This window comes from Chenopodium album, chromosome 22 (assembly GCF_948465745.1).
Source record: "Chenopodium album chromosome 22, dcCheAlbu1.1, whole genome shotgun sequence".
Lineage (NCBI taxonomy): Eukaryota > Viridiplantae > Streptophyta > Magnoliopsida > Caryophyllales > Amaranthaceae > Chenopodium > Chenopodium album.
Window position 1 is genome coordinate 27,494,943 of NC_137855.1, and position 72,089 is coordinate 27,567,031.

At 36.6% G+C, this 72,089-nt stretch overlaps 4 protein-coding genes, 1 long non-coding RNA gene and 1 other non-coding gene across 7 annotated transcripts; 1 reads left to right on the top strand and 5 right to left on the bottom strand.

Annotated features, from left to right (window-relative positions):
* Positions 1 to 1,631: 1,631 nt before the first annotated feature.
* LOC145604641 (callose synthase 12-like) lies at positions 1,632 to 8,341 on the bottom strand. The gene is made up of 2 exons (XM_081660547.1): positions 3,021 to 8,341; positions 1,632 to 1,928 (listed from the first exon to the last, which is right to left on the bottom strand). Exon 1 carries the CDS (start codon positions 8,321 to 8,323, stop codon positions 3,041 to 3,043), a length of 5,283 nt encoding a protein of 1,760 aa, XP_081516673.1. The 5' UTR covers positions 8,324 to 8,341; the 3' UTR covers positions 1,632 to 1,928; positions 3,021 to 3,040.
* Positions 5,320 to 5,400, bottom strand: LOC145606479 (small nucleolar RNA J33). The gene has a single exon (XR_014105345.1). It is a non-coding gene; the product is annotated as a small nucleolar RNA J33 (small nucleolar RNA).
* A 29,615-nt stretch (positions 8,342 to 37,956) lies between the features above and the next one.
* On the bottom strand, positions 37,957 to 39,257 carry LOC145606279 (uncharacterized). Its single transcript, XR_014105234.1, has 3 exons — positions 38,955 to 39,257; positions 38,723 to 38,767; positions 37,957 to 38,173 (listed from the first exon to the last, which is right to left on the bottom strand). It is a non-coding gene; the product is annotated as an uncharacterized LOC145606279 (long non-coding RNA).
* A 1,553-nt stretch (positions 39,258 to 40,810) lies between these two features.
* Positions 40,811 to 42,796, bottom strand: LOC145604125 (uncharacterized). Its single transcript, XM_081660075.1, has one exon. The coding sequence runs from the start codon at positions 42,794 to 42,796 to the stop codon at positions 40,811 to 40,813; it is 1,986 nt and encodes a 661-aa protein (XP_081516201.1).
* A 41-nt stretch (positions 42,797 to 42,837) lies between these two features.
* On the bottom strand, positions 42,838 to 45,015 carry LOC145604126 (uncharacterized). The gene is made up of 4 exons (XM_081660076.1): positions 44,918 to 45,015; positions 44,646 to 44,831; positions 43,360 to 44,467; positions 42,838 to 43,269 (listed from the first exon to the last, which is right to left on the bottom strand). The coding sequence occupies exons 1-4, from the start codon at positions 45,013 to 45,015 to the stop codon at positions 42,838 to 42,840; spliced, it is 1,824 nt and encodes a 607-aa protein (XP_081516202.1).
* An 8,616-nt stretch (positions 45,016 to 53,631) lies between these two features.
* LOC145605412 (phosphatidate cytidylyltransferase 4, chloroplastic-like) lies at positions 53,632 to 67,694 on the top strand. Of its 2 annotated transcripts, none has more exons than XM_081661456.1 (8): positions 53,632 to 53,695; positions 54,807 to 55,079; positions 56,189 to 56,490; positions 58,998 to 59,188; positions 60,480 to 60,604; positions 62,659 to 62,795; positions 66,901 to 67,016; positions 67,340 to 67,694. In XM_081661456.1, the coding sequence occupies exons 2-8, from the start codon at positions 54,816 to 54,818 to the stop codon at positions 67,429 to 67,431; spliced, it is 1,227 nt and encodes a 408-aa protein (XP_081517582.1). In that variant the 5' UTR covers positions 53,632 to 53,695; positions 54,807 to 54,815; the 3' UTR covers positions 67,432 to 67,694. The 2 variants fall into 2 exon arrangements, with proteins under 2 accessions (XP_081517582.1, XP_081517583.1); XM_081661457.1 differs by having other exon boundaries at positions 62,662 to 62,795.
* Positions 67,695 to 72,089: the final 4,395 nt, after the last annotated feature.

A 72,089-nucleotide genomic window follows, 5' to 3' on the forward strand; every position in this document is an offset into this window, starting at 1 on the left:
CGCGGCCCCTAGCCGCACCCCCGAAACCCCCAGCCGCACCACCGAAACCCCTAGCCGCACCCACGGCCCCCAACCGCACCCCCGAAACCGGCCAAACCACCCAAATCGCACCAGCAGCACCCCCGAAACCCTTACCCGTGAAACCCTCTACCACCCATCTAACCTACCCCCGACCTTCGAAACCACCAACCTAGCTCACGCCAAGCCCGAAAACCACCAACCTAAGCTACAACAACCCTCAAAACCTGCCCCCCTACTTGAATCCGTCGCTATAACTGCCCCTCTTCCCTTCTCTCACCACCGAAACGAACGAATTTAACAAGGGCGATCTGGGTTGGTGGTTGCGCCGGAGGAGAGAGAACCCAACGGTGGTGTTGGTGCAAATCTGGGTTGGTGGTTGCGGGCTTGCCGCGAGGATGGACGATTGCAGGCTTGTGGCCGGGGAAGGAGGATGGTTTTCCGATGAGGATAGGGAGGAGGGGACAGGGTTGGGGAAGGGGACGGTGTCCCGGTGGTCGGATTTGGGAATGAAGGGGTGGCTATGGTGGCTGAAGGGAGGAGGGGTGGTTGGGCTGATTTTTGTTTTTTTTTAAAAAAAAAATTTTTTTATTAAGCCAATCATGTGTTGACATGTGGCATTTAAAAAACAAAAAAAAAAAAGTTTACCTTTTCAGCAGGTAACCGGTTTTTGGGAATGCTAGAGGAAAACTGACCTAATAGTTGGGATTATTATAAAATAAACGATAGTTGGGATTATTGTAGATAAATCGCCCATAGTTGGGATTATTAAATGTATTTTTTCATTAAATTAAACCCCAATTCCTTAATTAATTATTTTATATTTCAATTTTTTTTTATTCTATTTTGGCAAGTCTTTTTTCCAAGCAAGTTAGCTTGACAAAGCTAATTAAATTGGCCAAGTTAATTGCATTTTCTAACTCCAATGACCAAGCCAGTACCTAAAAATTATTTAAAATTACAAGCAAGTTCCTAGCTAACTATTGGAGTTGCATTTAAAATTATACATTTGTATATATATATGTATACGTACATATATATGTTTATTTTTAAAGTCCCTCGCTATAATTATTGGAGTTGCTCTTATGCTCTCTACTCATTTGACGACCAATAAATTCAGTGTAGGTCCAAAAATTCTTACCTCAATTAAAGTGCATTTGCCATCAATAAATACACCTGAAGCCGAGTGAGCAAGGGAGCAACTCGTTTCAAATGTCATATTGTATAACAAAAAAAAAATAATAATAATATGAACATAGGTAATTTTGAGATACATTTTATGCATCAATTTCTACTTCATTTCGTTATACACCCATTCTCTACCCTCTTCTCACTTCATCAATCTTTCTTATACACACTCAACTCTCCTTAATAGTAAATGGGTACGGAGTATTACCAAAAGAAAACGTCGGGAGTACATTTAGTACAAGTAACCAATCTGTCTAACGCTTACAACAATCATCAGACAAGCCATAAGCCCCAATGTACAACAGCAAGAGGATAAAGAAAAAGAAAGAAAACTTAATTGGCTGAATTCTGCTGCTGCAGTATTGCACGTTTCAAGGTTGAAGCTATGAACAGACCATAAAAGCTAAGAACACAAGACCAAGTCGTGCTTAATAAATTCATGACTGTACTTCTAAAAGAATGGTGATAAAGAATTTAACAAACGGCTAGATACAATGTGCAAGCAAAACTAGAATCTATCCTCCTACTCAAGCAGAACCAAAGAGCAAGCAGGTAAAGAAATTGTAAACTAAAGATAGTTTCCACCCTTAAAGTTACAAGACAGAAGGACAATCGGACTAATTACAGCACAACAGAACACCTCACACTACACAAAACTGAGAAATATAACTTCCCACCTTCAACTCTTCAATAAATTTCCAATGATAACGCCTGTGCAAAACCTGCATCAACAAAGAAAAAAGAGAGCTCAAATCAGAAGCTCAGGCAGAATCAAAATACTTAATACATTAATCCAAATAATTGGCCTTTTGCTTCATCAGCGAGCATCAAGGTCACATACTTCCAATCAGATACATCTAATTTCATAATTACAGACACCAAGCACATATTAAAAAGTTCCCCCCATTCCACTGTATTAGTCATAACCAAAATTACATAAATTCGAAAACAACCAACTCTGGTTTTTCTTAATCAATTTCTTACATAAAACACAAATGGTTGGTTACATAAATAAAATAGTACATCCTTAAGTGTAAATATCAAACAGACCAGCAAAGTGGAATGCATTGTAGTAAAGGACAATCAAGGTGGAATAAGAGAATTGAGTACTTTAAAAGGGCGAAAACCCTAAGGACTAGAGCATGACATCAAAAATATACTAGTCAAAAGTTTGACATGTCCATACCAACCATGATAATGAATTCAAAAGAAAGACTACATTGATTCGGTAGGGATGTATAATTTCAAATGTTTAAGATAGTTGCAGCATATTAACACAATTCCTTGAACATGATTACTGATATGTAACCTATTATTTAGGGATTAGGGGAGTAAGAATTATCTTGATTAAAAAATTGATTGAGAATATTCAACAAAAGAAAAGAGATGCATATTTTCATTTATCTTATTACTATTTATACGTTCATAGGAATTTAACACATGCTTATCCAACTATTGGCAATTTGGCAGTCCAGCAACAATAAACCCAACCACACATATATACAAAAATAATCTCAACTATCAAATTTGTTAACAAAGTGTACAAATGAAGTTGACAATGGACAGGGTAAGAATAACTGTAAGTTCTTTAGCCTCTAAGACTTTTGGTTCATTACAATATTCATTCTTCATGTTCAACAAGGTCCGACCCTCATTTTCTGGGGGACTGTATTTGCTGGAAATTTCAATATCAGTTTTATCCAATGCATTTTTGTTCTAATAATATTTGTTGGATCACCAATAGTTGTGTTTATCTACATTTCAATGTAGTGAAAAGATAAAAAAATCAATCTACATCAAAATTCTGATCATACCTTTCTCAAGTCAGGAATCTCTATGCCTTCTTATTTGTTAGAATCTGGAAGATCCGTAGACCTCTACTGAACGCTTCATTAAATAAGATTCTTGTCTGCATTGACTGGAAACCGGGCATCCAAGAGAGAAATGCAAGAGGAGTCATAACAATCACACCAAACATGATGTCATACAGACGAGCCATGGCCATAATAACCCTCCAAAGCACAGTTTTCCGTATAAATCCTCGAAGCACAAGGGCAATAGAAATAATACCCCAGCCAGTTGGAATAAATGCCAAGAAACTTGTAAACAGGTCAACAATTTCCAGACTAGTGAACTTCAGCAACACCACTATCACAAGAATAATCAAGACAATAACCAGGAACTGGATGAGACGGTAGTAGATATGATCTTTAGCAGAATACTTATATCGAGCATACGATATTAGTACAAACACTCCAATAGCAGCAAAGACATATATCCACGACAGCAAATAAACAAGAATACTTTTACTTCCAGCAGCTATACCCAGCTGATATACAATCCCAAACTGGAAAAAGAAGAATCGGAGATCCAGTATCACCTCCAGAAGCTTCCCCCATAAACCAGTTGTTCTCAGATGATCCTGCTCCTCATTCCACCAAGCCTCCCAGCTCTGCTCAGACTTCACAAAAACTCCACCGCTATACCAGACCCAGTTCATGAAATCACTAAAGTCATTCACAGTTTTTAACCAGTCAAAACCTGAAGGATTGAACAGAAAGGGAGCCAGTAACCATGATATCACCAAGAACCAACTTGAGATAGTCAGAGCAATGTACACAAATGTGCCTTTTGCTGCAGGGCTGAATCCAGCATACACTGTGAGTATCAGCCCCAGTTCAATTGCTTTCACAAAATGGCTGCGGGAATACAGTCGGTAATTTTCAGCAAAACTCTTGTGCTGCACAACAAAGCCACGTCCAGTAGCGCGATATTTGGCACCTCCATGTAAAATTGTCCTGCCGAAGTAGTGGGTACGGGTGCCCATTGAGAATGTGAAGAAAACAGAAGAAAGTTGTAGCTGCATGGTAATGAAGTCCCAGATAGAATTGAGAAATCCAAGCTCTAGAGAATTTTCGACAATCATCGGAAGAGCTGTAAACAGACCTATCTGGATGATGAACTGCTGATTCAATATCGTGCCAAGTGCTGCATTGCTATTAGTAGAGTCCGCCTCAATAGAAGCCTCAATCCCACTTAGAGCCAAGTATAGGCGGCCCCACAAAAATGCATAAACGGTCAAAACTACCATCATTGTATTGAAAAAGAAACCAACTGTAGTGTAGAAGAAGGACAGCATCCTGAAAAAGTCCAACCTATGACCCAAACGATATACATCTCTGCTGAGAACCTGCTCACCATTTCCACTGGCCACTTTAGCCTCAAACATTGATATCTGGTTAAGGCCGACATCCCTTCCCTTGCCTACCTGAATGTATTCATGGTGAGTGACATTACCACCCCGTAGTGTGCAATTGAAGCCAGCAAATATATCCTCACTGATATTAATGACTCTGGATGCTTTACTAACTCCTCCACGAGTCAAGAACCAAAACCTATCAAAGACATCAGGATGACCATAATGCATTCTAACTTTCAAAGGATTGGCAAGAACACGTTGGCCCAAGGTCACAAAGCTCATTTCCTGGGCTGACATGAACCGAGCAATAGAAGAAACACCACTAGTGAATATGTGTTCACGGACACCTAAAATTGTTGGCTTGCGAATACCATGCTTATACCTGAATTCTTCCAACAAATTCCGCATCTTGAGAGTCTCCTCGAAATAATTATCTTGATTCATATCAATTGTCTGAATAGCATCCCCACGAGTAAAAATAATGGAGCTGTTCTGATTTTCCGGCTTGCCTTCTCCAAGCTTGATAGGACCAGGCAACTTGATTCGGTAGATTTCCACTTCCTGCTCTAACTGCTGATCATACTTTACAAGAACAGAGTAGTAATCTTTGCCAACCCTTCCTGTGGGAACTTCATCAACATAAGCAACACGAAGGGCTTCATTATGCTTTAATAACTGCAGTATTTCCTCAGCCTGGGGCTTCTTCTCTGCCTTCTGTGTACCATATATCTGGCATGCAATCACGTAGGTAAATTTCATTAAAGCAGTTCCATACTCATGACCTTTGTACAGTTCACTAATAGAACTACTGGCTCGACTCAGACTCCCCCCACTTCTCAATGATGATAACCTTGCAGAGCCAAAACCACCCAAACTACTGCTCTGTCTCGCAGTAGCAAGCTCAAGTGCCCCCTCCTTAATGTCCATCTCAGATGCCGAATCCAGGAAAGCTAACATCTTAAGGGCACGATAATAATACATCATCCCCCTAACAGTGCGAGAAAGGGTCTGGCCTCTGTAGGACGCCCAAAGCCTAAGGTCTCTAAGCTTACAGTCCCAACCTTCTTTATCATCTGTCAGACCCTCTCGATGCATACGCTCCATGAAATTCTCCCACTCATCCTTATATATAGTCTGCAAGTAAAATAGGGTAGAAATTCCATCTTCATTCTCCTTTTGTAGTTGTTCCTTACTGTACATGACCTCTTCACTGTAGTAAGGTGTCAGAACACTAAAAGACAGCATTTTCTCCACCTGTGGGGCATGAGGCATATTCATGAATAGGGAATTGCTGAAGAAGGCGATCCTCCGTCTTGCCTCAAGATTCTTTGGGACATTGTGCATAGAGTCTTTGGAGGTAAGAATGATGTTCAAACGTCGGAGCTGCCTGTAAAAGGACTCATTATCCTCACCGGGCAACTCAATGGCATCCTCAAAAAGCAGGCTCTTTCCAGAAGCAGATCGAGGAGCCAAACCGTCCTCCCTCAGGCGTTCGGTAGGTCTCTGATCTAGATAAAAGTCCCTTATGGCAGTCTCATAAAGGGCCTGCAATGCATCCACCACCTTGCTGAGATCAACCTTCTTAGGTTGGATCAGCATCTTCACAAGAACACTCAGTTTCTCATGGATTTTTCGAAGAGCATTCAAATCATATGTCTTGGTGAATTTCTCAATCTCAATAGCCTGATCAATTTCTTGAAACAAGACCATAATGATAGAATGTTCTTCAGTACCTTTTTTAACAATTGCAAGCAGCAAATACCTTATAGCATCGTATGCTTCTATCACAGCACACCGGCGGTACTCATTCTTGCAGATCTTATGCCAAAGCCACCTATCAGGTGCATCAACCAGCTCTTTTGCCTGACCAAGTGCCAGAAGCAGCTCATTGCAAAGAAGTATACAAGGCCAACGGATGACCCTAACATTCCAAGTATTCTGAGGGAGCTCCAGCAACTCAACTTCTTTATCACTTATGATGTCCTCTTCTCTGAAAATACTGATTACTTCATTCCATACCCAAGCAAACTTATTTGCCTCCACCTGACTAGACTCAAGTTTTTTGTAAGGGCGGCCAAACCCATACCTGAGCTTCAACCGATGGATTGCATCCTTAAATTTGTTTTTAATCCCACTTGAATTCAGCAGCTGCTCCCCAGGCATGAGATTGAATTGAATTGCACTAGCAAAGAACTGAAACCTCAACCTTAATTGCTGCATGTTTCGAATCTCACCCAGGTGAGAAAACAATCCCACTGCTGCACCAACAAAGGATGAGTAGATAGAATACCATATCTGCAAGTCCATCAGGTAAATCAAAACAACAGGAAGCCACAAAAGCCCAACTGCAAATCGGTTACTGCCACGGAAAAACTCATACCACTCATATTCAACACCCTTAAGATTCACCAGGATACGTGTTGGTTTAATCATAGGCCTGATCTGTAGGAAATAACTAAACACAAACTTGGAAGCAAGCACCAAAATCCAGAACAGAGTATACTTGATATTGTCTGCAAGACCTTCTCTCAGTCCACGACCCACAAATATCCTAGTCTGAAACCACCAAGTAAACATATAAAATATCTTCCAATTCGTCTCCTCCACAAAATTTCGAACCCAGGGGATGATAAACAGAACCAAAGCCAAAACCTCAGGAAGTACAAAAACCGCGACAGCCAGCAGAAAATTAATGATCTGCCTTTCAGCAGCACCAGACCATCCCCTATTATTGTTCCTTTGCGTCCATATCTTTGCATAAAAAGTCCCAAAGACAATCGCCCACACAGCAGAAGTAACACACTTCAATAACATCCTAACTCCAACCATCAAAGTCTCCCTCGAAACCAATCGATACTGCATTCCAATATCAAGAAGGGACTGTAGGAACCTCATCACACTCCATGTCAAGAACACAGTCAAACACTTTACTTGAACTTCCCTATGACTCAACGAAGACCACGGGTACCCTCTCCCATTAATCTCCTGCTCCCAAGCAACAATAATCGCCGCTTGCAAGAACAAGACCAGCATCACCCACAAACGATCGAAACTACGATACAGATTCCAAAATGAGCGTTGTTCGACAAACCCGGTTTTACCCACATGTCTCTTCCTCCCTTGAACCACAAAGAAAGTACTAGATTCATCAATTGGCCACTTCAACTTATCAAAACACCTCCTACTCCAAAAATACTCATTAATATCATCATAATTTCGCCACGCACTATGAGGGTTCGTCCCATTCCCACTACTCTCAACCTCTTTACTAATGGAATTATAAATGGGTTTCACAATTTGATCCAAAAAAGCATTCTCCCCAGTAATTTGAGGTATATAAGGTCTACCAGTATTCTCATCAATATAATCCTCCAAAATCTTGTTCAATTCCAATGCCATATGATGAAATATATAACACAAACATTCAGGAACAAATCTCAAATTAGCAGACTCACCCCAAATAAGCAAATACAAAGCAACATACAACAATTCCCGGCGTAAATCGTCATCTCGGCGACGATTCTCCACGATCCAGATGCTGGACCTCCGACCAAGATACCCGCACCAAAGGGTATAATTCTTCAACATCTTACGGCGGAAGCGGCGGAGAACAGCATGGTCGAGGCAGTCGATGTTGTCGGGAGGAGGTTGAAGGCGCATTTGAGAGTTGGCCAAGTGAAGCACGAGGTGTTCCCTTTGGTTGCGGATGTTGTCGGACTGGAAGCCGAAGAAGAAGCCGAGCCAATCGAGGAGGTCGTAATGTGGGTCCCATTGGATGTAAGGTGGTTTGCGGAGGTCGCCGGTGGTTCGAAGAGCGGATTGTGCGGCGCGAACTTCGGGGTACCGGAGAGATGGGTGGTCGGCTAAGAGGTCGTGGATTGGGATGATGTTGTAAGGGGGACGACGCGACGATGACATCGCATCGGAGGGTTTATTAGTTTAGACTTTAGAGAAATGGAATTTCAAAATTATCAACTAAGTATATTTAGAAATAAGGTCACCTGGTTGCAGATGTAGATCCACCAAGCATACACTTGCTTGCCAGTGTTCAAAATATGTATTTTTATTCCTATGGTCAAACAAGACAGGTTTAAATTTTGAGAATAATAATAATTGACTATAAAGGGTATCTATTCTTAATGGTTAAGAGAAGAGATGATTTTATATTATCGTACATAGAAGAATATCTCTTTAGTAAAATTTAATTGTCATTCTCTTTTTCTGTCTTTCTAAGGAAAAATTGATTGGAATAATCCTAATTTTGCTCAATTCGTCCAAAATAATTCCAACTTTCGATTATTTTTCCAAACTTTAATATGAATTTGTTTTTAATGGTCCCAACTCCCAACCGATCATCTAACTTGTTATAACAAGTTAAATAACACGTGTCGACACCTGATTAGTCCAAAAATAAACAAATTTTAAAAAGTTAAATTTTATTAAAAAAAACATATAAAAAAAAACTATTAATGAAATAATTAAATAAATTACCCCAGCAGCTCCAAACACCCTCTCCGCCGCTCACCTCGCCAGCCAAGCCCCTGCCTCCAACCCTGGCCACGCCTAGACCCTTTTCCCTCTGCGCTGGCGTCGCATCGCCCCGCCCTCTAAACCACCAACCCTTCTCCCTCATGAAACCCTTTAAAACGAGGGTGCAATAGAAATTAATGGGGGGCAAAGTTGGGAGTGATGGTGAATAATCGAAAGTAGGGATTATTATTATTGGCGGATGAGGCAAAGTTGGGATTAATGGGGGCAATTTTTCCTTAGATAAAATGACTTATGTTTAATATTAATACATTTTGAGATTTAATTAGTAAGTATTTAGTCATTAATTAAGAAATAAACAATAATTGCAACTTTACAAAATTCGATAATAATAAAAATAATACATATTCTATCAAATGACAATAGTCTTTAAAAGATAACAATGAACCGTGATTAAGTACAAATACAATAATTTAATATTACGATTGCACATCCATTAACACATATTATGTTGCCTACTATTAACACCGAATTTGAGCCACATATGTTCAGTTAAGTCTTTCTTCAAGGCTTTATGCATAGCTTCATCACGAACACGAGCTCTATTAGACATGTAATTTTCCAAACTTGCAATTCGGTTGTTGCTATTTTCGAACTGAAAAGGCTCTTCATTACTTCCATTACATGAAGATCATTTGTAGCTTGATCATATTCATTTGGATCGTAATACGTTTTATACGTATCTCTTTTATCCTCAATATCATAATGTGCATAATGATACATGCTATTGTAGACACCCAATTGTGTCTCCCCAAAACCAAACCCAGTGATGAATACTTTTCATGTCAAATGATAATCGAATGAAGTGAAAGTGTGAAAAGTCCAGTGATGCGGTTAGTTTTTATTTAAAAACTTTCTTTCTGTTTTTGAAAATCTACTCTATTTATAAAAACGTCCAGTCCAATTTAGTTAGGTTCATGATATGGGTCCAATAATGGTGTAGTTGGATGGAGCTCGAAAAAACCTTTCCAACGATATATTATAAGCCCAATTCTGATGAATAATGAGGAAGTTATATATGACCAAAATATTAAACTAGGCCCAAATCGGATTTTACCTACAACTAGGGATGTCAATGGGGCAGGGCGGGGCGGATGTTGGTCTTCCCATCCCCATCCCCACCTAATATTTTCATCCCCATCCCCATCCCCATCCCCGCGGCGGGTCTAATTTTCATCCTCATCCCCGCCCCACCGGGTACAACTCCAAAACCATCCCCGCCCCACCCCCCACTTGGATATCCATCCCCACCAAAGACCCACCTAATCCCCACCCAAGATTCACCGAATATCTGTATCTCAAATACACAATCCTACATAATTAATACGAATTATAAAATAAAACATTCTAAACACATTTTTGTGTTATAATATAAGTGTTGTACAAAGTATTATAATTATTATTGTATTTCACGTAATTATTTTATAAATAGCATAAAAGTATGTAATTTTGCTTTAAAAGATATATAGATGTGGGTATGAGGTGGGGATGGGGCGGGTACGAAGTGGGGCAGGTGGGGCGGGTACAAATTAAAATACACCCCCGCCCCATCACCCATGGCGAGTATGGTTTTTATCCCCATCCCCGCCCCACCACCCGCCAAACCGAGACCCATCCCCACCCAACTGGGGCGCGGATGGGGCGGGTCTCCTACTTGACCCGCCCCATGTAGACACCAAATTTTGATCCTACCTTTTTAATTATGTCTAATAATATATTTTTTTTTTACTATAATAATTGTTTTTATTGCAAATAATAATTATTATTTTGCTAATTATTTTTATAAACTTAATAATGTTTGTTTTATTACATAAAACGAAACGAGTAATAATAATGATTTTTTTTATTAATAATTTCCAAAATACATGTTACAATTTGTACTTCTAAATTACTAAATTACAAAATATTGAAGTACAAGCTCACATTACATGCATTATTACCCTACTCCACCGAAGTAATTTTCGGGTTTTTACTTGTGGATTAACAAGTAGATTAATATGGCCATTAGGAGGACCACTAGCCCCACAATGTACATGAAATACACCCTTATCATCCTCATGTCTTCCTCAAATGTAAAGACAGGCTGATCTACTTGATTTTCTTGAAACATGGTGGTTGAGTTTAATGGTGGTTTTTGTTTGATTTTTTCGGGTAAGGAGGAAGATGGAAGAAGATAAGAATTAAGTGGTGAGTGGAGATTTTGGATAAGGGTAATTTCTTTTTATAGTAAAAGTAAGTATTTTAGACCGTATCTTTATACGTATATGTATAATAATCGTATAGTATAAAGTATAATGATTTTTGTCTCGCCAGGGGAATATGTCATTTTCCTTATAAACAAGCATTGTTTAACCCTTTAGAGTATAGTTAGCATATTAATATGTTCACTTAGACTGTTAGAGTGCTTTTTTATTTTTATCTAGTGATTTTTGTTGTGTTTTGTGCACTACCCTAATATATGACCAGTTTACCTAAGCTATAAAGTCCAATACTCTAAAGACTCATATTCGACTAAGGTAGGGAAATGACAAACATTCTCTTTCTTGAATGAGCATTTTTTACCATTATGAGCTATGGACTAAGATAATACCACCTTTTTTTTTAATCTATTTATATTCCTTTAATCTATTTTGGATCCGATAAATTTCAATTCAGGCCAATTGTACCAATTTTATCTAACATGATAGATATGTGGATGTGAGTAAGTGGGATTTTGATGGTTAATATTACGCGTACAATGAATGGTGCAATACGTATTTTAGCAATTATATTGAAGCAATCATATATTGAATGCAACGTGATATACAGATCATGTTTTTTGAGTTTTTATTTCTCTGACAAATTGGTTACTTGATGTACGTTTTTTTGTTTTTTTCTTTTTGTTGTTTAGTTTATTATTTTCTTTTTTTTTTCTTTCCTTATTCTTTCTCAGATTTGTTTACTCAATCTAGTTTGTGTATTTCTTCTTCAATTTTGATAAGCAATTGTCAATGGTGAGTAAATGTTACCTTTTTTTATCCCCTGCGGTGAATGTGGTGTCCAATAAATTTCAGTTTGGATCAATTGTATCAATATTTATCCGACGCTAATTGGGATAGCGGGATTCCATACGCGTCATGTACTGTATTTTACTATGCAAGCACTATTTGACACTGTGCAAACACTATTTGGCACTATTCCAAATAGTAATTTCTGTTATGAAAACTTTATTTTGCCGACATATATTTGGCTCCAGTTTTATTTGTTTTCCTGTTGTTTTGATCTAGTTTTGTATCTTTTGTCTTTGTTTTTTACGACTATGGTAAATATAAGTTTGCGTTTTAGTAGAGTAAAGTAAAATAAGAGTTCACTTTTTTTTTAAGGTCATTCGGTTAAGGGAATATATTTTACTCTTGACCACCTTAAATTTATGTTGTATAACTTAGTATTGTATGGTGTATTTTCACGTTGACCATGTCAATCTTATGATTTTATATGATTCACTTTTTTTTAGTAAGGGTTATTATTTGAAATGCTCGTATGTATAAGGTTTTGTCGTATGTTCAAATATTCTTGGGTAAATTTGTATGTACTGTTTAATAAGGGTAGGGGTTATTTCTCTTTTATTAATTTTTTTTACTAACTCTGAGATATTTTGCGCACCCCTTTTAGTATTGTAACCTAACGTCTTTGTATATCTTTTAGAGCTGACATCTCAGAGCTAACTTTTTCTTTTTTTTTTATTTTTATTTTTATTTTTTTATAATTGTTGTTTTAACACCTTGGTAAGTATAATAGTGACTAATTAAATTTAGACGCTCTTTTATTATATACCATGTAAGTATTATTATTATTATTTTTTTTTTGAGTTATGACACGACTTGGTCATACATATTTTATATATATATATATATATACCATGGCATTTTAGAACCTTTTTATTATGTGAATATTAGAGTTGATTTTATTACAGTTTTCTTTATTTTATCAGTTTAAGCGTTGCAAAACATATTAGCAAGTTTGTTACATGAAAAACAAGAGAATTAAATATCAAGATTTTCATTATTACCAAGATCTTAATATTTATCAAAGTAATCCTTGAATTTTTAACTTATTTATTTTTTTTTATTTACAAATTAACCCCTTTATTTACCTATAAATACCCCCCCAAATTCTCAAGTTTTAAAACACAAAAAAATTCTTACAACTCTTCTCTCTAAAAATTTTCTCTAAAAATTCTCCTCTAATCTTAATTTTAGTAAAAATCTCTCTAATTTAGCTTATTAAAAAGCATCTTATAATTAAGTTGCTATTTTTATTTAAGTATTGTTATTATCTTTAATTCCTACTAAAAAAACAAAAAAAATATTTCGAGTATTGTTGTTATTATCTTTGTTAAAAATATTAGTTTAATTGCTTAAATATTCCTATTCTAACTTAAAACCCAAAAAAAAAGTTTATTTCTTAAGTTTAGCTTTATTTTTCAAGTTTATTTTCTCTAATAAAAAATAATAAAAAAAAAAAGTTCATTAGCTTCATTTTGCTTTAGTTTCTTTAATATATCAAAACTCCAAAAAAATTACTTAGACTCTTTAATTTAATTTTAACTAAGGAGTGATCATCTTTTCATCCTTGATAAACCAAAGAGGTTATCCAAAAAATTGCTACATCTAGCTCAAGGTATTATCTTCAATCTTTTCTTAATTTCCTTAATTATTATTATTATGCTAACTAATATGTTTGTTTCCATGTGATGTTACCAATAGGGGTAATGATGATATTAGGTGCTAAATTAGCCCTAAATCTTTCATTACTCCACATTAAAAAGCCAAGCCTATTGGTGAGGTGATAGGTTATAAAAGAGGGGGTAATTGCATTTTGCATTGCATCTCTTTCTAATGCATTTTAAATATGAAAGATTAATACATTCATATGCTTGCCTAAAGCATATTTTTAAGGATGATTTATTTCTTAAAGTGAGTTTAAAGACCTAATGAATTAAGAGTTTATGTAAAGGTTGTTCAATCAAGAGTAGTGAGTTACTTACCACGTCCCAAAGATGGCCTATGAAAGAACCTTTACAACCAGAATCAGTTCCAGTTCTTTAGCTCAAGTGATAGAACTTTTCAAGAGCTTTCCAACCATATCTCACAATAATTTTTTCGATTTTTCTATGATTTTTAATGATTTTTTTAGTTTAAACTATCAAAAAAATTGAAATATGCACACTAGTAGAAAAAAACCAGAAAGGCACCGCTCAATGGCCACCGGTTTTCAAAAACCGGTGGCAAAAATAGGGGAAAAAATGGGCGGGATTTTGAGGGATTAGTATTGCCACCGGTTCGGTTCGAACCGGTGGGAAAAAATTAATCCCACCGGTTCAAACTGGTGGCTTTTTTTTTTTAAAAAAAAGAAAAAAACCCGGCCTTAATCCACCCCTTTTGTTCCCCTATATATTAACCCCTTTTACCAAACCCTAGCCCCCTCAACTTCTCTCTCCTCCCTTTTTCTTTCGTTTTGAGCTTATCTCTCCTCACTCCTCACAGCTCTTTCCTTATGTCTCCTTCTCTCTTCTCTCGCTTCGATCTCCTCTTTCCTTCACCCTCGTCTCCTTCTTGTCCCCTCCTCCTCTTCTCTCGTCTCTCTCTTAGATCTCCCTTGTCTCGCCCACCACTACCGCCGCCGCACTACCACCGTCGTCCTCCCTCGTCGTTGTTCGGTTGTCGTCAGTCGGTCGTCCTTCCTCGCAAGCTTCCTCATTAATCAGAAATTTGAGGTTGGTGTTTTTGGGATCTTTAGCTTTACGCTTTAGTTCAATTATTCAATTTAAATCTGTAATTTCGAAATGGTTGTGGTTTGATTTGGTTGTTGGTGGTTGTGGTTTAATCTGGTTGCTGGTGGTTGTGGTGGGTTGTTCCAAATTAGATCTGTAACTCGAAATTGTTGCATGTCTTGTAGATCTAATTTGGGTTTTTTTTTTCTTCTGTTTTTGAGTTTTGAGAATTAAATATCAAAATTAATTATTTTTTTCACAAATTTCAATATTAATTATGTATTTCGGTTTATACTGTTTTTATTGTTTTTAGATTTCGGATTTTTTTTTTTGGAGGAATTCGATGTTTTTTTTTTTTGAGTTTTAAGAATTAAATAAGACTGTTTTTTGAGTTTTAAGAATTAAATAAGACTGTTAAGAAGCATGTTTTTTTTTTGGTTCTATATTACCAGATTTTTTTTGTTCTATAATGTTTTTGGGTTTCAGAATTATAATTTACTTTGGAATTATAATTTACTTTGGGATTTTATTAATTTTTCTAGGTTTTCTTTTTTATTTTGAAGTTCATGTTTTCTGTTTTTTTTTTCTTCTTTTCGCATCTATATTGTAAGTTTAATTAATTTTGGTGTTTTTAATTATGCAGGTACTAGTTTATGACTCCACATAGAAGAATCAAGAAGATATTGATGTTGTAATATTTTTTATATTGATGTTGTAAATTTTTTTAATTTTATTTGGGTATTGTACAATAACAATTTAATGATAAATTTATTTCTGATTATATATTTCATTTACAAGTTTAGTTGATTTTGATGTTGAGTTACTCATATTTCAAGTGAAATAAGCAAACCAAAACTATGAACTCATAACTCTGACTATTTTTCAAGTGAAAAAAAAAATATATTATACATCATATTGTCACCGGTTAACCGGTGGCAAAACTAATAAATACCCAAAAAAAAAGCGCCAATTAATATTGCCACCGGTTAACCGGTGGCAATACCCAAAAAAAAAGCGCCAATTAATATTGCCACCGGTTAACCGGTGGCAAAAATATTTATTGCCACCGGTTAACCGGTGGCAATTCTCGTTTTTGCCACCGGTTTTGAACCGGTGGCTTTTAAATATATTATTGCCACCCCCAAATGACCATCGGTTCAAAACCGGTGGCATAAGGGGGTTTTGAACCGGTGGCCAATTGCTTTTTTCGTCTAGTGGCATGTTTTTCTCTTAATTGCCTTTTAAAATTTTTATTAATGGTGGCATAAAACCTATATTACACTACATTATATATATACTTCTTAACTTATGAAGTTTTAATAAAAATGTCTTTAATCTCATTTTAAAAATGATTTTAGAAATAAGAGTTTTAACAAGCCTTAATTCTAAATGTTATTTTAAGAAACTTTAATCTTATTTTAAAGATAACTTCAGAAATAAGAGTCTTTAATTCTAAATATTGTTGTTTTAAAATCTTTAATCTTATTATAAGATGACTTTTGAAATAAATGATGTCTTAAGGATTTTAATTTTCTTTTAAGACTTTAGAAATAAAAGTTTTAACAAACTTTATTTTTCTTTTATAATTTTGTAATTCTTCTTATTTCAAACCCTTTTGTGAAAAAGAATGAATCATAACTTTGATTGTTTGTTTTTAATAAGTAATAATAGTTAATATGAGGTTATGGCCTCATTTCCAAACATGAGGTTAAGATTAATTATTTAGTCATATAAGGTTGTAACAATTATCCATCTCCATGAAAATAAGCTTACATCCCATTATAATTACCCGATGGATTAATTGACAATCGGATATGATTAAATAGTTTATTGTTCCCTTTTATTTGGAAGTAAGGCCTTGACAGGTGTCGTGTTTTACTTGGCCAATTCCATTAAGCCTAAACACATAACCCTTAAAACCTTACAAAAAATTAACCTTGAGTGAATTTAAACCCAAAGTGAGATTACATAGTAAACCCTTACAGTTTCGCTCCAAAAAATACCTTGACCCACTTAAAAGTCGTCAATTAAGACGCATTTGTTGAATTGTCTTATTCGAAAGACATTTTTGGTGATCACTAATCGGGGTGATTTTCCTCAACCAAGGTGGTTCATTTTACTTTTATGAGTGAATCCGTCAAAGATCACTAAAATCCCACTTACAAAAATGACATTTATGTCAACAACCCAAATTAAAAACCCAATGGAATTGGTTATTTAAAACATGGCATCTGTCCGAACTACGAAGGTTTTGATCCGTGAGTGAATTCAAAATCTCACTATGATCGGTACGTAGTGCAACTTTGGTGCTCAAACCTACCTTGTATTAATATTTTTTTATGGTTGATATGTCTTAAAACTCGATTTTTTTTAACAACGCAATAGTAAGAGCCCGTTCCTTAGAACGGAAGAGAAGACAAGTTCTAGACGTTCGATTCTCTTAACCTAAACCCCGAACCCTGGGCCTTTTTTTTATGGAGTTAGCAGTTGATTTTATTTATTTATTTAATTTTATTTCTTAAAATTGACTGTTTTAAAATCCGTCCTTATTCGGATAAAAATAAGGTGGCGACTCTAATTCTTGTTTATAAGTCTTATCAGACACCTAAGTGGAACCTTTATAGACTAATCTTTTTCCACTAAAAAAAAACAGGTACCATAGTCTGGCGACTCCACTGGGGACTTTTTTTTTTTTTTATGTAAATGTGTAGTGGTTTAAATCTGAATTTGCGTTGTTAATTTGTTTAAGTGTATGCATGTGGTCATTCATCATTCATCAATTGTCATGAGCATAATTTTTTTTCTTTTTTAGGCCGACACCTCTTCCTATTGGTAAGGTCGGATTTAGACAACAAAATTAATGAATTAAGGGCGTAAACCTACATCCGTGCACTACTGCAATCGGCTCTGTTAGGAACGTCCAACCTCGGTGTTCACAGTTGGAAGTGATACGAGGCCACTTGGTTAATAATTTCCTCAAAATGGATTGACCTGTAGATTAAGAAACATGTGCATCAATACATACATGAAGTCTCTACGGTCATTTGTGTTAATGATTCATTCGTGTTGTCATGAAAGTTTTTCTTTTTTTTTCAACAAAAACTTGTTTTAAGTGAAACTTTTTTTTTATGGACCCGATAATAAACTAAGAGTTATCCTTAGACGTTCCCTCATTTGATTTCAAGAGAGTTTAACTTTTCAAGACTACTAACACCACATATGGTGCATTTTAAGCAATGCCAAAATCTCCCTATAAAACCTTTTCAACTTAAAGAATGGTTTAATCACTATTGATGAATTAATATATGAGTTAATGTTCTTTTTAAAGAAAAGTCTTATACCCCTCAACACCTTGAAGGTTTTCTTAACTATGTTCTTGAAATTGCAGTTTACTTGTTGTTTAGAGACCGAGATATGGATACAGGAGCACAAATGTGTATTGGAGGACGACGTTGGGGTTCTATCCGCCAAATTTACTCTAGGAAGTGTGAATCACTAAGTGCTATATATCATCGGTTGAAGTCACAAGGTCTCCTCAAGTCAAAACACAATAACTACACTATGCCGTCTCCTGGGGCTGACATGGGAAAATATTGCAACTACTGTCATGACTATGGGCACAACACAAATGTTTGTAATGATCTAAGGCATGCTATTCAAGAACTGATTGATGATGGGAAAATTCCAATTCCAAGATCATGGACTCCACCTACTATAAGATTCACTAATGCGGATTTGCTAGATGACTACAACAACGACCGAACCTTGTCCATTACCTTGATATCGGATTGTTATGAAGTCTCAGGAATTTTGGTGAACAATGAGTCCGCATTCAACATTTGCAGCAAAACTATTCTCGAGCGATTGGGGTGTGAAGATGCTCCTTTAAGACCCTAAAAAAAGGTGGTTAGAACAAGCAATCACACTTTTATGCAGGCAATTGGAGAAATCACCCTTCCATTAGGATATCATGATTGGGCTTGTAATGTTGAGTTTCAGGTAATTGATGACCCGGAAAGCCTCATTTTCATCTTGGGAAAATCATGGTTACAACATATAGGAGCAATTGCCTCCATGCTTCATCAGAAGGTCAGGTTTTCAACCCCCGGCGGTGTAATTACTTTTCATGGGGATGTAGTATTACCAAGCATGGTAACCAAAGTGTGCAATATGATAACTTTTGGGGAGAGTTCAACTTCAAGACCAAAAAAGGAGAACTGTGAAAAATCATTATGGGACTTGATATCAAACTCCTCAATGTATCGGGAGGCCTTTAGTGATTACCTCAAAAAGACAATCATTAATGCCTCAATCCCTTTTAGAGATTTGTGGGAAATCTTTAAACTTGACCCTCACCGTGTGAAAGACGATCTTATCAGAAGGGGTTTTATAAAAGATACACTAGATCATGCAATGGTATGCCGCAATGTCAAGTATCACCACGTTCGCATCGACGAAGGGTCTTCCATTAACATGTGCCCGTATCATACATTTGTTGATTGGGAATTCGAGGAGGAAGAACTTAAGCCTGCAACAGTAGATGATCTTTGTGATAAAGATGTATATGAGAATGTATATGGAAAAATTGATGCTATTGTAAAATACAAAGGTGTAAGTTTCACCACGAGTTTTCTAGTTTGTGACGTGCCAGTTCTTTATGATATCAAACTTGGCCAGCCTGGATGTACCGATTTCATCCCCTTATGATAGTTCAATCCCAAAAAACACCAACACAGCTTAATGATTCTTTAAGTATTCAAGATGGCTCCAAAATGTTAATCCTACAGCCTAAATCCCCAAACAATAAAGACCCACGCCCAAAATGTGTCCACCATTGAGCAAGCCAAGGCCTCTCGCCAAGAAAACACTATCACCCGTTTTCGCCAAACTGGCCCTGGACTTCTATATGACGTGCCCATTCATGAATCAATGTATTCCCAAAATGTATTCAAAACCTTAGATGCCTTTCATACTTCCTCACAAAAAGGCAAAAACATTGAATATCATGATGTCGACCTTGGGCTCACTTTTACTGATAGTGAGTTACCCCCAAATCCCTATCATAATGAGCCATTACATATCACTCTCCGGCATGGTTCCAGTTATATCAATCACATATTAGTTGACACCGGAGCCGACGTCAATCTTTGTTCTCGGGAATACCTGTACGAGTTGGGGTACAATGATTTACATATCACCTATCGTTCCATTTTTGTTACGGGTTTTGATCAAATACCAAGGGAAGTGACGGGATCTATAATTCTACCTTTGGTACATGAGAATGTTTTATTTAACATAGAGTTTATGGTGGTGGATTTCCGACTCACAAGCAACTTGTTACTAGGAAGACCTTGGTTGCATGAGTGTAAAGCAGTCTCATCTAGCTTGCACCAAAAGCTAAAAATGAGAGCATCATGGGGCATTATAACTATATGTGGTGACTATAGTAGGAGAGCCTATGAAGGAGAAAGCTCATCGAATTGTGGCGGTTGGATATACACCATAAGCACAACAGATCATTGCATAGAAAATGAGCAAGTTGTTGAGATTAGGCGCCCACTATTTGCAAAGAGAACGATATATTTTCCTATTCCAGAGGATGAACGAGACAAGCCAAATTGGATGCCCATTAAGGCAAAGGCTGATGATATTCGAAGGAGATTTAAATGGCTTTACGATAAAGACATAGCAGTTCCTTGTGAGGGGGTTGAAACATCTGCAAATAAAGTGGCATCCCTTCGAGAAATCATGGAACCTTACATCTTCCTCGACAACATCGACCTTTTTACAACGGAGTCATGCATGGTAGTGTGTAAAGCGTGGGCATCATGGATCTTGGACAAAGAAGATAACCCTTTCTATGTCGCCAAACGGAAAGCTGCTTGGGAGAAGCGACTTTTGACCGGGGAAATAGATGCATGGTAGTGATTTCGGCTACATTTTCATTAAGTTTGTTGTACGAGTTTTTTTTGTAAGAAACTACGAGCGACTTGATCCCTAAAAAAAATGAAAAAAAACAAAAACAAAAAAATCTTGTAACAGGGTACGTAGGCAGCTCGCTTAGAGTGCAGTCGCAAAAAAAAAAAAAAAAATTAAATTTAGTTTTTATGTCGAACTACGATGGGCCTGATTTCCTGAATCACATTACACTTAGCACATTTTCGCACTCAGGAATACGTAGGCAGCCTTCGGGCACGGCCACTAACAGTTTGTTATTGTTGCAGGATTCATTTATTTTACTTTATTTTACTTTCCTTCATGAGGTGGAAAATAGACAAAAAAAGAACATTAATTCATATATATAGTGATACAACCATAATAATGAATTAAAATATATAATACAAGGGTTAAAAAGGGCCTAACTGAATCTCAGATGACGGTGGAGTTTCAAACACCTCTGTTTGACCACAAGTAAACCCTTGGCAATGGTCAACTATAAAGCAGGCTCCTCGAAGCATGTCTTGAGGTGAATGTCGAATACTAACCTCCCAACCACGAGAGTGAATTAGGAGTAGTATGTCACATAACTTTTGCTCAGCATGTGCCGGGTAGACATCTAGTCTAGCTAGAGATGAGATAAAGTGGTTAACATCCATCAATACTTCTAGTTGTTTCACCTCTAGAGAGCGAGCCTTTTGCAACCCATTTTGCAGTAAACAAAGTGAGAAGAAGGAAAAGCTAGGTCCTCTAAGCCTTGAGCCAAAACCAAACTTCCAAACATGCCCAGGTTCTCGCAATGTATACCCACCTCTACACCCCTCTGAGCCATTTGATAAAGCTGCTAGGGATAGAGTATGAGGATTTTCTTGTGACCAAGAAACAATTGACAATGCCTTGGTTAATCTATCTATTATTATGAAGAGACTCCTATGACCAATTGACCATAAAGTCTCAGGGAGACGAGATATGTAGCGCTTATGACGCGAAGGTAGTTTCTGAAGGAAATTCTCTTTAGATTCTTGATAGTTGGAAGGACCACCCATCATCATTGTTAAATGATTGTAGGTGATGAAATCTGATATACCTAACCAAGGATGATTGACCGAGCTGTGAGGTGGACCTCTCCCCTGGCGTGATGAGGAAGTTCCAGAATAAATACTGCGAGGGGTATTATAAGCCGATATGGCTATGGAACTTTCAGACAATCGAGTGAGCGAAAAGAAACATGTGTCACTCCATAGGAATAGAGTTGATGGGAGAGAATTATGCCCTGTAAGAATACAAGACCTTGTTATATCTATATTCTCAGAGACCTCATTTCCGATTGACGAACTTGAGATGAGTAGAACCAAACAAGTAGGGAGATAGGATTTATATAGTATGGAGATATTACTTAATTTTGACTCGTACCATACCCACGAGCATCCCAAAACAATAGCCTGAGAGACGAGTACATGGGTAGATTAAAAGGGTAATGTGATGATAGGTTTGGACTCTGTACGAGTTGGCTAGCGAAAGGGAGGTTTTGTTGGCTTATAGTAGCTACGATGGGGTAAACCAAGTCTATAAGGAAACGTAAGGACAGAGACATGGCTAATACCATTGTGTCTGCCACAAATAAAAGGAGTGACTCTAGGGAGCTATTTATCTCAAATACTTGGGGTGGACCAGTCACTAGTGCAAGTTTCACTAGAGGAACTGAAGGAGGAATGGCCAGAGAATTTTGATCGTAGGGGAGAGAGAGGTTCTCCCTAGAAAATTGAGATGGATGATCTTCTGGTCGTGTCGCATTAAGAATTTCGTACGCTCTCTCTCCCGTAATTCTTGGAGAGAAGAGCGTGAAGTGTCTGAGAAGAAGTGAATAAAATCTCTAACGCGTGAGGCATTAGGATCCATAACTCGACTTTGAGCAAAGAAAGGAAGATCTCAAAGGAAAACACTTGAGATTTTAGAGAGAGAAGAAGTTTGAGTGAACGATCCTTGTTTAGGTTTCAGGCTTTTATAAGCCAGTAACCAACGGTGTGCTCAACACGCAAGGAATCTTCTTAATAGGGCCCATTTTTTATATAATTTTTTTAATTTTTTTTTTATTAAAAAAAAAATCCTTCTTTTTTAAAAAAGGGGTGTTCTTTTCTTTAAAAAAATCTTTTATTTATTTTTATCTTTTTAGCTTGTCAAAGAAGTTTTTGTAATGTTTCCTTTTTACCCCAGGAAGTCTACCTGGACCCGCACAGGATCTAGGCTTGTCCGGCAAACCTCTTCTCACAGTTTACAGTCTGATTCAGTGTCCTTCTCACCGGGATATTCAACGCCAAGGGAAATTTATTCTCCACCACCGAGCGAGATGTCTGAGATTCCTGGTCATGAAAGTTCGCTAAACCCTGATCCATCTAATGATCTTCGAGGGATGATGCGAGCTATCCTTGATCGTCAAGATACTATGGAACAAACAATACAGAGTTTGTTAAGACATAGTGCAAGTGCTCCTCCTCCTCATCATGATTCAGAGATAGTTTCACCATTGCATTTAGATGATGGAAATGGTGATAGAGAAGCTCCTACCAAAATCGAGGAAGATATTCTTAGGCTCAAGGAAGTACTGAAGGGTATGACCAAAGCGGAACCTTGGCTAGATATTCATGGTCTCACCTTATTTCCGAAAGCACGACTGCCACCTGGGTTTAAGGTGCCGAATCTCACGAGATTCGATGGTACAGGAAGTCCCACCAATTTCTTGAAATTGTACGTAGGGGCTATGAGTCCTTAGGGTGTTGATGAACCTTTAATGGCACAACTATTTCAACAATATTTAGATGGGGCTACTGCTCATTGGTTTCTTAATCTGGAAAATTCAAAGAAAACTTCACGGGCTGATATTGTGCTAGAATTTTCTAGCCAATATAGATATAACGAAGAGATCGATGTAACAAGGAGGGATTTGGAGACAACTGCCCAAAATCACAATGAAACGTTTTCTGCCTTCATCACTAGGTGGAGAAACAAGGCTGCAAAGATGGTAAACAGGCCAAACGAAGAAGAAAAATTACAGATGATAGTGAAGAATCTTCTTCCTGTCTATCAAGGACGAATGGCTTTCCAGTATTTTCCGTCATTCAAGGCTCTCATATCAACAGGAACCTTGGTGGAGGATGCCATAAAAAAGGGAGACATCAAGAAGGATGAAGGAAGCAGTAGTAATACTTCTTACAATCCTAAGTTTGGGGGCAACAGGAAAACAAATAACAATGATTCAATACCTTCAAAACCAACCAACTTGATACACAATATTGGCGCCGCTCCAACATTCCAACTTAGACCACAAAGGAATTTTTCTCCTTTGAACATGACCTACGCTCAAGCTTTCTCCAAACTAAAAAAGGCCAACCTTGTTAAACCTTTGAACCCAAGGCCACCCCCAAGAAACCCTCCTCCCAGTTACAACCCAAACCAACACTGTGAATTCCACCAAGGGCTTGGGCATGACATTGAAAATTACACAGCATTCAAGCACCATATTCAAGATCTAGTGGATGGAGGAAGACTTTCAGTCGGGGCATCCTCTGATAAATTTAAAAACACACAACCAAGCATCACTAATAATCCTCTTTCCAATCATAAGCCTCCTGTTTCCATAAACAACATCTCCACTTCTAGTAACCAAATTGATCCAACATTGTTAATGGTTCGAAATGCCCCTCGAATATATGAGATGCCATTATCCGAGAATTATGTGTGTGTTGTGTATGATCACTCCACTCAACAAAAGGTGAAGCTTGTGCCATACAAGGGTTCTGATGTTATCTTCAAAAAGGATCCGTTCTCTGATGTCTGCGCCACTATGGGTTATAATGGGGCATTTTGCCTAATAGATGATGAAGAGGATGCTTTGTCATTGTTGTCAATTGCTGAGAAAAATGCTGGGGTACACCTTAATACCCCTAGTAATTTTCAATGTCTAATCTACCTTGATGATCTTAGTGATGATGAAGATCTACGGGGGGCTCATTTGACTCGCGCAGGTCGTCACTTTAAACCTTCATATCTTGAGGATGAGAACCCCGTAGAAGCCTTGAAGAGGAAAGAAAAAGACAAAAAATTAGCAGAGGAGAATAAGGAAGAAGATGATGCTATTAGGCGCATGAAGGAGGTTAATGCAAATGTTTCTATATGGAAGTTGTTAACTCATTCACAACCTCATCGGGCCGCCATTTTGAGACATCTCAATGAAGTTTCAATTGATCCATCCATAACACCGGATCAAATGGTAGGACTTATCCATGGAGCCGACCGCACTTTAATGTTTACCGACAATGATCTCCCAGAAAGTGTCGACCACAATAACTCTTTGCACATAACTGTTAAATGCCATGGTTGGACGATACCTCGGGTACTCATTGACAATGGTTCCGCCATCAATGTGTGTCCTTATCGAGTTATGACAAAGCTCGATTTTCAAAAAGAGGATTCGACACCTTCAAGCCAGGTTGTTAGGGCTTATGACAACGCTAAAAGAGATGTTTTGGGGTCAATTGAGTTACTTTTGGAATATGGGCCAGTGGCTAGAAATGTTGAATTTGTGGTAATTGATATTGAAGCATGCTTTAACCTTTTGATCGGCAGACCTTGGCTTCACGAGAACAGGGCAGTAGCCTCTACATTACACCAAAAGGTGAAGTTGCTCACGGATCATGGTGCAGTGACACTTGTGGGTAATCCAGAAGTTATGAATGTTTCTATTCTTGGAAAATCGGTGCTCCATTTAGATGAAGAAGAGGGTAGTTGATTAGATGGATTCACTATTCACAATATTGGATTTGATCCAATTGGCTCATGGAAAGAAGAAGAAGAAACGGAGGAAGATCTGGAGGAGGACTTGGAGGAAGACGAAGAAACTGACGAAGAGCCGGAAGAAGAAACTGAGGAAGATCCAGAAGAGGAATGTCAAGAAAATGACAATGATTCTGAAGTTAATTCCCAAGAAGCTAGAGGTGGAACAAACTGGTCCAATGAAGATGAGGCAGAAGAAAAACCCAAAACTCCAAAAGACAACGATCCTTGTTTTAGAGGAGAATCTTGGACGAGCAATTCTTTTAGACGGGGTCATGATGAAGGATCTTGGAAAAGATCTAGGGCCGAGGATTTTGATTTGGATTTCGATATCCTGTGCTATAGAAGGTTAGTGTACCCAGAGGAGTTGGTTCTTTTCCCTAACTACAGGCATGAAAATCGTTACCAAAATCTTCCCCAGTTTGAGAAGTTCAACGGGTTGGGAGATCCCATCCTCCATTTATACAACTTTGTGAACACCTTATACCCCTTAAATGTTCCAGAAGAGCATTTTACCATGTTGTTCAACAGGAGTTTGGATGGACATGCGTTATCTTGGTATTATACCTCAGGGGTAACAACTAAAAGTTCTTGGGGAGAGATTGCTCAAGCATTCAGTGATTGGGCATTCGAGTTTCGACAGACTAACACTGAAAAGCTGAAGATAGTGAATATGGAGCAAAGTGACCAGGAATCATTCTCGCAAAGATGTTCTTACATTCGGGCTCAACTTCGTTTTCCCATTACTGATCGGGAGTTCATGTTGATATTATTGAGAAAGTTAAATGATTTTTATTATCGTCATATGGTCTCCGTCAAGTATGCCGACCTCTCGCACATGGAGAGACATGGTTACGAAATTGATGCCTATCGACTACAAGAAAGAAGGCCTAAGGTGCATCCTCAAGGTGAAAGGGCTAACAGGAGGATATTCACTCGAATTGATGAACCATTAAGTGTGGTGTATGATCGTTTGAGCAAAAAAGGTATTCTTAGGGCAAAGAGCTATGTGTATTCATTACCACCACATGGAACCGATATGAGACAATATTGCAGTTTTTGTCATCAATACGGGCATAGAACAGATACTTGTTATGATCTTAAGTGTGCGATCCAGGATCTCATCGATCGCGGAATCATCGCTCCAGCCCATTCTAAGTCTAACACACCAGAGACAAACCCGACACAACCACAAACATCCCAAGCTGATTTGTTCCTTCAGCTGCTCGAACAAGGTCGTATCAAGCCACTACCTTGTCGAGCAGGAGCTGATCCTGTTGGGCCAAATCTCAACAAATATTGTCATTATCATCAGGTACATGGTCATGATACTAACGATCGTCACGCCCTCCGTTGGTGTATAAAGCGCACCACTGGAATTTCTTGTCCGAATCAGAAAGTGTCCATAAATGCTTTGTCCATTTTGACACGCGGCGACGATCCCACTCTTATGATTGCTCATCACTATTCGGAGAAGATATCTCAACGAGACTGCGAGGAAGGTTACTCTACAATAGTTGGAAACCCTGAAGCCTAAGGAGTGTCTCTACAAGGGAAATGAATCATCCGCAATCACTGCGACAACATGGCGATCTCTATCTTACTCTCTATCAAGAAGGATAAATGAGAGGGGTAGTATGAACTTTGTATTCTAAGCATTTTTTTTTATTTTCTTTTAGTACAAAGAACTACGTACAGCTTGATCCCCCAAAGCACTATTTCATGATCATACACAAATATTGTACTTGCACGCACTTTGTTATTGGGGTACGTAGGCAACTCTGATCGAGAGCAGCTGTTTCAAAAAAAATCTTTTTTTCCATTTTGAACTACGACGGGTCTGATTCTCCAAAAAAAAAAAGAAAAAATATATACAAAAAAAATCTATCCGGAGATACGTAGGCAGCCTTATGCCGCGACCTAAAATAATTAAAAGTTTTTTTTTTTTTTTTTGGGAATGAACACCCCACTAACTTATCTAACTTAACATACGTCTTTTAAATGTTTACCAATTTTTTTTTTCCCGCGTGCATTTTTGCATTCGTCATTTACTTTTTTTTATTATTATTTTCAAAAAAGGGAGAAAATCCTAACCTTGAGTATGCATTGTTTAGGTATCCTTTGCCAACCAATGACCAACCAAACTCGAAAATCTACCCTACCCCTAAATTCCATTCAAGAAATCCAAGACCCAATACCACAAACACTTATCAGAGGACTTCAATTGATGTTGAAAATGGGTTATGTTCCAGGAACTGGTTTAGGACGGAATGGTGAAGGCATGAGGCATCCAATCCCAATAATTGATAAGCGAAATCGTCATGGTTTGGGCTTCGACGAGAAAATGGGTTCTAAAGTCATGAAAAGGAAGTCTCTCACCTTGAATGGGCAATTTGTGTTGCAAAACGACACTGAGCCATTTTATGAGTTTCCTGAACCTTGGCGTGACTTGGATAAAGAGAAAACTTACCCTGGATTAGAAATTTTCTTTGCAGAAGCAAGGAATGAAGAATTTATTGAGAAATGGTTTGATAAGAAACAAGTATTTAAGAAAGATGTTGATTGGATGACTATCTAAAGCAAGGAGTTCTAAGAGGCTTATTTTCGTCAAATTCTGATTATGAAGCTAGATTCGATCCCATTACACTTATCACTCCAATAAGAATAGAAGTTGAAAATGATATTCGACCCGAAACTCAAGAACAATTCCTTCCTCTCCCCGAACTATATCCCTTTCAATCCTCTACCTCAGACGGTTATGAAACCGATAGTTCATCATCTAGCCAATTGTCTGTTCATACACTGCCTGATATCTCATATCATGAAGATATCAATAAAGTTACTTGTAAACATATTTGCGTACAAGAAATTGATCTTGATCATGATGCATTTTCTAATAATGAACTTTTCAATGAACCTAAATCATGCGTGACACCCATGGAAGAGTCTATAATTGTAAACATAGATACGGATAATGATGTAAAAGAAATCGAGATAGGATCTTCCCTTTCCCTCGATGAACAAAATGCATTCATTATTTTACTTAAAGAATATGTGGATGTGTTCGCATGGTCTTATGCTGACATGCCTGGTGTCGATCGTAATATTGCTGAACATTGTATACCACTTTACCCTGATAGTAAGGCAAAGCAACAAAAGCTTCGTAGAATGAAACCAGAAGTTAGTCTCAAAGTTAAGGAAGAAATTCAAAAGCAGCTTGATGCCAGCTTCATCAAACCAATCAAGCATCCGGAATCGCTGGCGAATGTGGTGGTAGTACCCAAATAAGATGGAAGGGTCAGAGTGTGTATTGATTTTAGGGATTTAAATTCAGCATCGCCAAAAGACTATTTTCCATTGCCCCACATTGATGTTCTGGTTGATAACACTGCTGGACACGCCATGTTCTCATTCATGGATGGATTCTCGGGATATAATCAGATACTTATGTCGGAAGAGGACATGTCCAAAACTTCTTTTATTACCCCATGGGGAACCTTTTGTTATAGAGCAATGCCTTTCGAATTAAAGAATGCTGGGGCAACCTATCAACGGGCCGCAACAACGATTTTGCATGACCTCATCTATGATATTGTGGAGGTCTATGTTGATGATATGATTGTCAAAAGTCAAGATCGTGAGACGCACCTTGATGCTTTAAAGTCATTCTTCGATAGAATCAGGAAATACAATCTGAGATTGAATCCTCAGAAATGTGTATTTGGAGTAACTTCGGGAAAACTTTTAGGCTTCATCGTAAGTCAAGACGGAATTAAGGTCGATTCTGACAAGGTAAAGGCCATACAAGAGCTTCCTCCGCCAAGGACAAAAAAGGAGATTCGGGGATTTCTTGGTAGAATTCAATATATTAGTAGGTTCATATCGCAATTAACAACTCGGTATGAACCTATATTTAAGTTACTTAAGAAAAACGTTCCTACAAAATGGAATGACGAATGCCAAGCCTCATTTGATTCAATGAAAGAATATCTCTCCAATCCTCCAGTTTTAATGCCGCCGAAACCGGGGCAACCCTTGATATTATATCTTACCATCACGGAAACGGCCATGGGAGCTCTTTTGGCTAAGTATCAAGAGGGTACAAGGAATGAAATAGCTATCTACTATCTCAGTAAAAAGTTCCTTGAGTATGAAACTGGATACACTCCTTTGGAAAGAGCTTACATTGCCCTTATTTACGCAACCAAGAAGCTTCAACATTATTTGCAAGCACATACTACTTAATTATCTGGTTTCGAGGTTAGATCCAATCAAGTACATTTTTGAGAAGCCAATCTTGAGTGAAAGAATAGCAAGATGGCATGCGATATTGTCAGAATTTGACATCCAATGTGTGAATCAAAAGTCTGTCAAAGGGAGGGCTATATCTGAAGCTTTGGCTGATGGACCTATATCGGGTGATGAATTTGATGATGATTTTCCAGATGAACATATTTTTTGTCTTAGTACGTCACAATGGAAGATGTATTTCGATGGAGCCTCTGACAGGAGGGGCAATGGTGCAGGAGTATTATTGATCGATCCTTATGGAGTACATATTCCCTTCGCTGTGAAGCTTAGTTTTCCAACAACAAATAACACGGCTGAATATGAAGCCTGCATCTATGGAATCAAAGCAGCATTAGCAGCTGGTGCAAAGAAGCTCACGGTCTACGGTGATTCTTTTCTCATAATTTCCCAGACTATTGGAGCTTGGAAAGTTCGGGACGAAAGGTTGCAAATGTATACGGAGTATCTTCAACAATTTATCCCATTCTTTGAAGAATTAGAGTTCAAACACCGCCCTCGCAAACAAAACAGTTTCACCGATGCTTTGGCAAATCTGGCGGTAAATTTAACTTGGGACGATGATGTGAAGGTACAGTCAGTAACAATTGTAGAAAAAGAAATTCCAGTGGTTAATTTTGAACCAACAATTGCTTTATTGACCCAAGAATATAATGAGGATGCTTGGTATACTGATGTTAAGAAGTATTTAATCGATGGAGAATATCCTAAAGGAAGTCACAAGAAGGATCAGTTGGCTATTCGAAGGCTAGCTTCCCATTTCACAATATTGAAAGGTTTGTTGTATCATAAAAGTTTCGATGGAAATTTGCAATTGTGCATCGATGGGGAGCGGACACAAAGGATCATGGAAGAGGTACATGAAGGAGAATGTGGGCCTCATATGAATGGACGAATGCTTGCTCGGAAGATTCTGCGAGCAGGGTATTATTGGACCACTTTGGAAAGTGATTGCATCCATTTCGTACGAACATGCAAAAAATGTCAGCTATTTGCAAACCTTAATCATATGCCGCCAGTTAGCCTAAATAATTTTACTTCACCATGGCCTTTTTCCAGCTGGGGCATAGATATCATTGGGCAAATACATCCGAAAGCTTCGAACGGGCATCAATATATATTGGTTGCGGTCGATTACTTCTCGAAATGGGTAAATGCATCATCATATTCGAAACTAGGGGCAAACAAGTTTCAAAATTTGTAATCAATAACATTATCTGTCGGTATGGGATACCTTTTGAAATTATTTCCGACAATGGTTCACAGTTTGAAGGCCATCTCAAAGAAACCCTTGAAAAGTATAAAATCAGACATCACCAATCATCACCATATCGTCCTCAAACCAATGGAGTTGTTGAAGCAGCTAACAAAACCATCAAGACGATAATCGCCAAAATGACAGATAGCTAGAGCTTGATAATGGCCTGATAAACTTCCCTATGCACTTTGGGGATACAGAATTTCCATTCGAACACCAACTGGGACTACTCCATATTCTTTGGTATATGGAATGGATCCGCTTCTTCCAATCAAAACGGAGATTCAATCGCTTTGCGTAATGAATGAAAGCGAGATATATGAAGAACAATGGTTTAAAGAACGATATGATGAACTTTCTTTGGCAAGTGAACAAAGGTTACAAGCCCTTCACAACATTCAAATTTATCAAAGACGCATTGCTCGGGCTTTTAATAAAAAGGTCAGGGAAAGGAATATCCAAGAAGGAGATTTGGTACTTAAAGAAAATCGAGCACCGATTCATGATCCACGTGGAAAGTTCAAGCCAAACTGGTCTGGTCCCTTCTTGGTCAAACATCTTACACCAGCGGGAGCAGTAAAATTGATGGATCTTGATGGAAATGAATTTGTTCATTTCACCAATCTTGATCAGTTAAAAAAGTATTATGCTTGATTGGCACAGTATTGTATTTGTGGGTTTCGAAAAAAAAAAAACTTGAATCTCCTACTAGCTTTAGATAGTTATGTGTATCATGTTAAAGTTTAGATTTCATTCATGTTTGCCTTGCATGCTTAATGGTCATGTAGAACTATTCATTATTGTTAAAAAATCATGATCAAGTCAATACTTAACAAAATATGATTACAACGAACAAACTTTTTTTTAACGCAAACTCTCTCGCTTTTTAACGAGATTACATCCACTTGTAACCATGAAAACAACAACCACATACACCATACCCTAAAGACCAACCCCTTCGGATACGATTTTTCTTTTGGAATTGAAAATACATAGACAAAGGAAACACAAGTACAAGTATTGAATTACAATAAGGAAATTCTTCTAAGGATTGATTCAAGCATCACCCTCGAGGTCTTCCAACAACCATGTTGTGTAGGATGGGGTTGGAACATCGTTCTCAAGGACTGTAAACACAAAGATCGTTCGTGCAAATTGCCATACACGAGATGATGCCCTAAGAGCTTCCACATTACCAATCTCATAGGTGGTACAAGGTACCGCTGGAAGCTCATGAAGCTCTAGGAGTCGTTGGAGCTGGCCCGCTTGTCTCAAACATCTCCAAGGAAGATAGAAGGTGACACGACATAATCCTGAAAGTTGAACACCCTTGCGTTTGCTAGTGCTAATTGTTATGGAATTTATATTGAGAAATGAAATGATCCATTCCACATCAGCTGCGGCAAAAAGGTCTGTCCATCCACCTTGGTTGCAACATTGACGGAATATAGGAAAAAAGCCTCTCTCCCGAATATGTCGGGTTTGGTAAGAAGTTCGAAAAGGTGGTCTAGACAGCTTGAATTTCTCGCATAACCAAAGTTGAAGCACAATTGGACACCCTTTAACGAGACCACCTAGATTTTGTTTCAGATGGTCAAGCCCCATTATAAGTTCCCCTAGGATAAGAGGCCCTAAACGGTTCCCTGACTCAATCTGTGACAGCAAAGAAAGGCAATGAACATGACAGGAAAATAATGATTCTTTGAGCAAAACAAGGCCGAACAATAAAAGGATGCAAGCTCTTTCTTGGCACCTTTTGAAATCCTCATTATTGGCAGATTCCCAATGAGATAAAGAGAAGGTCTCAAGGAAATTCTCTAAGATTAAGCTGTCAAGCAGGCGATAATTGCTTTTCATATTTAATGGTATGCCTAGCAAATCCCTCATGGCCGCATTGGTTGCCCTTGGGTCAGCAGGTGTAATCACACAACCTTCTTTATAAAGACCTAGTAAACCCTCCACTTCTTCTAGAAGAGGAGTCATTTTCGTCTCTCCAAAACGAAAGACATGACGCTCTTCATCCCAAAATTCAACAGCAGCATGAATCATATCATACTGAGGTTGAATAGCTAGGAGAGGGGTGATGCTTCTGGTGAAGACACTTGTGTAAGGGGAAAGGCGAGGTGGAGAAATATTTTCTACCACCCCTTTTAGTTGGAGCTTTCTAGCTCCACTGATTTCATTTAATTCTTGAAATATGGCATTCATTTTTTTTCTTAGAAATTTGAGGAAATAAGAAATGAGACTCAAGAAGCTTGAAAGAAGAAGAAGGAAGTTTGATTTGGTGTAGAAAAGAATGAGTACCATATCCTTTTATAGGGTTGGTGTTAGCAATGGGGCCAGGAAGAAAAGGCCGAAGGAGTCTACTTTTCCGAAAACAGTACAAACCACCTGCTATTTTTGCATCCGAAATCCATAAACTGTTTTTCAAGAATGATTGTTATTTTTCTTCAAGCTCGTGAAAATTGGAGTTTTGATATTCTGCAAGGTTAAGCCAGTTTTTCAACTGCACCCAAGCCAGCATTTGTGTTGCAACTGAGTGAGGATTTCACTCTATTTTTTTTAGCCAGTTTTTCAACTGCACCCAAGCCAACATTTGTGTTGCAATTGAGTGAGGATTGCACTCTATGTTTCAGCCAGTTTTTCAACTGCACCCAAGCCAACATTTGTGTTGCAATTGAGTGAGAATTTCACTTTATTTTTCAGCCAGTTTTTCAACTACACTCAAGCCAATGTTTAAATGAAAATCAATTGGGATTTTCCTCCTTTTTTTAGGAACGTACGTACATCAAAATTTTGTGTCTTTTCTCAAACATTGATTATCGTTTTATTTAAACTCAATCAATGTGGGGCAATCTGTAGACACCAAATTTTGATCCTACCTTTTTAATTATCACTAATAATTTTTTTTTTACTATAATTATTGTTTTTTTGCAAATAATAATTATTATTTTGCTAATTATTTTTATAAACTTAATAATGTTTGTTTTATTACATAAAACGAAGGAAACGAGTAATAATAATGATTTTTTTATTAATAATTTCCAAAATACATGTTACAATTTGTACTTTTAAATTACTAAATTACAAAATATTGAAGTACAAGCTCACATTACATGCATTATTACCCTGCTCCACCGAAGTAATTTTCGGGTTTTTACTTGTGGATTAACAAGTAAATTAATATGGCCATTAGGAGGACCACTAGCCCCACAATGTACATGAAATACACTGCACCCTTATCATCCTCATGTCTTCCTCAAATGTAAAGACAGGCTGATCTTCTTGATTTTCTTGAAACATGGTGGTTAAGTTTAATGGTGGTTTTTGTTTGATTTTTTCGGGTAAGGAGGAAGATGGAAGAAGATAAGAATTAAGTGGTGAGTGGAGATTTTGGATAAGGGTAATTTCTTTTTATAGTAAAAGTAAGTATTTTAGACCGTATTTTTATACGTATATGTATAATAATCGTATAGTATAAAGTGCAATATTTTTTGTCTCGCCAGGGGAATATGACATTTTCCTTATAAACAAGCATTGTTTAACCCTTTAGAGTATAGTTAGCATATTAATATGTTCACTTAGACTGTTAGAGTGCTTTTTATTTTTATCTAGTGATTTTTGTTGTGTTTTGTGCACTACCCTAGTATATGACCAGTTTACCTAAGCTATAAAGTCCAATACTCTAAAGACTCATATTCGACCAAGGTAGGGAAATGACAAACATTCTCTTTCTTGAATGAGCATTTTTTACCATTATGAGCTGTGGACTAAGATAATACCACCTTTTTTTTTTTAAATCTATTTATATTCCTTTAATCTATTTTGGATCCGATAAATTTCAATTCAGGCCAATTGTACCAATTTTATCTAACATGATAGATATGTGGATGTGAGTAAGTAGGATTTTGATGGTTAATATTACGCGTACAATGAATGGTGCAATACGTATTTTAGCAATTATATTGAAGCAATCATATATTGAATGCAGCGTGATATACGGATCATGTTTTTTGAGTTTTTATTTCTCTGACAAATTGGTTACTTGATGTACGTTTTTTTGTTTTTCTTTCTTTTACTTTTTTTGTTTTTTCTTTTTGTTGTTTAGTTTATTATTTTTTTTTTCTTTCCTTATTCTTTCTCATATTTGTTTACTCAATCTAGTTTGTGTATTTCTTCTTCAATTTTGATAAGCAATTGTCAATGGTGAGTAAACGTTACCTTTTTTTTTATCCCCTGTGGTAAATGTGGTGTCCAATAAATTTCAGTTTGGATCAATTGTATCAATATTTATCCGACGCTAATTGGGATAGCAGGATTCCATACGCGTCATGTATTGTATTTTACTATGCAAGCACTATTTGACACTATGCAAACACTATTTGGCACTATTCCAAATAGTAATTTCTGTTATGAAAACTTTATTTTGCCGACATATATTTGGCTCCAGTTTTATTTGTTTTCCTGTTGTTTTGATCTAGTTTTGTATCTTTTGTCTTTGTTTTTTACGACTATGGTAAATATAAGTTTGCGTTTTAGTAGAGTAAAGTAAGATAAGTTCACTTTTTTTTTTAATGTCATTCGGTTAAGGGAATATATTTTACTCTTGACCACCTTAAATTTATGTTGTATAACTTAGTATTGTATGATGTATTTTCACGTTGACCATGTCAATCTTATGATTTTATATGATTCACTTTTTTTGGTAAGGGTTATTATTTGAAATGTTCGTATGTATAAGGTTTTGTCGTATGTTCAGTAGATATTCTTTGGTAAGTTTGTATGTACTATCTAATAAGGGTAGGGGTTATTTCTCTTTTACTTTTTTACTAACTCTAAGATATTTTGTCCAACCTTTTTAGTATTGTAGCCTAACGTCTTTGTATATCTTTTAGAGCTGACATCTCAGAGCTAACTTTTTTTTTTATAATTGTTGTTTTAACACCTTGGTAAGTATAATAGTGACTAAATTTAGACGCTCTTTTATTATATACCATGTAAGTATTATTATTATTATTATTATTTTGAGTTATGACACGACTTGGTCATACATATTTTATATATATATATATACCATGGCATTTTAGAACCTTTTTATTATGTGAATATTAGAGTTGATTTTATTACGGTTTTCTTTATTTTATCAGTTTAAGCGTTGCAAAACAGATTAGCAAGTTTGTTACATGAAAAACAAGAGAATTTAATATCAAGATTCTCATTATTACCAAGATCTTAATATTTACCAAAGTAATCCTTGAATTTTTAACTTATTTACTTTTTTTATTTACAAATTAACCCCTTTATTTACCTATAAATACCCCCCCCAAATTCTCAAGTTTTAAGACACCAAAAAATTCTTACAACTCTTCTCTCTAAAAATTCTCTCTAAAAATTCTCCTCTAATCTTAGTTTTAGTAAAAATCTCTCTAATTTAGCTTTATTATTAAGTTATTAGCTTATTAAAAAGCATCTTATAATTAAGTTGCTATTTTTATTTAAGTATTGTTATTATCTTTAATTCCTACTAAAAAAAAAAAAACAAAAAAAATATTTCGAGTATTGTTGTTATTATCTTTGTTAAAAATATTAGTTTAATTGCTTAAATATTCCTATTCTAACTTAAAACCCAAAAAAAAAAGTTTATTTCTTAAGTTTAGCTTTATTTTTCAAGTTTATTTTCTCTAATAAAAAATAATAAAAAAAAGTTCATTAGCTTCATTTTGCTTTAGTTTCTTTAATATATCAAAACTCCAAAAAAATTACTTAGACTCTTTAATTTAATTTTAACTAAGGAGTGATCATCTTTTCATCCTTGATAAACCAAAGAGGTTATCCAAAAAATTGCTACATCTAGCTCAAGGTATTATCTTCAATCTTTTCTTAATTTCAATTCCTTAATTATTATTATTATTATGCTAACTAATATGTTTGTTTCCATGTGATGTTACCAATAGGGGTAATGATGATATTAGGTGCTAAATTAGCCCTAAATCTTTCATTACTCCACATTAGAAAGCCAAGCCTATTGGTGAGGTGATAGGTTATAAAAAGGGGGGTAATTGCATTTTGCATTGCATCTCTTTCTAATGCATTTTAAATATGAAAGATTAATACATTCATATGTCTGCCTAAAGCATATTTTTAAGGATGATTTTTTTCTTAAAGTGAGTTTAAAGACCTAATGAATTAAGAGTTTATGTAGAGGTTGTTCAAGAGTAGTGAGTTACTTACCACGTCCCAAAGATGGCCTATGAAAAAAACTTTACAACCAGAATCAGTTCCAGTTCTTTAGCTCAAGTGATAGAACTTTTCAAGAGCTTTCCAACCATATCTCACAATAATTTTTTCGGTTTTTCTATGATTTTTAATGATTTTTTTAGTTTAAACTATCAAAAAAATGAAATATGCACGTTTTTCTAACTAGTGGAAAAAAGGTCATCCGTAACGGGCAAAAAGGGCCCATCCGTAACGGGCAGCGTCCGTTACGTATGCGGCCGTTACGGATGGCCATTATTATTCGTAACGGGCACCGTCCGTTACGAATAACTACTTATTCGTAACGGGCATTTACATTGTCCGTTACGAATAAGTAATTATTCGTAACGGGCGTTTCAAGTGCCCGTTACGAATAACCCGTTATTCGTAACGGGCAGATAAAATGCCCGTTACGAATAACCCGTTATTCGTAACGGGCATTTATTTTGCCCGTTACGAATAACCCATTATTCGTAACAGGCATTACATCTGCCCATTACGAATAGTGTTTAATGCAATTAAAAAAATATCCAGCACGTGCTAGCACATGCTGGATCATTTTATCAGAGATAATTTTTTTTTTACACAAATATAATACAGAGATAATTTTTTTTTTTATCTTTTTATTTCACAAGTATAATACACATTTAATATACTCAAAAATACATCTAACTTTTTTCCTCAAAAAAAAAAAAAAAAAAAACAAATACATCAACTTTTGTTTCAAAAAAAAAAATACATCAACTTGTCATATAATGTCGCAAGTTTCTTAAGAGTAAGACTAATAAAATAGCAAAAAGAGCAAAAAAATCGTAATTGGAATAAAAACAAGTTTTTTCCCCGTCTTTAAGCTCCCTTGTGTAGATATTATATGCTCCACCTACATTCAATAATTTCAACAAACCAAAATTAACATAATTGAAAAAAAAATAATATCAAAATTAAAAAAATAGTTGAATCATAATTGAATCAGCCCGTAAATAATAATAATAATAATAATAATAATAATAATAATAGTAATAATAATAATAATAATAATAATTGAATTACATAAAATAAGTTGATTTAAAAAAAATCAATTTTTTTTTTTAAAAAAACAAGCTGATTTCACCATAAAATTACATAATTCAAGCATAATTAAGCTTCGGAACTACGAACATTTGCGCATTACTTAAAGATCTCAGAAATTAGAAAGTTTTTCACCAATTTAAAGTCACAACTACCAAATCGCATCTCATTTCCAAGCTAAATTCAAATTCACAAACAACAAAACTAAATAACCATTTTCAAAATTCAAATAAATTTACAGATCTACAAGATTTACACCACAAAATCCTCTTCAGATCATTGAAATAAACAATCCAAAATCACAAATCCTAAAATCAACACTAAGAATCAAACACCTAGACGAAAAATTCTCAAATCTTACCGATGATGAGAACGCATGATTTCACAAATTCACTAACAACACGTACTGAAAATCAGATCAAATGCTGAATCAATAATCACATTATAAATCTATTAAATCACTCAAAAACCTAAATAATTCTCGAACAATAACCAATTATAAATCCTAAAAAATTCAATGCGAAGATCAAAACAACGAGCACATCAAATCGAAGAACAAAAAGAAAGCAAAAGAGAAAAAAATCGAAACAAACCTGTGAATTTGTTCAACGACTTAGATCTAAATTAGAGGAAGGAGCCTACGGGCTTGGTTGTTCTCAACGTCGCTATAGAATCCCAACGGGCAGATCTATCCTTCCTTCCTTTGCTCAATCGACGCTAACCAGGTTTGGACCGGAGTTCCGTCACCGTCGGTTACACCTCCGCCCAAAACACCAAAATAATCGAAGATAGAATGACGAAGAAAGAGGAGAGGAGATAGAGAGGATAGGAGATAGAGAGGTGAATGACAGAGGAGAGGAGAGAGAGAGAGGAGAGGAGAGGAGAGAGAGAGGTGAATGACGGCTAGAGAGAGGAAGGATTGATGAGTGAGAGAGGGAGTGAAACCCTAAAAAGCAAAGTATTGGGCTCTCCTCTCATCAATTGGGCTAAGTTTGGTCATTTACGTGTAATATAGTATTCGTAACGGGCAAAATAGTGTCCGTTACGAATAATTATTATTCGTAACGGACACTATTTTGCCCGTTACGAATAATAAGCATTCGTAACGGACACTATTTTGCCCGTTACGAATATCTTTATTCGTAACAGGCACTATTTTGCCCGTTACGAATAAATAAGTATTCGTAACGGACACTATTTTGCCCGTTACGAATATCTTAATTGTAACGGGCAAAGCTTTGCCCGTTACAAATAGCCTGTTACGAATGAGAAATTTTCCACTAATGTTGTTGTTTTAAAATCTTTAATCTTATTATAAGATGACTTTTGAAATAAATGATGTCTTAAGGATTTTAATTTTCTTTTAAGACTTTAGAAATAAAAGTTATAACAAACTTTATTTTTCTTTTATAATTTTGTGAACCTTCTTATTTCAAACCCTTTTGTGAAAAAGAATGAATCATAACTTTGATTGTTTGTTTTTAATAAGTAATAATAGTTAATATGAGGTTATGGCCTCATTTCCAAACATGAGGTTAAGATTAATTATTTAGTCATATAAGGTTGTAACAATTATCCATCTCCATGAAAATAAGCTTACATCCCATTATAATTACCCGATGGATTAATTGACAATCGGATATGATTAAATAGTTTATTGTTCCATTTTATTTGGAAGTAAGGCCTTGACAGGTGTCGTGTTTTACTTGGCCAATTCCATTAAGCCTAAACACATAACCCTTAAAACCTTACAAAAAATTAACCTTGAGTGAATTTAAACCCAAAGTGAGATTATATAGTGAACCCTTACAGTTTCGCTCCAAAAAGTACCTTGACCCACTTAAAAGTCGTCAATTGGGACGCATTTGTTGAATTGTCTTATTCGAAAGACATTTTTGGTGATCACTAATCGGGGTGATTTTCCTCAACCAAGGTGGTACATTTTACTTTTATGAGTGAATCCGTCAAAGATCACTAAAATCCAACTTACAAAAATGACATTTATGTCAACAACCCAAATTAAAAACCCAATGGAATTGGTTATTTAAAACATGGCATCTGTCCGAACTACGAAGGTTTTGATCCGTGAGTGAATTCAAAATCTCACTATGATCGGTACGTAGTGCAACTTTGGTGCTCAAACCTACCTTGTATTAATTATTTTTTGTGGTTGATATGTCTTAAAACTTTTTTTTTAACAACGCAATAGTAAGAGCCCGTTCCTTAGAACGGAAGAGAAGACGAGTTCCAGACGTTCGATTCTCTTAACCTAAACCCCGAACCCTGTACCTTTTTTTTATGGAGTTAGCAGTTGATTTTATTTATTTATTTAATTTTATTTCTTAAAATTGACTATTTTTAAATCCGTCCTTATTCGGATAAAAATAAGGTGGCGACTCTAATTCTTGTTTATAAGTCTTATCAGACACTTAAGTGGAACCTTTATAGACTAATCTGTGTCCACTAAAAAAATCATGGTACCACACATCCTCCAATCCTTGAACTTCCCTCCCCCCTTGTTTACAAAGTAGCTCTCTTGAATCCGTTTTGACTTTACCATTTCCTCGTTACATCTCGTCATGAGCCTGTCTGGATCAGCCTCCGTCCCTCTGAATATAACGTCATTTCTAAACTTCCAAATGCTCCAGATGGTAGCCATAATGGATCCTGCCAGATCAAGGTAGGTCTTATCCATATTGAAGGCGTACTTCAGCATATTCTCCAGCCATACCTCAAAGTCCGGGTCTCCTTCTTTCACATGAACTCCTAGATGACCACATTGCCAAATCCGTCGGGACATCTGACAATCTCTAAATAGATGAGCACTCGTTTCTAAGGAACTCTTACACAGCACACACATGGGATTAACATTCATGCCCCTTCTAATTAGACCTTCCTTGCTACTGCAGGCCTTTTGAAGCACTCTCCAAACTAGAAGGAGCCAGGTTGGTGGAACCTCCAACTTCCTGAAACACCTCCAAAATTTTACATTATTCCTCTCCTTTTCTGAATCTAATAACCATGAGTATCCTGATTTTGTTGTGTACAGCCCACTTTTTGTTTCCCCCCACATGACCTTATCCCGGTCCTGACCACTTGGGTGGGTACTCAAAATTTTCTTTACATCATCCACATCAAAGAGCCTCCAGATCTCCCTAGCCCTCCACCCTCCCTCCATATCCATCAGGCCACTCACCGTCTTGTACTTAATTCTATCCTCCTCCCCCACTCCCTGTTTAAATCTCACCCTTCCAGCCACCGTCCACCTTTCTTCTTCTATTCTAGTTCTTCTTCCATTCCCAATCCTGTACCAAAACCCCCCCTTCATGTCTTTGGCCATCTTCCCCATGCCCCTAAACGCCCATGAGCACCTTCTAGCTATTCTGCCTTCAACGCCTTCTTCAATTGGAGAATTACCATACTTCCCAATAATCAGCTTGCTCATCAAAGTACTCATGTTATTATGGATTCTCCATGCCTGTTTTAGCATCATTGCCTGGTTGAGTTGATGAATTTTCTTTAGTCCAAGGCCTCCTGCTTCACGTGGCTTTTCTAGGAACTCCCTTTTCTTCCAATAGATCGGCTTTTTGTCTCTTGAGTTTGCCCAAAAAAATTTCACACAAATGGAACTAATTTTACCCAATATCTTCCTAGGCGGGAGGAACAAGGACAAAATGTGAGAGGTCATTGCCACCAGGATGGAGTTTATCAGAATTAGTTTCCCAGCCTGAGAGAGGGATGCAACCTTCCATGAAAGCACCTTATTTGCAATCTTCTCCACTAAGAAGTTGAATTGAGATAAGGATCGGCCGTCCACATCCATTGGGCAACCTAGATATTTCCCGAAAGAAGACTTACTCATCATCCCTAGGGGTTTTCTCAGCAATCTGACAAAGGTTGAAAGAGTGTTTGGACTGAAAAGCACAAAAGATTTCTTCGCACTTATCAACTCCCCCGATATTTTGCAAAACTCGTCTAGAGCTTGGCGCAATTCCTTACATACCCTGAGGCTAGGTTTAAAGAACAGTAAGGCATCATCTGCAAAAAATAAATGGGATACCATCGGGGAACTCCTCGAAGCCTTAATCCCTTCTATCCTTCCCTGATTCTGAAGCCAGACCAGCCTACGCGAAAACACCTCCATACACAGAATGAACAGGTAAGGGGAAAGGGGGTCCCCCTGGCGCAACCCTACCTCAGGAACAAACCACTCTGATTGCTCTCCTTTTACAATCACCGCGTATGAGACTGTAGATATACACTGACCTACCCATTGTATCCACTTCTCGGGAAAAGCCATATGCCGCAGAATTTTAATGATGAAATCACATCTGACTCTATCGTAGGCTTTGTTGAGATCCACCTTCATTACTCCTCCAAACTGTCCATCTTTTCTTCTCTTCCCCTTGATATACTGAATTAGCTCATGCCCCATCAAGCACTGTCCGTCATCAATCTCCCTGGGACAAAAGCATTCTAGAACTCCCCGATTACCTCCTGCAAGATAGGTTTTAACCTATTCACCAGGAATTTCGACACCACTTTGTATATGGTGTTGCAAAGGCCAATCGGTCTAAACATATCCACTTTATTAGCATTTTCCTCCTTAGGAATTAGACACAAGAGAGTTCTGTTCCACTCCTTAAGAATGAACCCACCATTGAAGAAGCTAGCTACTACTGAGTAGATATCTTCACCCATGATGCTCCAGCACCGTTGTAATGCTACTGGAGGACAACCGTCCGGCCCTGGCGCTTTCATCGGCTTCATATCAAAAAGAGCTTTTTTAATCTCCTCCCTAGTAAACTCCTTATTCAGCAAATTTAGATGATCCTCCGTCAAGACTGGCATATGTTGCATCCACTCAGCACACAACTCCTCATCCCCTATTCCATGCTCCTGATTGCTCTACACACTTGGACAATAAATTGTCTTAAAGTGCTTAACGAATTCTTTTTTGATAGAGCTCGACTCCACACACCATTCATTCTCACCCACTTGGATTGCTCTTATTTCATTCCTCATTTTTCTTCCCTTGACTGATCTATAGAAGAATGAGGTTGATCTGTCTCCCAATAATTCCCACTTCCCTTTCACACGCTGCCTCCAAAATTCGTTCTTAACCTCCACTTCCCTCATCAACTCCCTCCTTAGCTCCCTCTCCTGGCTTATATTTGCCTCTGACATAGCCCCTAGTTGGGCCTCCCCCAGTTCCTCATGTAACTCTTCCCAATTTATTCTGTGCTTGTCCCTGTAGTCCAACGACCACTTCTTCACCACACTACGAACAATTTTCAATTTCTTCAATAGAGAGTACATTCTTGACCCAGGGACATCAACCTCCCAAGCATCAGCTATGATTTGCTTCACTTCATCAAAACACAAGGCCCACGCTTCAATCTTAATAGGAGTATTTTTTCTTTCCCGTTTTAATGGGCTTGAGTCCAGTAGGATTAGACTATGATCAGAGAGCAGGATTGGGAAATTCCAGATTACGGCCTCCGGGAATGCATCTTTGTAATCCAAATTGCAATATGCCCTATCCAATCTTTCCATTACATTTTCACCTCCCAGCCTATTGTTAGTCCACGTGAAATTTACACCTTTGTGAGGAACATCTAACAAACCATGTTCAATTCTCCAATTCGTAAACAGAGTAGCCCCCCTAATTTGTGTACTCCCTCCTTGCTTCTGCGAAATCCATTCGACTTGATTGAAATCACCAATTAATAAGTGCCTCCCCTCAAATGAGTTAAGGAAAGTTCCCAATTCTTCCCACACAACTTGTCTATGCTCTAAATATGGCGAACCATACACAAAAGAGACATATATATCATTATTAAAAACATCCCATGCTTTACAACTAATAGCATTGGATGGTGAACTTAAGACTTCTAAATTACAAGACCAACTTAAGAACAGCCCCCCCGCAGCTTCTATCGAAGCATCCACCCCAAAACAGTGCTTAAAACCAAGCTTAGAGAACACAGATACTAGACTACTACCGCTACATTTAGTTTCTGAGATAAATACTACATCGACTCTAAAATTCTTACACATACTACTTATAAACGGAATTGCATAGGACTCTTTGTTGCCTAAACCCCTGCAATTCCAACTCCAAATCCTCATTTATTCCCTTGTGGCTCTTTTGGGCCAGCCACTAAGCCTCTAACACACCCACAAAAACATCAGCTTCCCCTTGGTAGTTGGAATTTCCAGCTTCTGCCTTCAGTTGATTGCTTTCCCTTCGAGCTTCTCTTGACTCTGCTCATCCTACCTACCTCTTCCTTCGACGAATCAATGCTATCATCATCTGATAATCCCAATTTAACTTCCTTGCCTTTTTCTCTAGCGGAACTCTTCTTTCTCTTTTTCCCTTCTCTTTGATCACACTTTCAATCTCCACTTCTTCTACAATTGGGGTGAGGTTCAAATCAAAATCGCCCACAGTCGGCTCCGAGTCTGAGCTGATCTCAACAATTTATGGATTGAACGAGACTTTAAAGCAGGTTTCTTCGGAGATGAGCTTGGTGGGCTAATCATAACCTTTTACCCTTTGGCTAACACAGAGGGGCTTTCCATTGGAGAATCCAATCCATCATCTCCATCATTGTGGGCCGGGTCTGCGTTCAAATCTCCTACCTTCTTCATCTGGGCCACTACCAGATCCGAAAGGGGCTGAATGGGTGGGGATTCGCAACTGGTTTTTGAATTTGGTGATGAATTTTTTTGGTGAAATAGGGGTATTCGGCGGGTTCGGGTATTCTTCAGCAATAAGGTTTATAGAGGGTAGGATTTTTGTTGGGCTTTTGGGCTTATCTGTAGATGGGCCCACAGCTTAATTCAAATAAGGCTCAATTGTCTTACCCAGCTCATCACAAGGCCCAAACGAGGAATTCTTAAGAGAGGCCTCACCCCATAGATCTCGGCTGTCTGGGTCCTTCATGGGCTCCTTGGTCTCACTTCCACTATCGCTTGACAGGCCCAAGTCCAGCAAAGCTTGAGCGAAGCTTAGTAACGGCGAATCTGGGACCGGGCCCCAAGTTGGGCCATTTGGACTACTTGGAGTGAATGGAACTAATTCTTCAAGACACGTACCATCCAATTTTTCTAGCTCTTTTAGGAGCGATGGAGACGAAGCCACTGAGTGAAACTCTGAAGAGTTGTCGTCTGGCTCTAAAATATCCGCAAGTGACTGGTAACTTTCCATAATTGGGTAACGTAAGAAAGTTGTTGAACTAAGAATTGGTGGGATAAAGTTGCTTAAAAGGGGGAAAGTGAAAAGGACAAGTAAGAAAGTAAGAGCAGCCAAATTGAAAAGGAGCTGGGGTGAACTTATAAATAGAAAGTAAAAGGCTAAAAAATTCAGAAAAGGGAAGTGGGGTATTTGAATATTCGGTGGAATTTTGCTGGATTGCCTCTGACCCAATAGAAATAGGAAGACATCTAGAAAAATAGGGGACCATTTTGGGAAAAGTGGTACTTTAAAAATATTCACCCATGTAAGACAAGGAATATCCCACCTAGGAGGGTTCCAAAACCAATCATAAACTCCCCCCCAGACAACACGGGTTAGTAGCTATCCAGGTGAAACCAACATCTAGATGAGTAACTGGCCAATAAATACTCCTGGCTTGAGAAATCAATGATCTGCTTCTTTTGCTGAGTACACCCATATTCTTGTCTCCCCTCTCAGTCGCAATAAAGTCGATGTTCCCCCTTTTCCGTTTCTTCACCCTCCGTAAGAGTACCTTACTCAAGTACTCCGTATTAGCACAAACAGGTTATGTACCGGGTACAGGCCCCACTCCGCTTTTTAATTTTTTGTCCAGCCTGATTCTCCCAACTTCCACCACTGAAACACACGCGCCACCACATGGTCTTTTCTTGGGACAGATTATGTACGAAATTTTCAACCACCTCCTCTCATATAGGGTTCTCCGGCCACCGTCTTCATCACTCCATTTTCTTTTATTTCCACGCTCCTCATCAGCATCCGCTCCCTTACCTTGGTCACCTTGATCATCCTTGTTCCCTCCCCCCGGCTCTTCCACTCCCCCACCATCTTTATCCTCTCCACCACTATCATTGTCATTGTCATCATCCTCATCGTCTTCATCCCCCTTCATATTCGACGAGGTTGAGCTACCGTCTTCATCCTCATCATCCTCATCCTCCTTCCTATCTGAAGAATCATCCTCAGACGGCACCGGAGTTTGTGGTACCCAGTCATTCTCCGAGACACTTTCCCCCCTCACTTCCCTCAAAGTTTGTACTTCGATAAGATTAATTTTCGAAGTCCTATTTCTCTCCACTCTTTTCAGTCCCATTATCTTATTCTACTCGTATTCATGTGCGCTTTCTGACTAACATGCAAACATTAGGTTAACCCTAAACCTGTTTATCTATGTTGGTTGAATATTAATGCACAAATAAATCTATTATTGGTGATCACTTGAATTAAAATCATATTGGCCTAAACCAAATTATTAATTATCTTATTAAGCGTGATTTCAAGTACAAATTCCCTTTAAACATGCATAAAAGGCGTGATCAAGCAATAACAATAATATATCAAGCAACATAATAATTACAATAATAATAATCATAATCATGATAAGGCATAATAAAGCTTAAATAATAATATCAAGATCTTAGGCATGATACTAACAAGATTAATAACAAATCCTAGCATGTCACTAAACAGTAAAGATCAAAGCTTTAAACCTAACATGATACTAACATGCTATTATAATATTAGAAATAATAAGAGGCACCCAAAATATGATACTAGAAAGCAATAAATAACATCCTAACATGATACTAGGAATTAATCAAATATAAACATGCTTTCTACAAGAATAGAGCAATAAGATTACATACTTTATTTAATGCTTCATACCTCTTTCTAATAACAAAATACACACGTTAGTAAACTTCAATGAAAGTAATAAATCAAAGAATTAAATTAAATAATTGAAAAGAACGAAAGAGTTAAAAAGTTTAGACTAGATTTGGGACCAAACCTTCAGAAAAGTATAAACCTTTCACGTCTAGGGCGAAGGCAACTTCAAACTTGGCTAGGTGTTTCAAGAACTTGTGAATGCGGTATTGTGTTTGTAAAAAGCTAGTTTAGAAAGAGAGAGAAAGAAAGCATATATTGCTCAAGAGAGAATAGAGAGAATTGGGTGAGTGTGAATTGATTGTTGATAAATAAAAACGGAGGTCCAGGACCCTATTTATAAGAAAAATAATCCTAAAAATCATAGAATTTGATAAGGAATAAATCTCCACGTTGTCGCCAACAAACCGACCTTGTCGCCATAAATTCATCTTGTCGCCAGGCAACAAGCCTTGTCGCGTGGCGACAAAGACAGTTTTTGCGGATTTTATTTTTATCATATCTTTTGATCCAGAAGTCCAAATAAGTTATATAATATATCATTGGAAATCCTTGAAGTCTACTTTCAAATGCAATTAGAATCAGATTAAAATCTTTTGTAGATAAAAGGATATGGCTGAAATAGTGGAAGGGTATCAGTTTTGGATAGAGTTTCGTATTTCTTTCATATCTTTTTCGTTATAGCTCGGAATTAATATTATAATATATCATTGGAAAGATAATTTCAAGATCTATCCAACCATATAAAATTTAAATAAAAAATATGAGGAACGAAAATAATATTTGACTGTATTTGAACATGTTTAAATCCGAATAGAATTAGGACTCTAAAAAAGGAAAGTTTTATTCAAATTCAAACTCTATGATCTTATCTTTTCAAAAAAAGATAATTAAAATCTTTTAGAAACTTATAGAAGATTCTAATAAATCCTAATTAGTTTAGGAATAGGATTAAACATTTGGACCCTCCTCTTGATCATTGGGTCGTAGGTAAAATCCCGTTTGGGCCCAGTTTAGTATTTTGGCCATAACTTCCTCATTATTCATCAGAATTAGGCTTATAATATATCTTTGAAAAGGTCTTTTCAAACCCCATCCAACTACATAATTATTGGACCCTTCTCATGGACCACACTAAACTGGATTGGACATTTTCATAAAATAGAGTGGGTTTTCGAAAACAGAAAGAAAGATTTTTAATAAAAAATACTGCATCACTTAACCTTTCACACTTTCACTTCATTTTATTATGGTTCGACACAAAAGGTATTCATCACTGGGTTTGGTTTTGGGGAGACACAAATGGGTGTCTACTAAAGCCCCCACTTTGACTGAGTTTGGAGAAACTTAGGTTTCGAAAACAAAAGTCAAAGTATCGATAGGGACGGAGAATGATTGAGAACGTTCTGCGATCCCAAATCATTCGTGTAACGCCGATACTTGCAAACTAGCGTTAGTTAAACAGATAAAGAGAGTTAAGAAACGCTTATCTTGCACCGTCGAGCACACGTCTCTGGAGTATGTAGCCGTTTTTGTTGCTGTATTTTGTTTTGACGACCTTCCACAAGCTAGAGAACGCCATCTCGCTGTTTTTGATGTTCACTCGTCTCTGAACAATGAAGCCTTTTTTGAGGACTGTTCACTTGTCTTTGACCAATGGAGCTCTTTTTGAGGATATGTCCACGCGTCTCTGAACAAAAGAGCTTAATGTGGTGCCCACGCGTCTCTGAGCAAAAGAGCTCGATGATATGTCCACGCGTCTCTGAACAAAGAGCTTTGATAGGATGTCCACGCGTCTCTGAACAAAAGAGCTTTGATAGGATGCCCACGCGTCTCTGAGCAAAAGAGCTTGTCTCCGAACAAAAGAGCGTTGATGATATGTCCACGCATCTCTGAACAAAAGAGCTTGATGATATGTCCACGCGTCTCTGAACAAAAGAGTTTGATGTGGTTCCCACGTGTCTCTGAGCAAAAGAGCTTGATGATATGTCCACGCGTCTCTGAACAAAGAGCTTTGATAGGATGTCCACGCGTCACTGAACAAAAGAGCTTTGATAGGATGCCCACGCGTCTTTGAGCAAAAGAGCTTGATGATATGTCCACGCATCTCTGAACAAAAGAGCTTTAAATATTTGAATGTTTGTTGAGGTCGTTCGGTTGGCTGCAAACAGGAGCTTTGCTGAATGGTTATATCCTGTAAAAATCAAAAGATTGCCAAAAGACTTTGCTGGTGCTTTTTCTTTCTTAGGGTTGACCTAAGGATTGATGTGTTTCTTAGGGTTGACCTAAGGCTTGATCAACTTGAGGTTGACTCAAAGTGACTAACTGACTTGAGGTTGACCCAAGGTGAATGACTGACTTGAGGTTGACCCAAGGTGAATGACACGTGTGACTCATGACTCGCGTGACTAAATGTGTTTTGACACATCTGTTAGACTCAACTCGATATGATATGACACGACATGACTCAATGTACATGACTCGTGTGTGACTCACATGACTTGAAAATGCAAAAAAGCAAAAATTTTCCGTCATTTTTGTGGAGGGTACCGACTTTCTCCTGAAAAAGAAGACGCGAAAAAAGAATCGAAGTGCTTGATGGTGCATGTTGAATGAGCTTAGGCAAATATATGCGTTCGATACTGTCCCTCAAGGTGCAAGGAGTAATTTATCCTAAACTATCTTAATTGACTCGATTATGAAAGTATTTAGGTAACTTAGGCACGGAGGCTAAGTACTTCATACATTCTGATACAATGATGATTATGAGTGATGAGTGATGTTGATATAACAAAGCATGCTTCAACGTTATGTTAAGACTTCATGACAAAGGGTTCCTAATTGGAAGTCTATTTGGTCATGTATCTGTGATGTGTGTGAAAGTGACACTAAAGTTAAACTGCAAAGGCTAACATTGTGGAAAATATATTGAAAAGAGTCAAGAGATGGTGACTCTTAGGCTAGGTAGGCTAATAATGTAAGGATCAAGCCCCCAAGTCTATCTCTAAGTGAATAGAGATGAGCATTGGAGATCCCTTGACATGATCATAGCGTGGGTGTGTGAATGTGAATATGAATGCATTTTTATTACGGCCGCACCTCAATGTGAGGTTGCCTACGTATCCGTTAGGAATCAGGCCAAACGTAGCTCTAGCCGAACCTCGCACAAGTGTGTGTATACCTCAAAAAGGTCTTTTAAGGGTTGTATCGTGGTTAGGCTAAAGGTTGAAGAAGATGGGGATAAAGGCTCAAGACCCTAGATAAGCCCCCAAGGTGTGCAACCTTGCTTTTGAATTTTTGAATTTTTATGCTTGAGGTTTTTTCACTTTTGAGCTCTCTTTTCTTTTTTTGTTTATTTTTTGCTCTTCTTTTTTTGCTTTTATATTTATTCATATTCGCATTTTTTATAAGTGTAGGCAATCCCGATCTTGCGGTCTATCACTCACTTGGCATTCATGTTTCTCAGGCACAGTACCGAGCACTCGATAAGAGACGCAATCCGAGACGTGTTTTTATCAAAGATATTTTAATTTCATATCAAAGACATTGGAACACTTGCCCTTTTATTTGTACACTTTTATTGCCATTTTTTTTTTTTGAAATTTTTGGTAAAACACTCAAGCTTTGTATTTAGAACTTGCATAAGTTGCACACCATCCCATCCCGAGGTTAAGTAGATGTGTGTGAAGAAAGAAAGGTCTATCATTAGACGAGGCTCAAAGTGGTTTATCAAGAAAGGGATATATATTTAAAGGGTGGAGACGGTATAATGGGCTACAAGGGGTGCCTCTAATCATGGGTATACCTTGCGCTTAGTTTGACCTTGGATTTTTTTTTTATTTTGTTTTTTTTTATTTTGGTTTTTATTTTGGTTTTTTTTTTTTTTTTTTTTTTTTTTTTTTTTTTTTTTTTTTTTTGCAATGCAATGATCATGTGAGGAAGAAACGCTCATTTTATTAAAAGGGAACAAAATAAAAAACCTATGTAATAAATCTAAGGTAGACAAAGGGTGCCTATGCTAGACTTATTGGGGAAGGGTTTGAAAAAAAAGAAGAAGAAAGCATGAAATCTTGGTGAGAAGCTTGCCTTGTATTTTGTCTCATCATTACTTTTTTTCTTGTCAATCATATGACTCAAACTCGATTCAACATGCATAGATGGGAAGAGATCATGAAAGAATGAAGGGAATAATATGTGTGGAGAAAGTATGTGGAGAGTGGGAAAATGATGTAGATGGAGAAATATGGAGGAAATTAGAAATAGAATGAATCCCCCAACTCAAAGTCTCAAATGACGAAAAAAGCGACTCATGCATGAACCTAAGACATGGTTATGGTGACATATACAAAGTGTGCGGTGTGCTAAGACTAATGAGTGTAGGTGACATGTTAAGACTTGTTTCATGACCATGTGGCTAGACTTTGTGACTAGATTCAAGCAAAGACTAAGTTAAAACTTCACGTATGTGCATTAAACTGGATAGACTGTGGTATTTTAGTCATAACTTTTGATCTGTGACTCTGATTTGGACAAAACCAACGCCAAATTAAAGATAAAACTCGGGGCTACAGATCCATAAGGTTGTACGACTCGTAGTTCTTCCTAGAACTCCGGCTATGACCAAAACAAGTTGACGCTTATGCAGTATACGGGAATAAAAATCCGGGTTGACTTAAAGGAAATATGACTCAATTTAAGGCATATTTATTAGTTTAAATTAATTAATTAATTAAACAAAGTTCTTTAGTCATTGGTTAGTTTATTCCGTACTTTTAAAAACAGGTTTAATCTAAACCCTGAAAAGGTCTGCGCTAGCACGTTGGACTATAATTAGACGATGGTATATAGACTCAGCCCATTTATTTATTAGACGATCATATATTACTCCTTCCGTTTTTTTATTTGCATCACTTTTCTTTTAAGGGTGTTTTTTTACTTCTATATTTGGTAAAGTTGTACTATATTTTATAGGAAAATTTGATTTTAATAATCCAACCTTTGAGTGATTTGTTTTTATTAATCCAACCTTTGAGTTATTGCTGAATAATCCAAGCTTTAGGGGGTGTTTTTTTTTATTAGGCCAAACAGGTCACTCAACCTAAAATAGCAAGTCACCTGCCACATGTCGTGTGTTCATTTGTCAATAAATATTTTTTTTAATTTTTTTTATTAAAAAATGGTTAAATAAAAAAAAAAACTTTTTTTTTTTTTACTTTTTTCCCCTTTTTTTCTTCTTCCCCCTTCCCCTCTCCATGAATTCAGCCCCCATTTCCGGCCAACCTTTCTTCGCCGCTCCGGCGCTCCCCCTTCACCTCATTCCTTCTCAAATACCGGCCACCCCCTAAATACCATTTCAATTTCCCGGCAACCCACCCAAAAACATTAGCATTTTCTAGCCTGCTCATCCACACAAATCACACCCTTGAAATTAAATCTTGACCCCGCTCGAAAACCAGAAGTCCAGAACCCCAACCACGCAAATTCAGGTTTTGGATTTTGGGTTTTTGGGTTCTGGGTGTCATGGATAGAAGGGTGGCTGGGTTTCAGGGATAGGTGCAGGGAAGGATCGGAGAGGGTAGAGACGGCTGGGGAGAGTGAGGGGCGGCAGGGGAGTGGGGTGGTCGGAAATTGGAAAAGGGAGGGGGCTGTTTTACGGGGTGAGGGAAGGGATGGGGGAGTATTCGAGGGTGGGGGTGGGTTTTTCGGTGAGCTCTGGTGGCGGGGGAAGGCAAGGTAGGTGTTCCGGGGACATGTGGTTATTTTCTGGCGGGATGGGGAAGGGATGTTGGTGTTTTCCGGGGAAGGGGGCTGGTAATTACTGGAAAAGAGAGTGGGAAGGGCGGCAGGGAGGTGGGTGGCTGGGTTTTTCTCTTTTTTTTTTTCTTTTTAAAATTTTGTTTTGTCAAAAAAATTTAATGAAATGAAAAAAAAACCTGAGAAATAAGTTGCAGGTCACCTTGGCCTAATAATCTAAGACACCCCCCAAAACTTGGATTATTGTGGAATAATCAAAAGGTTGGATTATTAAATATAAATACGTTAAAGGTTGGATTATTTAAATAAAATTTTCCTATTTTATAATTCCTTACTCTTACTTTAAACCCTACTCAAATTATTTTATCATTTGGTCCCACTTAAATAATAAAATATCTATTTATCCTCACATATTACAATAATAATTTATTCACCCACTCACAATATTATACGAGTATTTATCTCTTAAAACTACGTGGATTCCCGAGTGATGCAAATACAAAAAAAACGGAGGGAGTATTTAATTAGTATGACGGGTCATAGGGATCCATAGAATTGCTCTCTCTTAGATTAGTCAGATATCCATTGAAGCGCACTCAACGTCCTCCATTGAAGCGCAGTTGGCGTTCTCCGTTGATTCTAGTTCTTGTATCCCCCATTGAAGCAACTTCTGAGGTAAGTTGTTCGTATTTGTTATCATCATATCAAATATCCCTAAAATTATGAAATCGATAATTGAATCAAATATCCCTATAATTATGAATCAAATTTGGTTGCTAATGTATTGCACAACACTTTAATGTTAGGATTTAACTATGAAATCAGAGCTCTTTTCCCTCCTACCTGCCTCAGGGACGGGCCTGATTCTGAGCCTAATTTGATGATTGAATCAAAGTTGGTTGCTAATGTGTTGCACAACACTTTAATTTTAGGATTCAACTCTGACATGTGATTATTCGAGCTTAATTTGATGTGTGAATCAAATTTGCCTTTAAAATTAGGATCGGAACTATGAAATTGGACCTTTTGTTTCTATAATTCTGAGCCTAATTTGATGATTGAATCAAATTTGGTTGCTAATGTGTTGCACAACACTTTAATTTTAGGATTCAACTCTGACATGTGATTATTCGAGCTTAATTTGATGTGTGAATCAAATTTGCCTTTAAAATTAGGATTGGAACTATGAAATTGGACCTTTTGTTTCTATAATTCTGAGCCTAATTTGATGATTGAATCAAATTTGGTTGCTAATGTGTTGCACAACACTTTAATTTTAGGATTCAACTCTGACATGTGATTATTCGAGCTTAATTTGATGTGTGAATCAAATTTGCCTTTAAAATTAGGATTGGAACTATGAAATTGGACCTTTTGTTTCTATAATTCTGAGCCTAATTTGATAATTGAATCAAATTTGGTTGCTAATGTGTTGCACAACACTTTAATTTTAGGATTCAACTCTGACATGTGATTATTCGAGCTTAATTTGATGTGTGAATCAAATTTGCCTTTAAAATTAGGATTGGAACTATGAAATTGGACCTTTTGTTTCTATAATTCTGAGCCTAATTTGATAATTGAATCAAATTTGGTTGCTAATGTGTTGCACAACACTTTAATTTTAGGATTCAACTCTGACATGTGATTATTCGAGCTTAATTTGATGTGTGAATCAAATTTGCCTTTAAAATTAGGATTGGAACTATGAAATTGGACCCTTTGTTTCTATAATTCTGAGCCTAATTTGATAATTGAATCAAATTTGGTTGCTAATGTGCTGCAGAACCCTTTAATGTTAAGATCGAACTATGAAATTGGGACTATTCTCTCTGGGCCCAGGGCGACTGCCCCTCCTGTCCGGGGACGGTCCTTCTCACGATCTCTTCCTTTTTTTAAACCCCTCGAAGTTTCATTTGCAACGACCAAAGTGAACATTAGATTGATGAGGATGGGTTCAGATGGTTGCGGGATTCCAGTAACGAAATTGCCAAGGCATCAGACAGTTATGGATGTGGCAAGAGTTGAGCCAGATGGACTCGATGAAAAGGCACAAAAGGTTGGAATTTCTGGCTTTTATACTGGTGTTATTCCTTATTATTATCTCTAAAAGATATATATGTGATTGAAATTACACATTGACAAACATGAAATGAGAAATGCTGCAACTAAAAAGACAAAGAAAGTGTTTTTTTGCTTCAAAATCCAGTGGTGCTGGTATCCATTCTACAGGGATTGTTATTTTGCATAGATTTCTGTCCCTTATTGCAGTACTGCGACTTGATTTTAGGTGAGTTGGATCTAAACCGAAGAACTAGGAAGTACTGCAGTCATACTATAATATTTGATCAAAGTGTAGAAGTATTGCTGCTTTTTCCCCCTTTTCCTGTTGCTTTGAAGCCTAGAGTCATGGGAATGTAAACATGTAATTATTCATTATTAAGAAGATGCAAATAAATGAAGTATTAGAATGAAAGAAAGTATTTCTGATATAAATGGTGGGAAATTAAATAAACACTGATACTGTCTATCTCCATTGCAAAAAGCACATATTTTGACCAAGTGTGGATAGAGGCACATGCTTGTGCATGAAGAAAGTGGTTATTTTGCAACTGGATGTGAGTGGATTGGTCATTGCTGTCACTTGGTGGCTGTATACCTTGTGCTAGATATTGATTGACTCTATATCATTTTAAACTCCTTGACATTCTTATAAATTTCATTACCTAGCACTCGCAGAGAATGAAGTGTAAGTAGTGAACCCTAGTTTGAAGATTGAGGGTCCTTTAGGTTAAATTTGCGGTTGACAAGAATGAGTAGATAATTTATATATTTATTTATTTTTTTTTGTGGGAAAAGCTGAAGGGGTAGAACTGAACTACAATTAGCTATTCATAGTCCACATTATTGGTCTTTTCATCTTATTTTAGCCTTTCACAGAGCTTCACTAACCTCTTGTAAAGTAATGGTTCTATCAAATAATTGTGCAAAGTCATTGGTATTAGAAAATGTTTGCTGTGCCTCTAGGTGAGATATAAAACAAATCAAATGTCTTCCGAAAATCTTTTCAGTTTCTGAACCCAGGGGGATTGTTATGTATAGGATGCGTTTTCGTTTCTTGTTACCACAATTGTTGGTTGTTGCTGGTTTTGAAAGGGTGTGTTGTAGGAAGTTGACGAAGGCCGCAACCTATTGGAAAAGGAAGAGATGCATTTGGAAGAGAAACATAAAGCTGGTCAGTTGAAGAACAGAATTATATATGGATTTGTGATTGGCATTTCAGTAGGCGGCATCATACTGGCAGGAGGATGGGTTTACACTATTGGTGTTGCTGCTGCAGTTTTTATTGCAGCAAGAGAGTATTTTGGATTGGTAAGGAGTGATGGGATTGCCATAGGAATGACACCGCCACCTCGATATGTGTCAAGAGTTTGTTCTGTTATCTGTGCTCTTATGCCTATTTGGACCTTGTAAGATTTACTCCATCACCTTTGATTCTCTGTTTTTGGGTGTGATTTTATACTTCTCATGCTATATCACCAGCTGCTGTTGTGGGATATGAGTTAAAAATAACAAATGTACCAAGTCAACCATAGCAAATCTTTTGTGTTTGTGCCATTTGTGGCTGTACTGCTGTATGCTTGACCATTTAGTGGATATTATATAGTCCCTCTTTTGTGTTTACCCACTTTTCATTTAGCAGTATTTTTTATGTACCAGTTCTAATATATTCTATTTTTAGCAAATAGGTTTTATAATCTTAACCTTCTTACCTCACAATGTTTACACTTTTCCATTTACTCTGTCTTACTTTATCAACCTATTTCTTATACGCCCACCTTTTTCTTACACCAACTTTCCTTTCCTAAAAACAAGAGTTTAAAATAGATGGTAACTAAAACATATACGAAGGGAGTATCCACTTTGTTGGATGCAATATCTCTGGATAAACTTTTATTAGTCCTTAAATCCCCTAATAATTATCACACTTTTCTTATTTAGGCTGTTCCAAACACACACACACACACACACACACACACTCTCTCTCTTCTATTTCTAGTAGTTCTTTCCTTTCTCTCTTTATCACATCACCCCTTTTTCTCTATGTATCGTGACACTATTTTTTACTTTTCTTCTTGCTTTATCCACAATAAAAAAAAAATTATTCACATTTCTATCCATTTTATTTGTGCTTCGTGATAGTCTTTGAGTGATGGATGGAGTATTTGATATTTTCCAAGATATGTACTATAATACTATATGAGTTTATAAATCATAATGTACGTGGATGCAGCTTGCTATTGCAGATCTTATTGTCATATTGTAACATCCGTAATGACTTTCCTAGGATTTTTTTTTTTGTTTTGTTTTTTTTATAATTTTTTTATTACCCCCTAGCCTAGCAAGGGATCAATAGAATTTGGAGCTTGATCTGTTTTCCGTGTGTGTATATGTGTGTGTGTTGGGGGGGGGGGGGGGGGGAGGTATCTGAATTATGACTGGTTGCAATAGGTATTGGGTTCTTGTGTTGTTTTCTTCCACCTTTTCATCTCAGAGGCTGATTGAGCATAAACCATTTTATTTTTCCTCTACATTGTTTTAAAACTGTCCAAACTATAAGCTTAAATACATCTCCAATTTTCAGAGGATTGTGTGTGAAGATATAAGCTGGCTTTTGTTTCAGAAGAGTATGGTTTTCCATTTGTTGCTTGGAAGTAAATCATGGATTGATTAAGCTTTAATGCTTTGTCATAAGTCAGTGTCTTGCTCTGCTTGGTTTCATATTCTTCTCGTAGGTAGATTTTTCGATTCTTATGGAAGCCATGATGATGGACGGGAGAGCTATGATAATATACATGTTATTCTACATAATGAGAAAAAACCTTTTCAATAGCTTCAACAAGAACTAACCTCATCTACTCTCTCCATTTGGTAATCCCTAACTTATCCTCCCCTCTCACAGCTTGAAGATGTCATATAAGTGCTCTGTCTACTCTTCACTTTTGAAAAATCAAGATATTCACACTTTATCCTGTATTTAACACTAATAAGTTCATTAAGAACTTCTCTATTTCTGGATCCAAGAGTTTTTCTTCGGCCAAATCCTCATATGCAGCCACAGGCTTCCCCAATCTAACACTGCAGCACCATAGAACAAAAGCTACAACATGAGAAAACTTTTCAAGCTTAACACTACTTGCTGCCAGCTTAAGATTCAGATAGAAAGCTTATTAATTTGTCACTTTGCCACTTTCCCTATAAATGGAATGATGAAACAAAGTAGTATTATTGCCTCTTAAGACCCTAGTCTCTTCAACTTACAAAAATAATATTCAGTAAAAATAATTTCAGTTCGGTAAAAATAATTTATAGTCAATAAAAATCAGTAACTTTAAAGAACAAATATATCAGAGAATCAGTAAAATAATTTCTATTTAGTAAAAATAAGTTTAGTTAAGTAAAATTAGTATGAGTTCAATAATCTATGTTCATCAAAAAAAATATAAGCTCAGCAAAAATGAGGTGAAGAGAACAGAGCCTAAGCCTCTCAAAATTTATAACACAATTTTTCCAAAAAAAGGAACATACCTTAAATACCAAGAAGATAGGCTGGATGGAAAACAGAGAAAAGGATGTGAGAAGCTATCTCCAGATCTGAAAACATGCTTGGTATAGGGTCATCAGTGCTGTACAAGAGCCACCAGACCCTCCTCGGCCATTGATGAGCCTTGATGAAGGAGATACATGTGGTTTTTTTGTAATCTTAGAGAGAGATGCCTTTGTTATTCAGGTTTTGATGGTATATGATGATTTGATTACTACATATTCACTTGAGTATAAATTTTCTCTTTCTTTGCTGATCTCTTTTTTCTTTTACTTCTTTTTCTCCTTTTTTAGGGGGGTGTTCAGGGTGTTATTCAATTGCTTACTTTTTTGTTGTTGTTGTTGTTGTTGTTGTTGTTGTCGTCGTCGTCAGGTATGCTGGTCACATTGACATCTCAGTAACATCTGCAGCTTTCATTGTTGCAACAGCTTTGCTTTTACAAAGAGGAAATCCTCGCTTTGCTCAGCTTAGTAGTGCCGTGTTCGGGCTGTTTTATTGTGGCTATCTACCTTGTTTCTGGGTCAAGCTTCGATGTGGTTTATCACTTCCAGCCTTGAACACAAGTATAGTTCTGAACTTTATATAGAAATACCATTGTAGATACAATGAAATTATGTTTTTACGAAATGAAGTTGTTTTAATAGATTTTCTTTCTACGATTTATATTCCCTCTGTTCTAGTATAATTGACAGTTTGCCTTTATATATATATATATTTTGGAGCAATATGAAAAGATCCCATGAAAGCCAACTATCTAGCTTTCTATTCTTTTTGCATTTTCTTCAGTGAGAATTGTGTGTTATAAATTGTGTTATGAGGTAGGGTACTTTTCATCTCTCATCCTAATTACTGTAAAGCCTAATGCATTCTTGTATAAATCATGTGAAAAAAGAGAAATGAATGTTGATACCAAAAAGAAAGAATAGAAATTAAGCTTTTGTGATTTTAGAAATTGGATATCTGGGAAAGACTCAAAAGTACGACTCCAAGTCTGATTGTATAAGAGTTGTTTGCAATATGTAAAGTCTTGTAAGAATGGTTTGGGGTGTTTGTCTAGTTAAAATACAGACTAAATCTATCAGAGGCTAGAGGCATAGTTCTGTTTGTCACACCAAATTAGTGGCTAGTATCCAAGGGGCCTACTAATGCTCCTTTGATGTTCTGATGCTGATTTTATTTTGGATTTGCTTTAAATTTTGGAAAATTTGTTAGAAACCACCTTTTAATCGGTGGTTTTTGTGAGAAACCACCTCTTGAAAAAAAACCTTGTAAGAAGAGACCTAATTCATAATTTCTTTTGCAATAGACCACTTTTAGCTGTATTCCAGTAAACTCACAATTTCAGGCATTGACTTCACTTTAACTACCCATTCTCTCACTTTAGGCACTTCCATGGCTGCTTTACCACAGGTTTACCCCCCCCCCAACCGCTGTAACTTCCCTTTCCCCTCCTCCATTGTTGCCACATTGACCTCTTCTCTCTCTGCCTTATCTTGTGGTGGTTTGGTTTTTTCAGGGAGGTTAGGGTTTTTCTTTGTTGGGGTGATTTCCGATTGTAGTTGGGGTTTTTTTAGTGGTGAGCAGGTTGCAAGATATTTCATAATGGTTGCGTAGTGTTTTTTTCCCCTCTCATATTATTCTTTTTTGAGTATTAAATATGATAAATTGAAGATGGATTTTGTTATATCTTCTTCTATTATGCTCCTTCCCACTCCTTTTTCTATGTTCTTTGTTGCTGTATCATCAAGTGCAAACAAATCCTTTCTATATTACAAGACAAGTTCACTGAAAACTTATAGAGTTTACCCAGATATTTTTATCTAAAACAGTGCATAAATTTTTTATGATTGACAGAAATAGGATATTTCTGGCCTGTTCTTCTTGGTGGCCCAACGCATTGGACTGTAGGTCTTGTGGCTACCTTATTATCTATCAGCAGCATTATTGCAGCAGATACATTTGCTTTCCTTGGAGGCAAGGTAAGTACTAATTTTTGAAATTGATTGGTTGATGCTAATTGTATTTTGTATGACAAAGATTCCGTACATGAACTTTACTTCATTAGGTCTCGAGTTAGGTTTTTTGGATTATCTCAGGTATTGCTTCCCAACTTTTCACCATGTTGCCATCTGATTTGAGGATGTGTGTTCGTTTTTTTTTTTTTACTATTGGAAATGGATCATAGCAGATATTATTTTTTTTTGCTGATGTTAATTTCATTATTTTTTCTTTTAATTTCATTACTTTTCTCAATGTTAATCTCTTATACTAGTAGATGAAAACCCTATCCCTTCCAAGGGTATGAAAATGTTTTAAAAGGGAATTTAAATCAATGGAAAGGAAAATATAGATTGAAGAATAGTTCTCAGTTATCACTTTATCGGTTTATCCCAACACATTTAAGCATTATTATTGCCACATTTTCCCTTCACAATAACTGTGGATGAATAGGTCTATTTGCTTCAACTAGAGAGGCCATTTCTTTTTACTGCCTATAATATTTTGTGGCAAGCTGGACAAGAGTTGTGGTGAGTTCTAAAGAGAAGAACAAATAGAGGGTGTGGGAGGATACTGATTAATAAGAGAAAGTGACTATAGGAGGTTTGAGAAATGAAGAATTGGGGGATTGGGAATGGTTATCAAAATGATGAAAACTTAATTTTATATAAAGAACGTACAGAATCTAGCAGATGGGCTCTTAGTATTAAACAGTGTGATCAAGGTGTGCCTAGGTGCTAGGCTAGTCAAGGTGCTAACCAAACCGTCTGTACCCCAGGCACAGTGCATCCTAGAAGGCACTAATAAGCGCACTTATCATGCTGCCTCCACCAGCCACCTTATGTTTTAAATGTGCGGGAAAAGGAGCTAAAAAAATAATTTCAAAAGACCATTGATTTTCTCAAATTGAATCCTATCCGATTTTTAAAGTGACAATCAAGTAACATCCCTTTTTTAATTGAATGAAATTACTTTAACCTAACAACCAATTGGAAACCCCTAATGATTAAAAAACCCTATTATACGGGTTGCTAAGCAATGTAAGAAGTTGATGACTGTTGCTATGATAAAGTATGCCAGAGAGCAATACCTTGTGGTTCAGGCACCAAATTTATCGTAGCTGGTGCCTGTCAAACATTCCAGACCCTATACGGTTAATCGTCTTCTTCTTGAAGCTTATGGTCTCTCTCTCCTCAACAATATTTTCCCTCTACGGTTAATGATAAGGAGTTTTATTTATTTATTTAATGATAAGGAGTTGAGGAACTCCTAAGTTTTTTTTTTTTTTTTACTAAATATCTAATACTCCATCTGTTCCTAATTGATTATCCTATTTTGAATTGCACAATTCTAAATGCAAGGTTGTAATTTATATATCTCAAGCTACATATTGTGAAAATATACAATAATTTTATATTTGGAAAATTAAAAATCATGTTGAATCTAAAACGATCCTACTTGACTATGTTTTAAAGTATATGTATTTATTTCTAACAACGTGATGTATCTCACGGCTCAAAGCAGTGACAGGATGAACCTGTTCCTCCTCTGCTGTTAGGCCCTGGTCAATTAATTTTGTAAATGTGCGACTGTTAGATAGTTTTTTTTTAGTTCATTATGTGCTTCTTTTATGCTTTTCTCTTCGTGGAAACTCAAAGATTATATGTATTGTGGAGCATGGAGTTTAAGGAGAGGAAAAACATTGAGATAAAAACAATAGTGGATGGGTGCGAGTCCAAAGATTAGCAAAAATGTTAACAGAAAACCATGTGGGACAACTTTTTTTGGTAAATGATAATCTTTAGCTCTGATGGAGGCAGTGTATAATTGCGTCTTTGCTTGTTCAAATTTAGTTTAAAGTATATTCTTTATTGAAATATTTCAGCACGGCTTAAAAAGTTCAACCTATGTTGTACTAGAAGGATATGATGCTGTCATTTCTACTTTGATTTATAGGATGATAGCCATATGTCTTTGCATTATTGATATTATTATTTATATAAAGCTTATTTTTTGCTTTTCCTTTTTACTTAAGCAGGCATTTGGCCGCACTCCGCTTATTAACATTAGCCCAAAAAAGACGTGGGAAGGAGCTATAGTGGGTTTGGCTGGTTGTGTTGCTACTTCTGTCATATTATCGAAATTACTTTATTGGCCAAAGTCTTTGACAAGGTAAAATTTCCTGTTTTTTAGCTCAGCCATTGCGTGGTCTAGATATCACGATTTATTTAGCCAACCCTGATAATTGAAGCGTATATTTACTCTTGACTTCTTTATAAGACCTTAAAGTAGTCATCTGCAGAATATGATTGGAGTACACTTTTCCCTTTCTCACTTAGAAGTCATTGGTTTTAGGGGATAATATAGTGTCTATACTGGATAATATCGTGCCTATGAACATCAAACTGCCTCCTTTTGGTGGTTGCATCAAGCACTAGACTATTTTTTCTTAATTTTTTTTATTTATTTATTTATTATTTTTTTTTTATTATACTCCATTCATTTTTCTAAGACTTGGAATAGATCTAGAGGGGCAGAAGGGTGGAATTCACCTTCATGTGTAATAGGTTTGGGACTGAGTTGCGCTTTACCTTTTTTTTATTTTTTATGAAAAAATAAATGGGTGGCCACTTTCTGAGGTGGATTTTTGTCAATAAAAATTTTAGGACAAGTTATATTCCTAAATGCCAAATTTTGACATCCATCAATGATATAAATAATATTCACTTAGAGACATTCAATCCCTTTTTATTCAGAATATTTAACTATTGAATTATGGAAGAAAATATATATTATAGAAATATAAAATAAATATTTATGATAGAAATATACTCTGTATATGAGAAACAACATTGTACTTATTGTTTTTTCATTGTTTAGATGATATCTTTGTTATTTTAATATGCTACTCATGAATTAATGTTCATTTAATAATTACGTTTGGAATATAAAAAATTATATTGCCACTGCTCCTAAGAGTTGTCAAAGATTCTTATATACACCTGGGTCCGGGTGTATAGTACACTTAAGGGTATGTTTTGCTTATTTTGATTTTTATTGCTTATTTAATCATCAAATCAGCAAAACAACTCTTAGAAGCACCTTACACCTTGGTATATTTAAAGATTTTTTTTAAAAAAAAAAAAAATCAAAAGTTGTTAGTTGTCATGCGATGTTACAAACTATGAAGTACAATATAAAAATTATATTTGATTTGGAACATTTTATTTTTAATCTCGTATAATTTCTTTGGAATTTTGACTTTTGGTACCACTCAAATACTCTATTTTGATTTTTGGTACGTATCTAAAATTTAATATTATTTTACTTACCACCAAAAATTTAAAAATGTATTTTTTGGTACCCACTAACAAAATTCATTAGAGAAACCATTAGTGGGGCCCACTCTCCAACTTTAAAATTTTTTTCTTTATTTTGTATGCCGAAAATTTTCCGTTAAGGTTTTGGGGGTCATTCTTATTTTGTGTGTTAAGAATTGTATCAATTTGCATGTCATTAATATTTTTAGTCGCAAAAACTTTTCTAGTATGGTTTTAAGGGTCAGTTTAGCTCTTAAGGGTCCAAATTCAGTCCAACAATGGCAAAAAAAAACCATATATGCCTCATTTTGTGTGTCCAAATCAACATTATTGAAAAAGCAAATTAAGGCTGTTACAATTATTACTTTTTTTTTTAGTTTTTTATTTTTTATGCGAATTTCGAGCTCAATTTGGATTCCTAAGGACTAAACCGATCCCTAAAACCTTACCCGAACAATTTTCGCGGCTAGGAAAATTAACAACACGTAAATCTATTCTATGTTACTTGGACTCGGGTACCCATGTCCGACACGGGTATGTGTCTAAGTGTCCAACTCGGCTTTTTTTTGAAAAATTTCCATGATTTTGAACTAAAAGTGAAGTGTCCAGTGTCATACCCATGTCCGAGTGTCGAGGGTCCGACACGGGTACGTGAGGTGAAATGAAGAGTCCGAGTAACATAGAATCTATTTACGTTATTTTTTTGTCATAGCTCAATTTGGACCCAAAAGAACTAAAATGACCCCCTAAAACCTTAAAGAAACATTTTTTAGCATGCAAAATGAGGAATTTTTTATTTATAGTTGACCGTTAATGGAACCTTAACAGAAACCATTAAGTGGTACCAAAAGCTTTACTTTTAAAATTTTAGAGGTAGTAAAATCAAAATAAATTTTAGATAGGTACCAAAAATCAAAGTAGAGGGTTTAACTTTCCAATAACTTTTTAAAATGAATTTCATGATGTAAAAATAATAGAATTATAAAATATTAATTGAAATTTAAGATTTAGTTTATACTTATGTAGTTTTGGAAATTTATCAAATATAAAATTCTACAATAATTTTTTTATTCTGAAAAATCTATCCAAATTTTGCCTATTTGATTTTATACGTGGCACATTAATTTATAATGTTTATATTAGATGGTACTCTGTATCTATTATTAAAGCTTACTACTCATGAATTAATTATCATTTAATAATTTATTTGTAAAATTAAAAATTGTATCACCATTAGTAGTTTTGGGATCTACAACAATTGATGTACAATTTAGTTATCATTTTAGACTATGGAATTTTATTTTTTATCGATGAAAATATATCATTAATATAAGTAGTATCTTGTTTTGAACTAATTTTCAAAACAAATTTTAGGATTTAAAAAATAACAGATTTATAAGATATTTATATAAAGCTATAATTTTACTAAATATAGTTAGTGTGTGTCCATGGTGATTTCGCCTGACAAAGAGTAACATGGTAGCTGAGTTATGGGGTTGTTAGGGATGATGGAGGTCAGGTTGGAGTGATTTTGGGTGAGGTGTTGTAGTAGCTATGTGCTCTCTCTCTCTTAAATTAACCCAGCTTTTTTCAAGGGAAATGGATTGGCTTACCTATAAAATTCAAGCATAATTCTTTATTATTGTCCTTTATTTCTTTTTCTTGATTTGCTTCCCTTTCTGATGTGTGAACCAAACATCCCCTCCTTAATTTGACCATTTTTATAAGCCATGCTTCCACCATTTTTTTTAATTGCAACGTTTCTCATTTCACATTTGCCAATGCGTATTTCCAATCATTTATATCTCTAACAATCTACATGTAAAAATCCTACAAATTTGGTGTTATGAAAGTATGAATTGAGAAACGAGACATAACATAACTATATTTTTCCGTTAGTATAAATCATTAAAGAGAGTAAAAATAGAGTGTGAATTATACAAAAGTCACACCGATAAACTAAATAAAATCGGAGGAAATATCTTTTATCTACTATAGAAGAATCAAAACATTTGGGTAATTTTTTCAAAAAAAAAAAAAAAAAAACATTTGGATAAGGACTCTGGAAGTACATACGTAGCTACATTCCTTTTGCTGTAGTTAATGAATTCTTTAAATTATATTGCATGGTAAACCATCAGATTAGAGTCACTGTGTTGTCCTGTATTGTGACACTGCCTCTTGATTGTGTCATACAGTTTGTCTATTGATTAGTCATTGTAAAAATCCTAGTAAATTGTGTAGAAAGTTATTCTCAATCTAGAGTTTGATAGAAATTTGCAGTTTTGAACTTTGTGCCTTCAGTAGCTCTTTTGGATTGTCAGTCATTCTGTCTGCTAATGTGGCTGCTCTCTGCTTATAGGATTGGGGTTCCAATTATTAGGCTGGTAATTGCCTAACTGGTTCATCTATGTCTCTTATTTGGTCTAAAATACAAAATCGTTGATGTTTCTTTAGAAAGGGCATAACCTTAGTTATTGTGTCTGATTATTGGAAAGTTCTTATGGCTATTTTGAAAGGGCATAGTCTTAGTGTTATCTTTAGGTAGTATCTAATGCCTCTCTGCTAAACTCGTCCGGATGTTGAAATCTCATGCTCAAAATTTTGTAAGCCTGATATAATCATTGTTTTTTCTGTAAAAAGTTTGCATCTATGCTGTTATTTAGATTTACATTTTTCAGTGAGATCTTGTAGCTGTAAGAACGATAATCTTTTGCCACACTTCTAATTATTTCATGATCATGTTCTTATTACTGGAAAAGTGGAAAGAGCTTTGTTTTTTTTTATTTTTTATGCGTGTAGGTTTGATTAGTCAACCTTATCCCTTTTGTAAAAGTTTTTTGTGGATCCTATTTAATAATCATAATGTAGGTGTCAAGCTGATTGCAATTCTGATTACTCAAATTGTCAACCTTTGAATGTAGTTTGACTTAAGATCTCCTTTTTACTCTTTGCAGTGCAGTTGCATTGGGGTTTCTGAATTTCTTTGGGTCGTTGTTTGGTGACCTCACTGAGTCGATGATAAAACGTGATGCAGGTGTAAAGGATTCTGGGTCTCTTATACCAGGACATGGTAGGCCATGTGTTTCGTTTCTCTTTTTTCATGGGGAAGGGGCAGGGGGGCGGGGGGGGGGGGGGGGGGGGGTGGGGGAACACGAAGATTACATTTGTTTTTTGTTCTTAGGAAAAAGGAACTCTAAGGACTATGTATAAGAAGCTAAAAGAAAAAAAAAAAAAAAAACTAAGCACTTAATAGCATTAAACAAGGGGTGTTGAAAGTTTGAACTTGAGTGGGAAATATGAAAATGTTCACAGCTCAGAAATGCAATACATATGTGTAAAACCCTCCATATTTAATCCTACTTATCATAATTTTAATTGCGACTTTATCCACAGGTGGAATACTAGACAGAGTTGACAGTTACATCTTTACTGGTGCACTCGTGTACTCTTTTGTTAAAACTTTCCTGCCACTCTGGGGGGTGTGAAAATTTTTTGTAGTGAAGAAGCTCTCGAAGGTGAAGCTTTCGGAGTATTAGTCTATAGCCCGTCGCTTAGTATTTTAGTCCCATACTTGCCAGTTTTTTGTTGTATGTATAGATTCTTTTCTACCCTTAGAATATATAGCTCAATAAGTTGTGTACTCCAATGAGCATATTAAGTAATTTACATGTGTTTCTCTAGATGTCAATCGTCACAGTCATACTACATCTGTATCTTAAACTTCATATTTATTAAAGATTATGATTCAGAGCAATACTTGTTTCAGTTTCTCAAAATTGATATAGTTCAGCTATTTGTGTGGTTATCAAAAACAATGGCTGGAAACATATTTATCAATTTATTTTGGATTTTGTTCTAAGCTTAGCTCATACATCTGTTGTATACTTATATTTTAAGAGATGGAGCCTTTATTCTATGTGCTTGAGTCTTCTTGACTCGAGTCTTGAATGTAGGTTCTTGAGACATTAGAGATTCCGGATAAATAATCTAACTGCGTGAAAATACAAGGCATTTTAATGTTAAAAGTAGAATTATTTTTATTTTTTATTTTTTTTTTGACAGCTGAAAAAAGGGGAAGTTACTCCCTACAAGAGTTATAACTAACAGAAACACAATGGAACCTAGCTAACATATCACTAAGTCTTTGAGTAAGCATTCTGCCTTCCTGTAAGCCAATGCTATCCCTTTGCATCCATGTGAGGGTCCTTTTATCTGTTGTTTCAATCTTCAAATGCCAAAGCTTCAACCTAGCTGCTGCTTGCAACCCTCTGAGCACAATCTCCAGAAAATGCTGCTGCATTTGAGCCTTGCCTTGATCATATTCAATCCCTGCTTTCCCCAGTTTCCAGGTCCAGCTGTTGTTTCTTTTCCTGTTACCAAACTGACTGATGCTCAAGATAGCATGATCACAGTGTCCATAACCTGTAATCAGGTTAATACACTCAGAATATTGACCATTCCCATGCTGTTCTGTTCCCTTATCTTTTTCAAAGCCTGGTGGACCATCAGAACTTGCATTGGTCCCAGCTTCTTCACCCAAGTCCTTAGCCGACCTGCAATTCATGTTCATCTTATGGTCCATAATTTTTATCACAAATAAGGGGTTTGGATCAACATTCCTGAACAGCTTATTGCTGTAAATAGTTGATAGCTCCCTTCCAAAAAGCCTCAACCAGTTGTAAATCCACTCTGTAATTGGTATATTGTCCTGCTGGTAGACATTGATCCTTGAACTACAGCCTTTCCAGATATGGCTTGCAAAGGAGCAATCTCTAAAGATATGCTCTAAAGTTTTTAGATTTGGCTGCTATGATCACCTTCCCTGAAGCATAATTTGTAGAATTGATTATCACCCAAACCTCTCTTTTTCATCTCAGTTCCAACCGGCAAAGCACCTTTAAGGATTTTTCATCTCAGTGAAAAGTTCCTTGTATACCTCTATATTCCAATCACCATTGGTATTCCGAAATGAAGCTACATTATCATTATTGGAGCAACCTTGAAATCTCCAAGCTGAAAGCTCACCCAAAACCAATGGACCACGCACTCCCTTGCTTAAGAAGATGCAGACCCCACTTAATACTAGTCCAACCCCATGAACCCACATTCCTTCTACGCCATGAGTCCTAAAAAAGAGTAAGCTTGTTTATGCCATACTTAGCTTGGTAGACTTTACTGACCAAAGACTCTGTATCATCACAAACTTTTAAATAAAACGGATGTTCAGTAAATTACTGAACATCCGTTATTAAATGACAATAAAATGTGCAAAAGTTACACTAAAACGCGCAAAAGTTACCCTGACATATATAAGAGTTATTTATGCTTCATTGATAAATTTGACAAAAGTGACACTAAATCTGACAAAAGTGTACCCGATGTACAGTTTATTATTGAAAACCGGATGTATACAAAAGTTTTCCCTTTTATCATTTATTACGTGACATCCTTGCTTTGCTAAGAGAGCTTGATTAAAGAAACGAGCATTGAGGATGCCTAATCCTCCCTTTTCTTTGGCCTGAGTTAGATGAGACCAACCTTTCCAGTAAATTCCCTTCCCATTCATGTTTCCCAGCCACCAAAAGTTTGCAACTATGCTATTGATTCTCTTTAAGATGAACACTAATAGCACATATGTCCCCAGATTAGACAGAACCGACTTTATCAGAGTCAACCTACTAGCATGTGATAGGAAGATCGAGTTCCAAGCATTTAACCTCTCCTTAACTCGGTCTACAATATTACTAAAAATTTGTTGCTTAGATGTACCAAAATCAGTTGGATTTTCCAGATAAACCCCAAAGCTGTTGCTCTTGTTAATTCCTAGTAGCTCACTATACTTGGTTATCTCCTCCTCACCTGTATTAGGACTAGCTAATAGTACAGATTTTTCTTGGTTGATAACTTGTCCTGAAGCCTTGCAGTAGGTGCTTAACACATTTTTTAGAGCCAAGATATTGCTCTCTTTTCCTTATAAGAAAAAGGCAGAGTCATCTGCAAAAAAAAAGTGACTGGTTTTTGGAGCTTTGTGTGCCACATTTATCCCTACAATTCCACCTTTCCTTTCCTCTTCTCTAATAAGCCCTGAAAGGTACGGGGAAAGTGGATCCCCTTGGCGAGGACCACATTTAGGTTTAAACTTTTCCAGGGAAGAACCATTGATGATAACAGAAAAAGAAACCGTGCTAACACAGTTCATTATGGTCTTCACCATCAAATTTGGTAGACCAAATTTATATAATACCTTTTTAAGGAAATCCCATTTGATTGGCTAATTTCCCTTTAACACCCTTCTTCGTTTTTCTAATGTTTTCTAACAGTTCATGAGCAAACAAGGTGTTATCAGAGATAGCTCTTCCAGGGATAAAGGCGTTTTGAAATTCACTCACCAAACCACTAATAACCTTCATAAGTCTATTAGTGATGCACTTCGAGATGATTTTATGAACAACATTACAGAGTCCAATTGGCTGTAACTTTTCCATTGATTCAGGATTATCACATTTGGGAATCAGAGCTGTATTTGTGCAATTCAATTTTTTTAAGATGTTACCTGATTTAAGAGAAGATAACACGGCCTATGTCACATCATTCTTCATCCTACTCCAATTTTTCTGAAAGAACTTAGCAGGAACTCCGTATAGACCTAGCACTTTCCACGGTTTTCATTGCAAAGAGTGCGTTCCTGACTTCTCTTCTAGTGTAAGGTTGGGAGAGTAAATCCTTTTAATCTTCATAAAGTGATTTGGTTATACCTTTTATTCCCTGTTCAATTTCGAATCCCTATCATGCGGAGAATTCGATTCATTATGCCCATATATCTCCTTGAAATAATTTTTAGCAATTTGTGCAATTTCCTCCTCCTTTGTAATCCAGTCCCCTTGATCGTTCTTGATTGCTTCCAATTTATTCCTAGCGTTTCTTCCTTACACAAAATTAAAGAAATATCTTGAACAAGTGTCCCTTGCATAGTTCCAATTCAACTTTTCCCTTTGTCTCCGGTAAATCGCCATGTTCCGTGAGTATTCTTCCAATTGTTTACTTACTCTTCTGAATTCTGCATCATACCCTTCACTTTTGAGTAAGAGTTGCGCTTCAAATATGTCCTTCTCGAATTTATCCCATTCTCCATTCCACTCCTCCCTCGTATTTAGGTCCATTTCTTAATTTCTCATTTTGCTTTATGGGTTTTCTTAACGAGCCTGAACATTGGTGAGCTTAGTTGGTGAGAGTTCCAGCAATTCAAGCCCGCATCTACACATTCATTGTAGTTCAGACTCCACTGCTCAATCTTGTATACACTTCTTTTTTTCTTAATTGTAGGGATGGTTTGGAAAATAATTGGAGCATGATCCGAGATTTGAATTGTTGGTGAGTAATAATGGCATGTGGAAATGTAGTTAGCCACATTGCATTTGCAAAGCCTTTATCAAGTCTTTCCAAAACTAAGTCCTCCCCTTCTCTACCATTTGACCAAGTGTATTTTGGCCCCTCATAAATTAAATCATGGAGGTTATTAGCGTCCTTCCAATCATTAAAAATATTGCAACCCCTAATTGTAGTAGAAATCGCACCCGTCTTGTCTAAATGTGAATATACTTGATTGAAGTGACCTACTAAGGTTGTTGGGATGTTAAGTTGTGGATTTGTCCATTGAATGAGACAATTCCATACTTCCTTTCGCAAGGAGGTACAAGGTTCACCGTAAACCAAAATCCAATCTCCATTTTCCATTAATAAGATCATTGAAGTCTACTACAAGAAAATTGACACAAACGCAAACTACTTCTAACAAATTCTTAGACTTCCATCCTAACCATAATCCACTACTTAACCCTTTAGGATTAACACCTTTGAAGAAATTAAAACCTAAACACCTACGACGATTTAAAACTAAATCCGGACTACTTTTAGTTTCCGTTAGAAAGATAAATTCCGGATCAAAAGACCCAACAAGTCTTTTAATTTTAGGAATTATCGGGGTTGTTGGGTTTTTAATTCCCCGACATTTCCAAATAAGACCGATCACTTGGGTAGAGGTGGTTAATCTGGGTCAACCACCGCAAGCCCATCTCCTGCATATGTTAGTACGATATTAGATTCAAACCCAAAAACACTTCTAAACCCATGCCCAGCAAATGAA

Bases quoted from the DNA above. Each gene is read 5' to 3' on its own strand.
- LOC145604641 (XM_081660547.1), bottom strand. From the start codon at position 8,323: ATGTCATCGTCGCGTCGTCCCCCTTACAACATCATCCCAATCCACGAC.
- LOC145604125 (XM_081660075.1), bottom strand. From the start codon at position 42,796: ATGGGGCATGAGCTAATTCAGTATATCAAGGGGAAGAGAAGAAAAGAT.
- LOC145604126 (XM_081660076.1), bottom strand. From the start codon at position 45,015: ATGAAGAAGGTAGGAGATTTGAACGCAGACCCGGCCCACAATGATGGA. The intron at 44,832-44,917 runs GTAAAAGGTTAT...TGTTGAGATCAG, and splicing joins CCCTCTGTGTTAGCCAAAGG to CTCAGACTCGGAGCCGACTG. The intron at 43,270-43,359 runs GTGGGTGAGAAT...CCAAGTGTGTAG, and splicing joins ATGAAATAAGAGCAATCCAA to AGCAATCAGGAGCATGGAAT.
- LOC145605412 (XM_081661456.1), top strand. From the start codon at position 54,816: ATGTTAAGATCGAACTATGAAATTGGGACTATTCTCTCTGGGCCCAGG. The intron at 55,080-56,188 runs GTTGGAATTTCT...GGTGTGTTGTAG, and splicing joins TCGATGAAAAGGCACAAAAG to GAAGTTGACGAAGGCCGCAA. The intron at 56,491-58,997 runs GTAAGATTTACT...CGTCGTCGTCAG, and splicing joins CTTATGCCTATTTGGACCTT to GTATGCTGGTCACATTGACA.